This window comes from Hemicordylus capensis, chromosome 1, assembly GCF_027244095.1.
Source record: "Hemicordylus capensis ecotype Gifberg chromosome 1, rHemCap1.1.pri, whole genome shotgun sequence".
Taxonomy (NCBI): domain Eukaryota; kingdom Metazoa; phylum Chordata; class Lepidosauria; order Squamata; family Cordylidae; genus Hemicordylus; species Hemicordylus capensis.
Genome location: NC_069657.1, coordinates 177573100 through 177642944, shown reverse-complemented (window position 1 = coordinate 177642944; position 69845 = coordinate 177573100). Strand labels below are relative to the sequence as shown.

Here is a 69845-nt window from a genome sequence, read left to right as displayed (position 1 = left end):
CCCCAACTCTAGTTGGGAAGAAGGGCAGTCCAAGAAGGGCTGTACCATATAATTTTTTCTGCATGTGCAGATTGGCTCTAGTTCCATTCTTGCTTATAGGCCAAGCTTATTATGTTATAGAAACAATCATTTATGTAACGTATAAATGTGGACCATGTTCGTCTTGTGAAGCTGAGCAACAACTTTGTGATGAGGGGAAGAGACTGGGACATAACAAATGAAGGAAAGGGCTATACCAATAGGGAATGGTATTCCAGAAGACCCAGAGACATGAATAGGAGAGTGGAGCAAAGAGAGATGACATTAGTGCCTGAAGCAATTTCACCGGATACCTTTTCTTCCTTTGTGCTAGAGGCTAGCCTCATCCATTAACTTGCCATGTGTTTCTGCAGGAGGATTGTTAAAAGGCTGTCGATGCCCCAGACTTTCCCCCATAGTAGAAACTGATGAAGCTGCGAGGGCTGCAGATGTAGACGGTAAATCATTTTGAATTTTCCTCTTTCAGGATGAACTCCTGAGAGAATTCAGGCTTAGCACACTTCTGACATGTATTTATGTGTTGCTTACAGAACAGGAGTATAGTGAAGATTTCCTGTGTTTAACTGTATGCATTAAACATGTCAAAAATGCAATTGCAATTTATTTTTCCATCACCGGTAGGATTTTGAAGTTCACAACAGAACCAGTGTTGTGACTTTTAGCCCTCAAAGGCATGAGTTTCCCAGAGTTGGTTAAAAAGGGAAAAGATATCCTGCTACATGTTCCCTTACTTGTTCCATGGGCCTTTCCAGCATTAAATGCAGTAATCTTTAAATAAATATTTTAAAAGGTCATTATGAGAATAGGTAACTTCCTTCAGACCATGTACATGTCTGGATGCTTTGAGATGCAATCCTGTGTACATTTTTGTGAGAGTAGGCTTCCACTGAAAATAGTAGCTGACATCTTGACTAAGTGTGTGGGCTCACTCCCGAAGAAGCTTCCCTGCTGTGGAGAATGCCCTTAGTTCTGCAGCTCCTATCATGCATGTGAGGGAATTTTTTGCCAATCTCCTCTTCCACTGGAGGTGCCCTGTGCCACCCAAAAATATGTCCCTGAAGGTTGTGCAACCCTCAGAGACATATTTTTGTGATGTGCAGTGGATTTCAGAGGGAAAGGGAGATCGGCAGAGAGAGAGAGAGAGGGGGGGGGCATTGCAGAATTAAGGAAGCTCTCTGCAGCAGTGATGCTTCTTTCCAGTGCATACCTGCATGCTTAGTCAAGATGTCAGCCACTGAGATTGCGGAGTAGACAGGAATGCATTGTAAGAAGACTTTTCTTAATTTGCCATGTCTTGATTATGACATCCCTGGTGATGGATTATGAGCCCCTGGTGGCGCAGTGGTAAAACTGCCGCCCTGTAAGCAGAAGATTACAAGTTCGATCCTGACCAAGGGCTCAAGGTTGACTCAGCCTTCCATCCTTCCGAGGTCGGTAAAATGAGTACCCAGAATGTTGGGGGGCAACATGCTAAATCGTTGTAAACCGCTTAGAGAGCTTCCAGCTATAGAGCGGTATATAAATGTAAGTGCTATTGCTATTGCTATCCCAGATTCTTGAGACACAGTGAGATGCTAATGTTTTGTTAGACCACCCTTCCTTCTATCATTTATTATGAGAAAAACCATGACCTAGGAGTTTACTTGCTACATTGCTTTAGAATAGGGGGAGGGGGGAGAGATCTTTGATGAATAATTTGCATCCTGAATGTTTCAATTTCCTAGGATGTTTTAAACATTCAAATTAAATAGTTACATTTCTGGGGATTAGGTGTCTGGATTAGGTATAAATCCAGAGATTATCATTCACATTAAGAATGGCTGTTTCTTCTTCTTCATACCACTTCAATCACATTCTCTTTCTCTCTTTTTAAAAATTCTGGTCTGCAGACCAAAATTCATTGTTTTCATTGCTTATAAAATAACTCTTAACAAAATATATTGTCACAAATTCAGTGTGACTACACAACACTGAACACTGTAAATTATACAACACAACCCTGTACATCCTTATTTGGAAAATCCCTCTTCACATGAAATCCTTTCCTTGAAGCCTATGGCCTAATCCTTTGACCCCCCAGACTTCACTATATGTAAATGTATGCATGCATAACTGAAATACATGCATATTCTCTCCCTTTGTTCTTTTCATAACTCTATCTATCTATCTATCTACTTTATTTATGAAATTTGAATCCTGCCCTTCCTCTAAGGAGCTCACATGGTCCGCCCTCCCCTGTCCTCACAACAACCCTCTGAAGTAGGTTAGCATTAAAGTGAGTGATGGGTCAAAAGTCACCCAGTAATTTGTATGGCTGAGTAGAGAATTGAACCGAGGACTCCCCATTCCTGGTCCAACACTCTAACCACTATTTCCCTCCCCTTCTACTGTTTTCTCTCCTGTGCTGAATTTTAGATTATAAACTCCTAGGAGTAGGGATCTGCTCTCTTAAACTAGGAAGCCACCACAGATGTTGATGGAATGATATGCATAATAATGATAATTGGCGGGGTGGGGGGAACCATTGAGTTAAACAAGAGTTACTCTCAAGTAGGAAGGAGAGCTGTTGTTGTGGTAGCAAGCATGACTTGTCCCCTTAGCTAAGCAGGGTCTGCCCTGGTTTTATATGAATGGGAGACTAGATGTGTGAGCACTGTAAGATATTCCCGTTAAGGATTGAGCTGCTCTGGGAAGAGCACCTAGGTTTGAAGTTCCCTCCCTGGGATCTCCAAGATAGAGCTAAGAGAGATTCCTGCCTGCAACCTTGGAGAAGCTCTTGCCAGTTTGTGTAGTAGACAATACTGAGCTAGATGGACCTATAGTCTAACCCAGTATATGGCAGCTTCCTATGTTGCTAAGTATGTGGTCATAGGGCTGAAGTCTTAATTGCAACATATCTGCACAGCAAGGAAAAGAAGTGTTGCTAACATCCAAAAAAGGTGCAGAAAAAACAATAGAATTCCCGTTAGTTAAACAGCAATTTATGAAATTCCTATTTGTTTCTCCACTTCTACCCTACATATCAATATAAATGTCTTCAGCAAGCATCATTGTGTATTCTGATTATCTGGATGTTTTGGATGTCCTACAGGTGATTAGAATATATGAGATTGTACTGTAGTTGATTTCACTTTTGCTGATAGCATTTGCCAATATGTATTTTTCTTAACTGCTCCTTTTTTTGTAGATTTACTGTGCAAAAATCCAGTGGGAACTTGAAATCATAGAACTCTGTTAGTTGGGGAATTCTCTAAGATATGTAACCATGGCACCCTTGTCATTGGCAATCAAGTAGCATGATAAAAAAAAAAGTTCAGTAATTAGCCTTTGCAAAAAAAAAAGCATAAAGCTAATTAAAAATGACAACTTAGTCATCTCAGCAAACAAGGCAGTGAGTGGCTTTAACCACAATACAATAATGCAATAAATAAAAGGCCTCTCTGGAAACAACTGCAGAGAACTTGTAAAGGTTAAAGAAAATAGTTAATAGTCTCTGTCTAAAAACCTTCCCATGTATATTTTTTCAAGTGTAAGAACAAGAGAAACATTTTGCGTATTATTTATTTTATTTTTATTTTTCAAATTTGTAGACTGCCCCAAACTTCCATCTCTGGGCGGTTTACAACAGCATCAAACAGATTAAAAATGATGACCTTAAAACATTTAAAACCATAGTCCAGTTAAAAAGCTTGGGTGAAAAAATAAGTCTAGAGACATTTAAAAAGTTGTCAGAGATGGAGTGGGTCTTATTTCAGCAGGAAGCACATTCCAGCCTCAGGGCAGCAACAGAGAAGGCCCATCCCTGCATTGCCACCAGACAAGCCATTATTATTATGTGTAATGGTGATTACACAAAGAGGCTATTCACACGATGGGAGAAAATCAGGCTAGCGCAAGCTAGCCCTATTTCCTCCCATCACAAGAACCCACGGGCTTGGCTGCAAGCCGGGTGGTTCTTAAGTGGGTAGCCTGGCACTTAAACCGGGTTTACGGAGCGAGTGTTCTGCAAACCCAGTTTTTCTGATCGTGAGTTGCACAGCTCACGAGGAGACCCCCGGAGAGGAGGCAAAAAGCCACCTCCCAGCTTGGGGGTCTCTGCAGCATGCGCAAGACATGCTGGAGCTTCCGGGGGGCGTGTGGCCCCCGAACTCCCAAGCCCCTGCCAGCTCCGTGATGGAGCCGGCAGTTGTGTGGGCGGTCACTGCAGCCGCCCGGAGCAGACTGACTGCTCGCCTGCAGGGACAGCAGGCTTAGCCTGCTCTCCCCGCAAACTCTCTCCAGGCGGCTCCCACTGATTGTGGGAACCACCTCAAAGTATGTACTATGCAAGGTGGCAGGTGAGTATGGCTTTGAGAAGGCACTGCAAAGAATGGTGTTCAACTGGAGGCACTTTTAAGGTGAAAGAGGGTTTCCATGGAATAGAAATGGAAATAGGGTTTCTATCTCTTACAACTTTTAAAAAGGCAGTCAATACGCATTTGTTCACCCAGGCTTTAAATCAGATAGTGTTTTAATTTTGTTTTTAATAGTTTTAATGTGTTTAATTTTAATTGTTGTCATGTGTTAATCTTTTTATCTGGTTTTTAAAATTGTTTTGCTGTAAACCACCCAGAGACTTGACTTTTCGGCGGAATATAAATGTGTTTAAAAATAATTTAAAAAATAGCCCCTCAACATTGTGTGGCCCAGAAGAGCCTGAGAATGGACCCCCTTTGGTGTGTTGTGTGGCTCACCCACTCAGAGATTTGGGTCTCTGGGCATTTCCCACTTGACACAGGAAACTGTGTAACCAGGAGGAAGCTACCACAGCCAAACTGCTGGCAGCTTCCAAGCCCGGTTGTTTCATCCACCAGTGGAAAACAATCCTCACAGCGAGGCTACCCCATGTGGGGAGGAGTTGTTCACTTTCTATTTATATGTTGGCCACATTCGCACTTAGCGCGGACCCAGAGTTGAAAGGGCCAGAGGTTCCACTAGCATTAACATCAGTAGGGGTTTGGCTCAGAGACGAGCCCAAGGTTTCAGCGTTTTGACTCCCATCTGAACCCTCAGGTTGTAGTGAGTTTTGTCACAGCAACCTGAGGTTGGACGCAGCCTGTGTTGTGTCCGAATGCGGACTGAGACTCCTGGAACCAGAGTTGAGGAAGGAAGCTCCTCCCAGCCATGATTTGTTGTGCAGGCTCTCCTTCATGAAAATAGAAAGCACGCACAGCCAGTTTCCCTTGCTCTCTGCAGTAATGCTGACTGCAGAGAGGGAGCTCTCCATGATGTCTACATTTGTATGGGAGAGCAGGAGAAGGGAGGAGCAGAACCATGGGTCCATTGGACCCGTGGTTCCATATTATGTATGAATATGGCCATTATGTAATATATTGCACTGTTGCAGGTCCTTGTGAATAAAGTATGGCCCTAGTTCAATTCATCATGTGTGTCCTATCATCATTGGGGTTAGGGGAGCAATGATGTATGCAGTATGCAAATTAACTTGAATAGCCAGTACAACGGAATTCTACAAGAAGGGGCACTGTACAGCTATATCTTTCATCCTGTAGACTGTGTAGGCTGCTGCATATGAACCACCTTTCAGAGCCCTACTCAAACATTTTGTTGTATGAGTTTAGATGTCTGTACACTCATATAAGTGTTTGTTTGGATGACTGAACCTTTAAAAGGTACATTTTAAAAGTGAACCTGGATTCAAATCCTTCAAATGCATGGTACAGAAACCATGCAGTGCTATACCTGTGTTCAACATATTATGCACACAGGTATAGCAAACATAAAAAGCTGATTACCAGATACAGTGGCTGACATGATGTGCAGCCCTCCGTCTCTGGAAGAAGGGCTAGCAAGGGCTGCAGGTGCACAAGCAACCTTCAGTGTCCTTGTGCTGAAAGTTACTTTGTGCAGTGGTGTGGGTGCAGAAGGGGAGGGGGAGTGATTTTCGTGTCTCTCCCCTCATCCTCAAGTCCTTTCCAGTTATAGAAATCTGTTTCTGAGGGTCTGCAGCCCTCAGGAACAGATTTCTACAACTGGAAAGGTCTTGGGGAGTGATGCAAAAATCTCTCTTCCCCTCCATTCCTGGATTACTGCAGAAGCACTGAAGACTGTTTGTGCTCTCTCAGTCTCCTAGCAGTGATGGAGAGCTGCACATAATGTCATCCTTATCTCTACATCCAGCACTTTGGGCTGTGCATAATGTTGTATATGCTCTGCGCCTCTAGTTGTCATTCCTCCCCTCCTCCCCCTCCTCATTCTCAGGCTCTCCCCCTGTTCTCCCCCACCAGGTGCCACCACTTTCTCCCTCCCTGGCACCACTGCTGTATTTCCTCTGCCACTTCCTCCCCACCCCCTCACCGCTTTCTCTCCCTGCCACTGCTTTCTCTCTGCCACCACTGCTTTCTCTCTGTTACTGCAGCTTTCTCTCCCCCTCCTGGCAGCTCACTCGCGAACTCTCATGAGACCTACCATGCATAGGATCAGTCACGGGTACGTCTTAGCAAATTAGATAGCTAGGTAGGTAGGTAGATAGGGAGAGAGAGGGGGAGAGAGAGAGAGAGAGAGAGAGAGAGAGAGAGAGAGAGAGAGAGAGAGAGAGAGAGAGAGAGAGATATTAAGTTTACACTGGACCATTTAGATGGGTCTGCATGTTCCTCACTTCTGGACTGTAGCCACAGGAGCCACATGGGAGCCCCTCAGAGATATTCCAGGTCCCCTCTCTGACTTTGCAGCTTCCATTTAAAAAAGCAAGTCCCTAGCCCTTTTCTCTAGCACTTGTACTTAGGGCGATACAAGGGAAAACATCTTGGCAGGATTCTTCAAATGGCTCACTAAGATCCTAGTAATATATGTAAATAACGTCAGGTATATAAATCTACCTGTATTTATGATGTGTCTATCCTTGTGTCTATCCTTGTTCCCTGACTACTTAGGTCCCTTCATCACAACATTTCTGGCTCTTGGCCTGCCTCACACATGTCTCAGTCAACACTGATCACCAGTCCAATGGAATCCAGAGCCTACATTCCTGGCTCCATTCCTCCCTACTCCTAAGAGATGATAATATCAGTTCACCAGATACTCATGAATCGTAGCACACAGCATTCATGGATAGTGGCCAAACCATCAAGTTCCTGTGTTTTGGTTTGCAAACATATAAACTGCATACATTATATTTGTTTGTCAAATGCCTCCCTTCCCTTGCACAACTTGATAAATTCAATGTCACTTGACAAATTCCACTGTGACTGCAAAATAATTTTAAATAGGTACTTAAATACTGGGTAAAATAAAAAGCTTTTTTAAAAGGCAGTGTGGAAGCTCTGTTCTTTTCGTAATCTACTGGAGGCAGAAGGGCAGGTGTTTGGACTTTGGTATCCTGTTTGTGGTGGTTACAGTGCATCAGGGAAGAAGAAAGGTAGAAATATTGTTTCCTTTTTGTCCCTCCCCTGCATTCCCTGAGCAAAAATTAAACTTTTACAGAAATGAGGTAGTGGTATTCTGCACCTGCAAAGATCAGCATTTCCATCTGCTGATACTTTTAACCCAACATTTTCCTATAGACCTAACGGTCAAGAGGGAGCAGAATAGCCAAAGTTGAAAACAGGCTAGTGTGTACCTCCAATATAAAACAACTGTAGTATAAACATGCCTCTAGCCCTTGTATCCCAAATAAAGTTAGCTGATGCTGGAGTTTCATGTTCATATTTAACCTGGACAAAAATGATGGGGAAATGCACTGGTCTACCATATCAGAGTTCTACCTGCAGTTTCCAACCCAAACCATCTTTCGAACAGCCAGACATTCATGCAAGCCATATTTAGAAATGCTTTAGCTTTGTGTCCTTTCGGTGTTCTGCTTCAGAAGTTCACTCCCATCTCCCATTGTGTGGTTACTTCTGAAAGTGGAGCAATAGCCTTAATTGTGGCTGGTTAATTCACATGGCACATCAAACCGTAATAAGCTTCCTCAGCCGTGTTTTGATATTGGAGCAAGTTTCATGATCGCCCCGGGCAGGCAGGGTCAGAGATCGTGGGGGGGGGGGGGAAGGCTGCTCTCAACTTACCTTACCCCCAGATGACCAAGTAGGTTGTCTTCAACATGCTTCCTTCGTGCCCACACAGGCAGCTCCGCTTGGAGCTGCACAGAGCAGGGCAGAAGGATCCAAGGCCGGAACTTGTTCCAGCCTCCGGGAATCCCACAATGCAATGCATGACACATGCATTGTATTGGGGATTCCCTCATCAGATGGGCATTCTATGCACCCATCTCTGTGTCTCCTCAAGCTGAATTTAGCCCCAGGAGACATAGTACCCAGTAGCTGAGTGAAAGGTGAAAGTGCACCCTTAACATCTGCTAACCACTGGGTTGGTTAAGATGGTTTGGCACACAGGGAGTGGAGGGATCCATGAGCATACCACTGCTTCTCATGACCAGCTTAACCCTGCCTTAGCTGCCTGAGGTTGGATTAGGCTGGTCATGAGAACAGCCTGGTTATGTCTAAATTGAAACATTAGCCCTATTCACGTTATGTTCAACACTCATACAAGGAGTGATCAGTGTACACAGGTACAGATCTATATGCAGATACAGTTATCCCTAGGTTATGTTGAATGCAAGTACAGCATTGCACATTCTATCTACACCATACATTTGAGGGGCATGTACCCTGGTTCACTTTTAAGATGAATGCAGCTACAGGCCCTATTGAGACATTGAGCTAGGTCAGATGATACAACATGTGATTAGAGACTCCTCTACATGTGTACAAATGATCATCCAAATCTCTACCTTTGGTCCGGTGTACTTGAAAGAGCCTTTCTTTGCAAGATCCTCATTGCTCATTGAGATAATCAGGAATGGGTCCATCTTTGTGTGCCACCAGTTCATCAGTTGGTGACCTGGGATAGTGCCTTCTCTGTTCTCACCCTAGGTTGTGCAATGCACTCTCAATGGATATAAGAGGATTGTCTTCCCTGGAGGCCTTCAGGAGAGCCTTAAAGACCCATCTTTTTAGCTTGGCTTTTAATGATAGTTTTAATTGTAGTTTTAATCTGCTTTTTATTGGTTCCTGATTTTAATTGTTAGGTATTTCTGGGTTTAGTGGAAACTGAGCCACTTTGGGAAAGGCAGTATACAAATTAAATGAATGAATGAATGAATACTAGATATAACAGAGGATTTAAAATGTGAAGTAATCAGCTTCATATAATTAGATGATTGTCTTATTTATATATTTATTTCTCTCTGTAAACCACTTTGGGAATTTTTGTTGAAAAGCGGTATATAAATATTTTTTGTTGTTGTATTTTCCCTGCAATCATCGAGTTTGAATTGTAAATACAACAGAACCTAAGATAGGATCATTCATTCTACCCACATTGGTGTATTTGTATGCATTTGTTTTTGATGTGGTCATAAAAAACCACACAGATATAATAATTGTGCATTTAAAAATATCCTCTTAATTGGCCGATTATGTTGTACAAGTGTACAGATATCTATACACTCGTACATGTTTTTGTGTGAATGATGTACCTCGTTTATATTAAGAGTGAAGCTGGTTACGCACACCTCTCAAATGCATACAGATAGGAAGTGTACTGTTGTGCCTATTTGCTCAACACATAAGATTATTAGATAGTCAAAAAACCTGCCAGTTTTAGACCATAGTTAAGACTCAAGCTCCACAAAGCCAGGAAATTGGAACCTAAGCTGATGCCCTAAAAGACATGCCATGTGATCAGTTATGATGTTGTGCAATGTCATCAACTGTTCTTGCTTCCAACTTGCCCCCCATGTACCCACATTTCTCCTTGGTCTTTGAGGTCCAACTGAAAATGGGGAGGATGGTATGCCTGACACCAGCAAAGATGCCCCATATTGTACATGTGGGCGCATGAAGGGCAAATTGTACCAAAAACAATTGGTGATATTGCACAACATCATTACAGATCACGTGGCACATCTGTTAAGGCATCATCCTTAGGTTTCACTTTCCCTGCTTTATGGAGCTTGAGTCAAAATGAAAGCCTTAACTCTGGTCTTAATCTGGTAGGATCCTTAACTAATTAGTTTCCATGATTTGTGAAAAGGAAATTTATCATTACAGTGTTGGCAATCCAATACTCTCTCCAAGGTCACATTCAGTGTTGTTTCTTATGAACAGAGTAGAGTAGAGTAGAGTATAACACAGTGAATTGCATTATATTTCATATATTTCTGAAACAGTTGTAGGATATTCTGCATGATAATGTTGTTGTAGAACCAATGTGATAAAGTGGTTAGGGGAGCAACAGCAGGAGAGAGGGCATGCACATACCTCTTGCCTGTGGGCTCCACAGAGGCATCTCATGGGCCACTGTGTGAAACAGGATGCTGGACTAGATGGGCCTTGTTCCTGATCCAGCAGGGCTGTTCTTATATTCTTATGTTGAACTTGGACCAGGAAAACCAAATGTGTTGAAATAGTGTTGAACTAGGCCTAGGATGTTCAAATCCCCATTTAATAATGAAACTCACTAGATGACTTTGTGCCTAACTTACTCTCAGCCTAACTTACCTCACAGGGTTGTTGTGAAGATAAACATTTCCCTGCTAACTGAGCAAAGAGGCAACTTTTTAAAGTGGTGGTTTTCTTTATTTAGCAGGGGGAGAGCAGCTGGCCCGACCCATCCCCAGCACAGCATCTCTACAATGTTTGTTGCTGGTGTCTATCTTATATTTCTTTTTTAGATTGTGAGCCCTTTGGAGACAAGGAGCAACTAAAGACACACCTTTTTAAGGAAGCTTTTTAATGCTCCATCTTTGGTTATTTCTGGTAGGTTCTTTAGTTTTTATTTTGTATAATTTTCAGTTTTTAGCTTTAAAAATAACTTTTAATTTGAATTTGTGCTTTTTAACCTGACTTTTAACATATTTACTCTATTTGGTTAATTTTATTACTTTTAGTGTGTGTGTGTGTGTGTGTGTGTGTACACACACACACACACGTGTATGTATATATATATATATATATAAAATTGTTGTGAGCTGCCCCAAGCAGTAGTGTATTGGAGGGTGGGATATAGATATAGATATAGATATAGATATAGATATAGATATAGATATAGATATAGATATAGATATAGATATATAACACATACCCGTCACTAATCCCATGTGTGGCAGCTCTCGCGAGAATTCGCGAGCAGCTGCTGGATAGGATAGTGACGGGGATGGGGGAGAAAATAGTAATGGCGGCCAGAGGACATGGCGGTTGGCCAGGCTGGCTGCCGGGATGAGCATGAGGCAGTAGTGGGCCGGCCCAGCCACCAGCATGAGCAGGAGGCAGCGGTGGGCCAGACCGGCTGCTGGGAGGAGAAGGCAGTGGTAGGAGCTGGAGGCAGCAGCGGGCTGGGCTGGCCCGGCCCGGCTGCCGGGAGGAGGCAACCGCTGCCAGGAGTTGGTGGGCAGGCAGGAAGAGGTGGCGGGCTGGCTTTCCAGCTGGCCCGACATCCAGAAAGTGCAGGGCCGGGCCAGAGGGTGGGGAGAGAGGGAAAGACAGTGACATTGGGTGGGCTGGCCGGAGGCACAGATGTTCTGTGCCTGGGCTAGCTACTTTGTGTGTGTGTGTGTGTGTGTGTGTGTGTGTGTGTGTGTGTGTGTGCGTGCACACACACAAACACACACACACCACTTAGGGAACCTTTGTTGAAAAGTGGTATATAATATTTGTCATATTGTCATATTCAAATTCATGTACACCACTCTGGGCTCCTTGCAGGAAGAGCGGGATTCATAGCTCCATAGACTTTAATGGGGCAGAAAAAACTTAATAACTTTTGAACCACTGGTCAAAATTTCACCAAACCAACAAAGGATTGCCTTCCAAGACAAGCCGTAACAGATTATATTAGTCATTTTGATTGAAATTTGAAAGAAATATCTGATATGCCTGGATAAAATTTGGATGAAAAAGGAGAGCTGGTCTTGTGGTAGCAAGCATGACTTGTCCCCTTAGCTAAATAGGGTCCACCCTGGTTGCGTATGAATGGGAGACTTGATGTGTGAGCACTGTATGATATTCCCTCAGGGGATGGATCCGCTCTGGGAAGAGCAGAAGGTTCCAAGAAGAAGAAGCTGCTGCCAGTCTGTGTAGACAATAGTGAGCTAGATGGACCTATGGTCTGACTCAGTATATGGCAGCTTCCTATGTTCCTATGTTCCTAAGGACCAAAGTGTCAATTTTTAGCACCTGCCAAAACCAGCTGTAGCTGTGGCATTTTTTAAAAAAATTAGATCTTGAAATTAAGCACCTTTGTAGACCTCAACAAGAAGATCACACACACACACAGAGTTTCAAGTTATTGACTCAACAGTTGTCATATTTATAAGCAATATAATTTTGAAGCATATAATGGCAGAATCTTTTTTTTTTTGCTGCTTGCCTTGACAAAAGGGACACTCCTGTGCCCCTTTAATACCTTACATGTACAATATAATGTGTGAATAATTGTACCTGTGTACAGATCTGTACCTGTCTGCACTGTATACTTGTTGTATGAGTGTTGAACATAATGTGTAAATAGGGCTACAGTCATTCAGACATCTGCTACACATTTGATAAGTGTCATTTGTACAACATAATGTCTGAATGGGGCTTTCATCCCAAATGATATTCCTGGGGTTCTTCAGAAGACTATCATAACTTTCTTCATAGCAAGAATAGTAAATATGGACAGGATTCCCTGTATGACAGCTTGTCCAACTTTATGTCTTTTCTCTTTACAATATGTAGCTGTTTTCTGCTAAGGAACTACTGGGCCCTTTGGGGCATAATGGGAAACTGTGAGTTGATGAACCTGAGGTTAATTCTTGAATCTGGGAATTGTCTTGCAGACAGTCTTCCAACCTGAGTCAAGCAACCTCCAGTTTCAGGGCAGAGGAGCCACTCCTTCTTTCTGCTCAGCCGAGGTCACATCCAAGGTCCAGCTAAGGTGAATTGTTTTTACCCTATTCACCCTGTTTGCATGTTGTTTCAATCCAAGTTCAGAGTCCCTGGTTTTGGTTTGGTTTTGGCTTGCATGCGGGTGTGCAACAAGTTTTGGGCCACCCCCACCTAGGTGCTTAGGCATGGGAGGTGTTACAAGTTAAGTTTAAGTCAGATGCATTTCCGCATGCCTAACGCCTCAGTTCCAACAACAAATCCAGTGATGAGAGAAGGGATGCTGAAGCAAGCCATTTGCCAGCCGTTGTCCAGGAGCTTCCTTGCTGAGTGTAAGCTGGAGTAGCCATCTTGGGGCAGGGATAACCAGCTCCTCTCCAAGACATGCTCCACTGTTGCCTGGGAGACCTGTATGCCTGCGTTTTTGGCTGCTGGTGACATTACCACCCTGCCAGGTGGAGGGACGGAGTGTTCGTGCTGCGTCTCTGGAAGTTCCTTTTTGCTGTTTTGTTCCTGTGAATTGCCGAGAGACACAAGTCGGTGCTGCTAGTCAGGCAAGCAAATCTACCTGATGGAGTTGGCCAGGACTACATGCTACACATAGCCGCCACTCCTGAAGATGCCAAAGTCCCTTTTTGCCCCTCTCTGCCCCCTCAAGAACTGCTTGTCTGAACTATTTTTCAGTGTATCCCTGCAGCTGGAACTCCTCTTCCACTGGAGATCCCCCACTATGGACAATTCAGTATTATTTTTGTATAGTTCACCACTTTCCCCGACCTTGTATTGTATTATTTTGCTTTGTAGCTACATTGGCTAGCCATGTGCTTTTCAATTGATTTGTTTTCTCATTTATTGCTTTTAATAATTTTAGAATTTTGCCTTAGTTTATTATTGATTGCTATTAAGAATATCTGCGTGCTTCTTTAGTTACGATTACACACACACACACACACACACACACACACACACACACACACAGCAGTTTTGCCTTATTTTATAGAAGAATTCTCCCTCGCACAGGTGTGGGAGAAGCCTAATATTTTGTAAGTTACCTTAAAAGTGTGAGTAGTTATTAGAAATGTTTTAGTATTTGTTAGTTCACTCATATATTCATTTAAAGTGAACTTATGATAGTAGTTGGTTAGTATTTTTGTTAGTATGCTTAGTTAAAGGCTAAAACACTATATCTCTAGCCCTGGCAAGAGAAATGTGCTACCCCTTTTCGAACAAACAAACTTCCCTACTAAACTTTTCCTCTTGATACTAAAACTTTCCCACCTTTACACAAACCTCACACACACTGACTTCACCCACACTTACACATAAGATTAGAATTCACAGATGCCTGTGAATTACCTGCTAGAGACTAAACAGATGTGTGCAAGGAGATTCGGATAGTATTTGGCTTTACCTGCTTATTGACAGGACCGTAAAGTGCACTCTCAAAAGTTTACAAAGCTCCATCTTTAAAGGTGGCAGCTCCAGAGTGCTGGGCCATCAACGGGGTGGGGTGGGGATGTTGTCAGCTGCGCTTATTCTGCCCAGATCCCAGGAGCCTCCCTGTTTGCAGTTGCATCTCCAGGCTTGGAGATTGCACTTTGGATATGCACAGGAGCTGTACCGTAATGTGAGCTCTCAGTTAATAGTACACATAGGGACAGGTCACTTACTTCTACTACTACTACTACAATATTTATATACCACTTGTCAACCAAAGTTCTCAAAGCAGTTTACATAGAAAAATAAACAATACATCAAGAAGGTGGTCCCCTGTCCCTAAAGGGCTCACAATCTAAAAAGAAACATAAGGCAGATACCAGCAACAGCCACTGGAGGGATGCTGTGCTGGGGTTGGATAGGGCCAGTTGTTCTCCCCCTCCTAAATATAAGGAAAATCACCATTTTGAAAGATGCCTCTTTGCTTAGTTAGCAGGGGTTAGTTGGCAATCGGCTAGTCACCCCTAGATTTGGCTGCAAATAAAGCAAATTGGAGTAGGAATCAGATGCACCCCCTCCTCCTATGTGGGAATCCCAGCTAAGTGGACTCAAGAGTTAACTATAGCGAGTCAACTGGTATCCAAGGCCACTCTAAACTTAGAGTGAACCACCTCACTCCCCTCACAACTTTCACAGGAGATAACAACATGCTAACAAGATGATTATGCCAAGCAGGATAAGCCAGTGAGGCAATGGTCTCCCCATTACAAAGAATATGAGTCAATGACATAGACCTAGAGGTGTACCCATTGAAATTATTGATAGGCTTACTGGAGAGCCCATCCTTGTTATCAACTACCTAGGGCCTGAAATCACTAACTGGATCAGTCCTTGTGCCAATCCACCCAGCTTGACTCACACGCATAGGATGCTGGACCCACGGAGAATCGCTTCTCGTGGGCTCCTCTCCCTCTACTAATCCCCACAGCTCTCCTGCTTCCCTGCCGTGCTGAGGAGCAAGATTCTGCAGCCCAGAAGTCCCATTGTCCAGATCCAGTGAAGGTGAACACTTGCCTCAGTCTTGGGCTCTCAACTATCTCTTTCTTAGTTCGGAGCTACCCCCTATCATTCTCTCTCAAGATAGAAAAAGAAAAAGAGAAAAAGCACTGGTGCTTTTGAACTTTGGTGCTGGAGAAGACTTTTGAGGATACCATGGACAGCAGGGAAAACAAACAAATGGATCATAGAACAAATCAATCCAGAATTTTCACTCAAGGCACAAATGACCAGACTCAACCTATCATACTTTGGACACATTATGCGAAGATCCAGCTCCCTTGAGAAGTCCATCATGCTGGGGAAAGTTGAAGGAAAGAGAAGAAGAGGACGACCAGCAGCAAAGTGGATGGACTTGATTACGACAGCAATGAATGCACCACTGAGAGACATTAAAGGACAAGTTGAAGACAGATCATCCTGGAGAGAATCTATCTATGTGGTCGCTAAGAGTCGACACCGACGTGATGGCACTTAATCAATCAATCAATGAATTTTTATTGCTTTAATCACACAATTCTCTTCCTGTATCCCCCCTCCCTCAAATACATTCTTTTTAATTTTTAAACTATAACTTTGTCTCAATCCAGTCATTTCTTGAGTCCAAACATTTGCACAAATTAAAACTGGTGGAGATTACCCCCTTTAAGAATCCCACAAAGCCCAAACATTGGGGTACTGACCAAACACCCCTGGGCCAGTTCCATTAACACAGTCAAAGCAGTCTAGGAACCCCCAATATGTTCCTGTCCCCCTGTTGGCTTGCTGGCCAGGGATTAGACCTCTCTTGAGAGGGCTAGTCCAATGCAGTGGGCCAGAGGCTTTATAAGCTTCAGGTCTTCATAGGACTATGGCCTCATTAGTTAAGCCATCCAACTATAGGGGGCCCCACTGATGTGGAACCTTCGGTATATCTGTTTAAAAATATAACTCATACACCTTGCCTTCCCCTCCACACTCAACCCAGCAGATTCACAAGGAGTCTGGGCTGTTCCATGTGTCCAGCCATTTTCCTGTGGGCTGTGACTCGCAGTGTCAGGGATGATTCCTAGTACACATTCAAAATTCCTGGGCTGGGACTGGCAATGTGGCGTATGCAGATTGGCAGACGTGGGGAATTGTGGGTGAGGGGAGCCCCTATTTTCAGTCATCCTTGGCAAGCAGGGTGGTCATACTGGGCAAAAATTAACATGCATATGTGCCAAGGAATGACCAGACTGCCAGAATGAGCACTTTCACTCCTGCTGTCTGCCAGTCACTGTGACCTGGAAGGCTGCTGGTGTACGATCTTCTCTGGGACTTGAGTGGATCAAGCAATGGGGCTGGGCAGCAAAAGCCCTCCAGCCCACATGCATGTTTCTATGGCCTGCCACTTCCATGAGAGAGCAGTCCTTGGGAGAAGGGGTATCATCAGACATTATTAGCAATCCAGCCCTTAATGCAGCATCCCGATGGACTCCAAAATGGTTCTTCTCATGAGGAATGCCAGAGACTTGATGCTTGCACCCAAAGGGAAGGGTCTAGCCCCCCCTTCCCCTTTATTTATTTTGTACAAAAAATTAAAGCAGAATCACTCAAGAATTCCAAGGGCTGCCTTTTAACCCAGACCCCGGGTATCACTCCTCTGGCATGTGTTACCTTTGTTGGGTAACAATTGGGTTGCCTGGTTTTTGGTGCCACTGGGACTCCATGTGTTTGTGCAAATACTTCTTCATCACTTGATTTGTGGAGACCTCTCCACAAAGTGCCTGTCTTTTCACCCCATCCTCTTTTTCTGCAGATTGTCAAAGGTGGGGACATGAGAGACGGTAAAGAGCAGGCATCCTGCAATATGGCTTTTCCCTTTTACAATCTTTGAAGCTTGGGTTGTGGCAATGTGGCATCCCTGCTGCTGGGCAACAACTGGAGGAGTGTGAAGACAGCAGGAGGAGGGGCAAGTGCTCAGAGAGGCAGCCAGCAAGAAGGGCGGCAGGTACAAAGATGCCCTCTCTATGGTTTTGGAAGCACCCACAGCACATATCCCAAATTATGTGGTGGCATCATTCAGACAACACAATGCCATCTTCAAACTTCAGGTTGGAGCAGCAAAGCTCACTACAAACCGAAGGTTCAGATTATGGTTTTGGTTCAAAAACCTTGGGTTGCTTCTGTGATGAAACGGTGGTTTCACACATTCAGATAACCACAAAATGGAACCTCTGGCTCATTTGCCTCTGGTTTGGTATTATGTGCTAAGGTGGTTACTGTGTTTTGCAGCGAATTTGGTGAGTTTCAGTTTCTTCATGGCTATGGTGACTCCTTAAGGACTAGTAAGCACAATACATGAACCGTGCACAGACTAGGAAACACTTCTTGAAAGTCTTTGAAAAGACGTGGTATCTCACATGCAAGTCAATGCGGAAAGAATTCTCAGGAGGTAGAAAGTTTGAGAAATCACTTTCTGCATCTTTGAGAGAAACAAAGTAAGTGAGCAGAAATAGAAGGCCTTTCTAAGATGGGATCTGCTGTATCTATCACAACAAAGAGCAAACAAGGCAGCTGGCGCTTCCCCTCCTTGTAGTGGAACCAGAAACAAACTTACCTCTCTTCCATTCTCTGCCTGATGGCTTTCCAATATTTATGCTTAAAGAAAATAAAAATACTTACACAAATGAGCTGGTTCAGAATGCACGGATAATTGAACAGAGAAGAATCTGCTAATTCCAGATGGACTGGGTCCATTTCCATGACACTTATTCCATTTACCAAATGTTTAAAAAAGCAAACACATGACCTAGAAGACTTTGCAAGAGTGGAACCCACAAGAAATCTCTCTAAACATCATATCTTTTTCTTGTCTAACCATATTTGTTTAGAAAAGGAAATATTAACCAATTCAAGATATTTTTTAGAAAGCAGCAGCATCATTGAGAGCCGTGTGTGTGTGTGTGTGTGTGTGTGTGTGTGTATGCATAGCTTATGCCAGGCGGCTATATGGTCTATGTATAGCAAAATCCAAAAAGCTACACATCAAAGAAGCAAAGAACCACCTGAGTATAAAGTATATGATTTTCTTCCATATATGAATATGCTAATTGGTTTAGGCTAATGGTTCTCTAGTTCAATATTCTGTCATTTGACCCAAAGCTAGCAGTAGGTTAAAACAAGTTGTATATCGGTGAGGCTGCCTCAGCCTCAGGTGGCGAGTGTGTGATGGTGTGATGAGCATGAGCACATTGCCCTGCTGCCGGTGTCACCCCACCTGCCTACTGCCCCTGTCTCATCTGCACTACTGCTGCTCCATCTCTTGGCTTTCTGCCTCACCCCCATCCCTGCACTAGCCCCATGCCCCACTTGTCTCACCAGCCCCAAGGCCCATCTCTCTGGCCCAATGATGCCCTGCTTCCCCTTCACCAGCGTCACCTTCCAGGGCTTGCTGTGCGGGCAAGCAGTGCATCCAGAAGCTTCGCTCACCAGCTGCTCTTTGTTCCTGTTACACTGCTGCAACACCAGCATTCTTGTTCTCCCTCTTTCTCTCTCCCACTGCAATGCTGAAACAAGGAGACAAAGTGGACAAGCTGAGTAATGGAGGAGAAAGACAGCGGGTGAGAGAGAGGGAGGCAGCGGGTGCTGCAGCAGTGAAGTGAGGAGGAGGAGGAGGGGCTGGTGGGTGAAGCTGCTGGATGTGCTACTGCTTGGAGCAACAACCAGCCTTGGAAGGTGAGGCTGAGAAGACGGAAGAGAGGCGGCGCTGCGGCTCATGAAGGGCAAGGTGAGACTGGTGAGGGAAGTGGGGCAGGGCCAGTGGGGGCATGGCAGTGTCAGCACTGGTTGCACCCCAGGGGATGGGGATGGTGAGGGGGATATGTCATATGGAACAGAGACTGTTCCTGGTCTTTTAACTCAAGCAACAAAAGGTGATGAGCCACCACTGTTATTCCATATCCATTTTTGCCTCATGCCTTAGGGCAATCATCCCAGGAGATTATCTGTTGAGAAAATTTCCAAACACAAAAGCTCCTAGATCTGAACAATTGCAGCAGCTTAGAGCCCAGCTCTAAGGACAGAGATCTGAAATTGGTTTGTGACGTGTTTCTTGGACAAAAGCTTCCAAAGATTTATTCAGGTGTTCATTTCTCTAGACATGAATATTCAGAGAAGACTCATCAGTGTTGCACCTACTGGCCTATGGTCTTTTAAGTTAATCAGTTTCTTGATCCAGGCCAGCTTTTGAATGGGGCTTTAGTTACTTGTATTCCAGTCGTAGTGTAGAGGTGGGGCTAACAAACAGCCAGCAGCAAGGGCACTGAAAAGCAGTCTGCACTTGCCTCTCTGTACATAATATCTATTTCATTAAACTATTAATATTCCTGATTCCACTCCACTGCCTTGTCCTTGCATATCACAGCTCTTTCCCTTGGATTCTACAGGCGCCACCAGTACAAAGAAATGTGCATGCACAATTTGTCATAGCTTCCAGATCCCAGAGTTTATCTATGTCTTATCCCTTGACACAAACATTACCAATTGTAATTTACTACAGGTTGCCCTTATCCAGACATCCGAAATCTGGCATGCTCTAAAATCCAGAAACCACCACGGTGTGCCCCGTAACAACAACAACAACAACAACAAAAGTCTCACTCGCTTGCAGATTCCCAATTTTGCTGCTTTTAAACATGCAGTCAAAACTTACTTATTTCAGAAAGCTGTTAGTGACAGGGGTTTTGTCTGTAATTCTCTCTAGTTTCAGCTCTATTTTTATTGTGAAGCTTTTTAATGTTTTTGATGTTCTCGCTTTGGCGCAAGAGGGGAAAGGGAAAGCCCCTCTCCTCCACTCCCTGCTCAGTCTGGTGCTTGCTCTGTTGGACCTAAAAAAATAAAATACAGTAACCTTTCATGTTTAGACTTGGATCGCAAGCCCAAGATATCTCATTATGCAAATATTCCAAAATCTGGGGGGAAATCCAAAATCTGGAACACTTCTGGTCCCAAGCAGTCCAGATAAGGGAATCTCAAACTGTACTAGTAAATACTACTAGTAATGTACACATTTTTCATAAATTGAAATTTGCAAATATACTAGTACTAGTAAAACATGTGTAGTTTAAAATAATAATAGTAGTAGTTATAGTAGTAGTAGTAGTAGTAGTAATTGTAAATTGTTATCAAGATTATTTTGTATAGTGTTGTACCAATGTGGAGGAGTGAAATCTTACATAGTAAAACACTGTGCAAAAAGAATCTTGACATCAACATTGCTTTTTTGCATTGTTTTATTAACGCACATGCCAGGAGAAATACACAAATGAATTGAATTAACTGAAGGCTATAGCAAACAGTGCATACTCCAATTCCATAATTAATTTTTAAAATTCTGTTTAAGTTTTGGCAAGATGGACTATAAAAATGAAAAGAACAGAGAAATGTTCCTATCCCGAGATAGAGGGCGAAAGGATGTGATCCTGATCACCCCCTCTAGGGATTATTGCATATTGCAAAATGCTTTTGAAGCTAAAGGGACTTTCCAAAGCAGATTGTGAATTAGCTTGGGGATCTGCTCTTTAAAGAAAAAATTGTCAAAAAATACCACTGGGAATGCCCAACCTCAGTTCCAGTAACATTGCATTATGGCCTCTGAAATGATCCCAGAACTGGAGGCATTGTGCAAGAAATCAAGGCAAGGACATGATTTATACACCTCCCTGGAGACTTACTCAAGATGATGTGTACACAATAATGAAAAACACAACTGGATATTTTAAACATCGCAATAACTGCAAATTGTTAGTAGGGCATATACCATTTAAAGAGAAACTATAGAAAGTGTACTATCATAATTAAGTCCCAGAAAATCATTCTTTGAAGAGTTATTTAGTTTCACTGGTAAACTGACCATAACTTATTTGCAATTTACCTTTTCAGTGCCTCAGGGTTCTCATTTGCATAAGAAAAACAACAAAACTTGTTAATTTCATATGGCACTCTGAAGCTTGCTGAATGCACTTTGGCATACTTGGTTCCAAAGTTGCAAATATAAACATAATCAGCATTTTTATTCTCCATGAATTCTGCCCTCACACAACTTCTTGATTTTGATTATTTTGCCATATGTTTATGTACCCCCTTTCCCCAAGAAACTTCCAGTTATCCAGTTTCATAGAAAATAAGTGGAAATCAAGAGAAGAAATGATAAGGTTGGTCCATAGAGGTTTATAATTGCAGTATATTTTTCTGAGGAATATGATGTTTCATCATGTGTGTAGGAAATGAATTCAGTTCAGCCCTTGCCCTAAACCTGTGATAACTTAAAAACTATTATTATTTTTGTTTAATGTATTTTTATTCCTTTTCCAATTACATTATTTATTTAAAATGGTGTTATTTTAAACTACTTCCTGATTGGTGTGAGTACCTTGAAAGATGGGAGATATATAAAATAATTGTGATTATGCAATTAGAAAGTCCTGAACTAATACAAAATCAATCTGATACTGAGAACTCCATGAATTTATGTAATAAAATGCTTGAATTCAAAAGGCAAAGAAAATTCAAAAAGCAAGGAATTACAAATCAGACCAAATCCTTCCCTTAACGATTGACACAGGAGTCTTAAGTTTGAACCAGGGGCATAACTTAGGGAAAATGGTGCCTAGGGCAAGCACTGAAATTGTGCCCCCTGCTGCATCCAAATATCTGACACGCATCTTTCAGAAAACTTGTCTTTTACCATAATATTAGCTCACACTGCCAAAACATTTAAAACTAGCTTTCATTTCTGAACAATAATGCATTTCCCCATAGAAACCTCAAATATACACTTGCATAGGTGAAAAATCAAGAGAAAATCAAGTTGAAAGCCTTGCCAGTACAAAGGAACTAAAAAGAGTGGAGAGAGATTTCCACTGCTTCCACTGTGGTTTCCCACCCCTGAATCTGCTATTGCACTACAGTTCCCATCATCCACTGTCTTTTGCCATTGTTTCTGGGGATGATGGGAGTTGTAGTCCGACAACATCTGGGGAACAAAGTTTGAGGTGCCCTAGTCTAGACTATCAGGAAGCTCTATGCGCATTTCTCAATCTTTAAAAAGATTTAATTTAATGTAATTCAATTTAGTTATACTTAAAAATTAATAATCAAAACCACCACCCCCACGGCAATTATTTATCCCCAATGTCCATTTCCAACACACTTAAATAGAAAGGAAGTTGACTCAAACCAGTGACTGGAGTCTGATCTGATTAAGCCACCTTGGGAGGGAAAAAAACATCCCAAGTATTCAAGCTAATCTCCAAGACTACTACTATAAACCCACCATCATCAATAAAGCTTTTACTTTTTAAAAAACATAAAAATGACAGAATTCTCTCTCTCTCTTTTTATTCTGTTGCACAGATATTCCCCTTATTTGAAAAGAGGGAAGCAAGAAATTACATGAAGGAGAAAGTTTGAGAAAACGACCCCTTCCTTCCCCCCTCCACATTCCCGAGATCATTGTACACATCTCCCTACCCTCTTTCCCCAGCATCATTTCATCCCAACTCTTTTATGTCATATGTTTGCGGGAAAGGGAGGGGGTTCAAATTAACCTTCCCCATGTTTAACATGGAAACTGCAAGACGAATATAAAAAGCATCCCAGGATTTTGCACTGCTCATTCAAAATCATCATCACCTCCTATGTTTGGAGCTTTCCCTCTGTCTCTCCCTGATCCCCTCCCCTTTAAATTGCATTGTTCCTTGCAAAACCAAATGCAACTAAAATAAATGTATGGGTACCCTTTGGATTTTTTCCTCTCAACAAACCAAACCAAAATGCTGGCACACCTACTTGCAAAATCAGGCAGGCAGGCAATTTCAAAGTAATGGATTGCATGCAAACTGGAGCCAAGGACTGCAAAACAGAACAGACCCTTGGTTTTCTACCTGCATTTTGACGATTTTAAGAGGTGTATAAGGGAGATAGCTACCACCTCTTCCCCCATTCTTGGTAGAACAGCGCTCCATTTTTATTTAATAAAAGAAAGCTAGCCATGGCCCATGGGGTGGCAACGTACCCCCTGCCACCCCTTCCCCCCTTCTTGGCCGCAAGTAGAGCATGTGCCTGGTTCCGGCCAGTTCTGGCCCAAAAGACCCCTCCCCCACCCAGGCTACTAGGAGCCCCCCCCAGAGAGCAGCACTTGCCGATTATTTCCAAGGAGCATTTGCTGCCTGAAAGCATCTATTCCCCTTTCTCTCCCTCCAGAGAGGGAGAGAAAGGGAGAATAGACGCTTTCAGGAAGCAAGCCTGCCTGAAATGAGAGAGCAAAGAGCTCGCAGGGCTCTAAGGAGCTCAAGGCCACGCCCCCTTTGACATCACATACAAAAGGGCGTGGCTTTGAGCTCCTTAGAGCCCGAGACGAGCTCTTCGGTCTCTCATTTCAGGCAGGCTTGCTGCCTGAAAGCGTCTATTCTCCCTTTCTCTCCCTCTCTGGAGGGAGAGAAAGGGGAATAGATGCTTTCAGGCAGCAAATGCTCCTTGGAAATAATCAGCAAGTGCTGCTCGCTGGGGGGGGGGGCGGCACCTAGTAGCGGGAGGTGCTGCGCACACTCTCCGCAGCCAATGGGAGAGCGCCTGCCTGACCCCAGACTCTGAGTTCTTGCGTGTGACTCGCAAGTCACACTTTGGGGAGTCGCAGCAGCAGCAGTGAGCAGTGCCCCCTGGAATTGAAGGCCAGCGGGATTTTTTAAAAAAACTTTAAACAATTTTTTAAAATTGTGGTGGTTAGGGGCAAAGAGTGGGGCATGGCAAGCACTTTGCATGCCCCCATGCAACTGGCACCTAGGGCACGTGCCCTGCCTGCCCCACCCTGGTTAGGCATCTAGTTTGAACTGCAATACGAGCTTTCAAAACTGATATGACATTTTAGAGCCATAAAGCATGTGTAAATTGAGTGCCATATTTAAGTCCAGATGTTATTAAATTAAATAATAGCTTAAAGCTATATAATTTGTTTTCTATTTTGTCTCCACAAGATATAAAATGTACCATTATTATTATTATTTCGTGTTTACACAGTCAGACTGGTGTTATTGACTGCTTTGTTTTATCCAGACATCAAGTCCTTCCCAATATTTATTATCAATATTGTTGTTATTATTATAGATATCGCTGCAAAATAGAGGCTGTTCCCAGTAAAGTTGCTTTTTGTAATTGGCTGATGGTGATTTAGGAACATAGGAAGCTGCCATATACTGAGTCAGACCATTGGTCTATCTAGCTCAGTGTTGTCTACACAGACTGGCAGTGGCTTCTCCATGGTTTCAGGCAGGAATCTCTCTCAACCATATCTTGGAGATTCCATGGAGGGAACTTGAAACCTTCTGCTCTTCCCAGAGTGGCTCCATCCCCTAAGGGGGAAACCTTACTGTGCTAACATGTGGTCTCCAATTCAAATGCAACCAGGGTGGAACCTGCTTAGCTAAGGGAACAAGTCATGCTTGCTACCACAAGACCAGCTCTTCTCTGTGGCCCCTATGGTGTTGAGGTGCTCTACAAGTTCTTTTGGAATTGCACCTAGGGCACCGTCACCAATTACTACTGGGATTATTTTGGTCTTCTTCTGCCACAGCCTTTCAATTTCAATTTGTAGATCTTTGTATTTGGTGATTTTTTCTATTTCTTTTTCTTCTATTCTGCTATCCCCTGGTATTACTATGTCGATTATTTTCACTTGTTTTTCTTTCTTCTCCACTACAGTTATATCTGGTATATTGTGTGGCAGATGTTTGTCTGTTTGTAGTCAGAAGTCCCATAATATTTTTGTGTCTTCATTTTCTACATCCTTTTCAATTTTATGATCCTACCAATTTTTGGCTACAGGTAGCTTGGATTTTTGCAGATGTCCGAGTGTATCTTCCCTGCTACCTTGTCATGCCTTTGACAAAGATCAGTCTGTGTGATCTTTTTACAGCAGCTGATTAGGTGGTCCACTGTTTCATCTGCTTCTTTACAAAGGCAGCACTTGCTGTTTGTGGTTGATTTTTCGACTTTTACTCTTATTGCATTTGTTCTTAGTGCCTGTTCTTGTGCAGCCAGTATTAAACCTCTGTTTCTTTCTTCAAGTTGCCATTCTTAAGCCATTGCCAGGTCTTGGTGATGTCTGATTTTCCACTTATATTGTGCTAATATTGACCATGCAGTGGCTTCTTTTTCCATTTTTCTGCTCGGTTCTTGACTTGTTCTTTCTTGTAGACCTGCTTTGTTTCATTGGTGCTGTTGAATAGTTTCTCGTTCGAAGTGCATCTTCTTCACTGTCCTTGATATATTATTCAAGGCCTCTTTCCCCCTCCTCTGTTGTTTCCCCCCTCCTCTACTGTTTGATGGACATGCAGCATTCCTCTTCCACCTGAGTTGTGAGGAAGGTATAGCCTATCTATATCACTGTGGGGGTGCAGAGCATGACTGATGGTCATTATTTTCCTGATCTTACGATCTAGCATCTCTAGCTCTGCCTGGGTCCAGGTGTTTATGGCTTGTATGGTGTTTCACTTTCCACCATTGAGTTTGGACTTTTGGGCTTTTCTAACTCTCCTAATGTATTCACTTCCAATTTTTCTTTTAACTTCAGTGTGTGCAATGTTATCAGCCTCGAGAATGCCCACGAATCTGTAATGTTCTTTCTCTTCCAAGTTCTTGAAGTTGCTTCCATTGGGCAGTTCTATTCCTTCTGCTGCTGCTGCTGCTGTTGTTGTTTTTATTTTCTCATGTCTAAGTTTCTCAAGACTATTAAGCATATGTTCTCTTAGCTTTTTCAAGATATCAATTTATTTTCTTAACTCATGGCACAGGAACCCAAGTTTGATTTCCTGAAATCTAAAGTTGTTCAGTTTTGCACTTCTTTGCTTTTAATGGTCAAACCTGAAATGATATGATCAGCTTTAATTCTGCATTTAAGAGTACCCACTTTTAAAAAATTTAATATTGGAAATATATCTATCTATCTAGTAGCCACTTAATGGCACAGCAGGGAAATGACTTGATTAGCAAGTCAGAGGTTTCCGATTCAAATCCCCGCTGGTGTGTTTCCCAGACTATGGGAAACACTTATATTGGGCAGCAGCGATATAGGAAAGATGCTGAAAGGCATAATCTAATACTACGTGGGAGATGGCAATGGTAAACCCCTCCTACATTCTACCAAAGACAACCACAGGGCTCTGTGGTTGCCAGGAGTTGATGTCGACTTGATGGCACACTTTGCCTTTATCTATCTATCTATCTATCTATCTATCTATCTATCTATCTAACTATCTATCTTTTATATACATTTGTATATCAGCCTTCATCCTGGGATCCCAGGGTGGTGAACAACAAATAAATGAATGAATTTAAAACAATCAAATATAAATTGGCTGACATTATGAGGAAAATTATTCAGAATAGTCTCATTTAAATTAGAAAGACAATTTAGGCATTGCCTGATTTATCCTCTTAATGTTAATGGGATTACTTTGAGTAATTTTCCTCAACATGTCAGCTACTGTCATTAAAAGAATCTAACTACAAACTAACCAGTACAGGCAGACTTCTTTACTCGTGGGGGCTCCGTACTCTTCTACAATAACGGATAACAGACTGTGGGTAACAAGGCATTGTGGCAATGGGAATGGGGAGGTTAAGTTTCTGAAGGCTGGTGAAAAGGGCAAAAACCCAGCAAAAAATGGTGAAGGAATAAAAGCACCCAGGTCTCCTCCAGCTGTACTGCAATGTCCCCTGCAAAGTCCAAAATTTGCCATTTCCCCACAAAAAAAAAAAAAATCACAGAATTTTTTTAAATGAGCCACAAAATGGCTCCTGTCCTCAAAATGGTGGCAAAAAGCAACCTCGGAGGTCATTTCTGGCCACCTCGAAGCCACGGATATGTGGGTTTTAATCATTTTGTATCCAAGGATATTGAGGTCAGGTGCCTAATCCCCGACTGTGGATATGCAGAACTGCAAATAGCAGTACCATTATTAACAATGTCCACCTGTACAGCTACAAATCCAGACTAAAAGGAAATCAGGACAGCCATCCTTTGGCTAAAGGCCTGAGTGAAAAGGAAAGTCAGATAGTGAAAAATATTATCCTGCATTTGTATGTGAAACCAGTCAGGACCCACACAATTCCACAAGGGATGATAGAAAGCCTCACTTTACATTTCCCCCCTTTTTAAAGCTTTATTTTTCCCTGGCCTTTCTACCAATTAACATTTCTTTAGTCACAACAATAAATGACTTGTGCTTGTGACATTGTGACACAACCCTGCTCAGAGGATTTATGGCCAACATTAGAGGAACAAAATAGGCATAGATGGAGAGAGGTCACAAGCTGACATGTAATATGAACAGGAAACTGGAGACTCGGGTAGTGTTGTTGTGTGGGTAAAACGATAGTGAGTAATATAAGGCTAAATCAAGGACAGCCCAACTTCTAACCCAGCCTTTAGCCAACACCAGCGCCTAGAATGCCCGACTCCCGGGGAATCTCCCAGAGCACCACGCTTGTGGTGCAGGGAATTTTGGGGTTCCTAGAGGCTGAGAAAATGAGTTCTGGCCTCCGGAGATCTTATGCTGCACAGGAGCAGAATAAATCATGTGAGTGTGCCATGGCAGGCCAAAGAGGCCATGGACGATTGTCTGGGGAAAAGGTAGGTCCCTCCCTGCCTTCTCTCCCTCCCTCCCTGCCCTGGGAATGATCATGAGTATAGCCTTAATATTGTTAGAGATGCAGCTCCTGATAGCATCGAGTCTTAGCACCAGCAACCCTATTGACCACTAGAGGCATTAGGAGTAGAGACAGCCAGGAAGAGCACTCCCCCCTCACCATACTTTCTCTAATCTGATTCCCCTTTATTACACTCTCAGGTTTCATTCTCTCACCTGAAAAACCTGTTATTGTACACCGCCCAGAGATGAAAGTTTGGGGCGGTATACAAATATGATAGATAGATAGATAGATAGATAGATAGATAGATAGATAGATAGAACTTCCCTCTTCTCCGTTCCCTCCTCTCCTTGTATGTAGCTAGCAACCAGGTAGGCATGTAAGTCTTATCTATCTTTGATGATTTCCTAAATAAACTACTTACTTGGAACTTTAACTCTATGTCTCCAGACAACATTAATTCCCTTAGCTGTGCACTTCTGCTGCTGAGGTAGATAAAGAAATCTCCCCAGTGCCTCAAGCTCTCTAACACAAACAGTGTTGCATGACAAGACAGAGAGTGTAAGCTCAGTGGCCTCACAACGGACTTACTCCCTCTTTCTTCCTCATTCAGAATGAGAGCAACATGAAGGCCTCTTAATGACATACATCATTTGGTAGCCAAACATAATTATAGGGATGTGCACAAAACCAGCAAAGCCGGTTGGGCTTGAATCCAAACTGGATTCGAGCTGACCCAGCCTGGTCCGGTTCCATGCACTGTCAAACCAGACCTGATTTGAGTTCGAACCAAGTCAGTTCGAAAGGGCGCAGAGCTCTACTGGTAAAGGGGAAATCCGGTGAGGATTCTCTTTTACCAGTAAAGGGCGGGGGGGGGGGGCAGGGGCACATCCCTAAAAGTAGAGTTGGTGGGCAGGAAGTAAGAAAGTACCTTAAAAGTGCCACCGCTTCTGGCTGCAGGGGAGTGGCCGCCAATGCAGGACTCAGGAGGGGTGTGGAGGCAGGTCCCTCCCACCCCCACTGGCCTCTTCCTGAGTTGCCTGGGCTGGTTCAGACATGGTCTGGGCTTGCTTCAGGCCTCTGCGCAGGCATGGAGGTCACTAAAATAGCATCTACATGTGCACAGAGGCCATTTTAGTGATCTCCATGCCTGCGCAAAGGCCCGAACGGGACCTGGACTAAGCCCGAACTGGCCCAGGCTACTCAGGGGGAGAATGGCAGGGGTGGGGGCAGCCACCACCCTCCCAGCAGTGGCACTTTTAAGGTGCTTTTTCTCCCCTCCCACCCACTTTACATTTAGGGAAGCCCCCCATTTACTGGTAATGGGGAATCCTCACCGGATAGAGTTTCAAGCCTGTTCAGTATGAATCAGGCCCAGTGCCATTCAAACATGGACCAGCTCGCACACCCCTACATGATTGACTGTGTTGTGCTGTAACAGAATTGCATCATCCTTTTTCAACAATGCAAATAATGTGTACAAAAAATATGTGATTTGCATGACTGAAAAGTGCTACATAATCCCTGATTGGCTGGGATTAGTCAGTAAGAAGTAGGGGTGTGCACAGATCCGCAGAGCTGTGGTCCGGTACTGTGGGGTGGGTTCCTTTAAGGGCAGGGGAGGGTTTACTTACCCCTCCCGCCGCTTTTCCCACTCCAGCGCTCGTATTTCTTGTAATAATTGGGGCGGCAGGATACCCCCCTGCCGCCCCTTCTCCCTCTTCAATGCAAAAGGCTCTAGCAAGCCTTTTGCGCACGCGCACATCGCGTGCAAGCTTCACGTCTCATCGGGGAGACGTGAATCTCGCGTGCGACGTGCGTGTGTGCAAAAGGCTTGCTGGAGCCTTTTGCATTGAAGAGGGAGAAGGGGCGGCAGGGAGGTATCCTGCCGCCCCAATTATTACAAGAAATACAAGCGCTGGAGGGGGGAAAGCAGCGGGAGGGGTAAGTAAACCCTCCCCCGCCCTTAAAGGAACCCCCACCATGCGAACCGAACCGGCCAGGTCCGGACCAGTTCGGACAGTCTGGAGGCCTTTAGAATGGCCTCCGGACCGGTCCGGACCCATCCCTAGTAAGAAGAAAGAAATCCTAAATCTAGCACTGCAACACCAGTTCTTTGGAGGCCTTAAGGAGAGCCTTAAAGACCCATCTCTTTAGCCTGGCTTTTAATGATATCTATAAATCAAATGAATGAATGAATAAAATATATTCAGATTTCAAAAATGTGTAAAGACAATGAGGAAAAACCACCACCGTAGTTGTTGTTCACGGGATTCCCCCCCCCCCAACTTGAAACATCTACCTTTGCTTCAAAAAAAAAAGTCTGAGCATGAAAAATTGATACAGCATTAATTCCATGTATACTTTTACAGGGAGTAAATCTCAATGAAATAAATGGAAATGACTACTCAGTAAGTATGGATCAGAAGACTGAGGTACATAGCTATCTTTCTGATATTTCCAAATGTGGGCAGCATGCACCAATAGAAAAGACATGGAAAAGTTCTCACAACTGTTATGGTCACCTTTTACATGTACACAGTGTAGGATTAAGCTTGAAACTGTCAGCAACAATGTAAACAGTTTTTCCTCGTCCTTAAGAAATATTACAAACAAAAGATTCCCATGTTTGAAAGGTCAGAAGGGAAAAAAAGAAACCATAATGCACTCACAAAGAGACAACATCATTAATTCTGTTGTTCTTGGCCCAGTCAATCGAAGAAACATAAGTGCTGTCAACAGAGGACTGTGAGATAAAGGATAAAAAGTGGGAATGAAATGTTTTACTGCAAGGACTGTTCTTTTGGTTTGAGAACATTTCTGGAAATAACCTGAGCTGAGAAAATGTTCCCTGTGAGGAATACATGCTGTGGGAAACTGTGTGGAAGATAAAGTTTGGGCAATGACCTTCTCACTGTGCTTTAATCAAGTTGCACACCAAAGAACCCAACTTTTTTTTTTTTTTTAAAAAAGAAGGAATACTGTGGAATTTGAGATGCTTTACCTTTCCCGTGTTACATTAACTGAACTAGAAAGCACAAGGGTACCATAAATACTGCTTCAAGCTTTAGGATAAAAGAATCACAGTTAATAACTCTCTGAAAATGTTACCTTTGTTTAAAAGTCCATCTAATCACCACAACGATGAATTGCATAACAGTGTAGCACACTTTTATAAGACATATTAAAATGTGGAGGAGAAACCTGTGTGGTATAGTAGAAACAACAGGGGTGGGATTGTCAATTCTGTTGTAGTAATTACAATCTGAGGTGTGAAAATTCTGAGGCCAGGGAACAGGGTAAAGCAATGGTCATGTCCCAAAACAATTGGAGAACCTCAATGAGCCAAAACCTCCTGAGGGCAACTTTGCATGTTACTAGAAATGTAAAAAAGCAGATGAGCTCACGCTTCCACTTCCTGCCACTTCTTGTAAAGAACAAAAAGGAAGGGGTAATTTAGCTCATTAGTAACTTTATCTTTTTTTTCCTTATTACAAATAGTGGTACAAGATGGTAGTTATTTCTACCACTTCTTAAAACAGGACTCCTGAAAATGAGCTAAGAGTGTGTACTGGTTCTAATCTGTAGCAGACATAAGCCCTATCGGTGAGAAGAGCTTCTTCCGGGTCTGTGGGGAGAGCAGATGATGAAAAAGCAGCCCTGGGTGGCCGAATCAGCCTCCCACATGACTACCAGCTCCCTCATGGAGCCAGCGGGGGCTGCAGGAATTGGGGGCTGTGCAGCCTCCGGAAGTTCCAGGATGCCTCACGCGAGTGAGTGGGGCATCCTGGAGAGACCCCTGAGCCCAGGAGGCTGCTTGCAGCCTCCCAATGGGGGTCTCCTCATGTGTCGCCGCGCGCTGCGGCGACACGATAAAAAAACCCAAGGTTAACAGAGTGATTGCTCCATTAACCTCGCTTAAGGGGAGGGGGATTGAACAAGGTTAACTGCCAGGAGCCGTGCGACTCCCAAAAGTGGGCTGGTCATTTAAAATAACTATCAATACAACATTATGAACTAAAAGCATGAGGTATGTTTTCAGATGTTGCTTACAAACAGTCAGAGATGGAGAGGTTCTGATTTTGTTTGAGAGTGTGTTCCAGAGTACTAGACCAACCCTAAAGAAGGCCTGGTTTTGTGTTGCCATCAAATGAGCCAGTGATAACCACAACTGGACCTCTCCCAATGATCTAAATAGGTGGTGGGGTTCATGAAGAAGAAAATGTCCTACCTTGGAGCCAAGCTGTTCCCAACTGCTTTGGGAACTTTCGTGGAAAAGTGGTCTATAAATATTTGTTGTATTTAGGGCTTTATGGGTAATAACCCAGCACATTGTATTTTACCTGGAAACCTATTGGCAGCCGGTGTAATTGTTTTTGATAGGTGTAAGGTGGTCTCTTTGGGTAGCCCCAAAGACCTGGCTGCCACATTCTGTACTAGTTGCAGTTTCTGGACTATGTACAAATGCAGCCCAATGTAGAGTGTATTGTAGTAGTCAAACTTGGATGTTATCAGCATATATGCAACACTGTTTTAAGATCATTTATCTCAAGAAATAAACATAGCTGACATATCAGTCAAACCTAATAGAAAACACTCCTGGTCACTGCCTCAACCTGAGATATCAGGGAGAGGTTTGGGTCCAAAAGTAATCCCAGACTACATACCTGTTCTTTCAGGGGGAGTGTAACCCCATTCAAAACAGGTAGCTCTTAGCATTTCCTAAGCTATGACCTCCCTCAATGAGTATTTCTATCTTCTTTAGATTCAACTTCAGTTTGTTTTCCCTCATCCAGCCCATTACCATTGGGCTGGTAAAATACTCAGGCATTTAGGGAGGTAAAGCCATTTCCTGCTGATGCTTGTATGGTCAAATATATTTCAGTGTCATCAGCATAACACTTAGTCCCCCACAGGGCTCAATTCTCTCACCAGTGCTTTTTAATATCTACATGAAACCGCTGGGTGAGGTCATCAGGAGATTTGGTGCTGGGTGTTATCAGTATGCTGATAACACCCAAATCTGCTTATCCTTTTCATCTTCATCTTCAGGAAATGGCATTCATTCCCTAAATGCCTGCCTACAGGCAGTAATGGGCTGGATGAGGGATAAGAAATTGAAGCTGAATCCAAGCAAGATGAAGGCGCTCATTGCATTAGTTCAGAATCTGAGAGATGAGTTAGATCTTCCTGTGCTGAATACTACCACAGTAGGAGCAGATACGGAGCTCGAGAGTACTCCTGGACCCAGGCCTCACCCTGGTATCTCAGGTGGAAGCTATGGCCAGGAGTGCTTTCTATCAGCTTTGGCTGATTCGACAGCTGCGTCCATTCCTTGACGAGGACTACCTCAAAACAGTGGTGCATCAGCTGGTAACCTCCAGGCTTGACTATTTCAATGTGCTCTACATGGGGCTGCATTTGTACATAGTTCGGAGACTTCAGTTAGTTCAAAATGCGGCAGCTGGATTGCTCTCTGGTGCAGACCCGAGGGACCATACTATGCCTGTTTTGAAACAGTTGCACTGGCTGCCAATATGTGTCTGGGCAAAATACAAAGTGCTGGTTATTACCTTTAAAGCCCTGAATGGCTCAGGTCCAGATTACCTTAGAGAGTGCGTTCTTCTGCATGATCCCCACTTTACATTAAGGTCATATGACGAGATCTGTCTCCAGTTACCACTGGTTTGTCTGGTGGCGACAAGAAGGCGGATCTTCTCTGTAGCTACTCCTGGGCTGTGGAATGCACACACTGCAGAAATCCTTAATTTGAATTCATTTTTGTCCTTCGTAGCACTCAAAACCTATCTGTTTGGCGTGCCTTCCAGGGTTTTTAATTTCTTGTAAATGTTTTTAACTTGCTGTAACCTGGTTTTCCAGAATTTTAAAACAGTTTTGAGTGCTTTAACTGTTAATTGTTTTATGGTGTTTTATAGTCTCTGTTTTTAATTAATTTATTTTAATTGTTTTGTTTTAATGTAAACTGCCCTAAGCCAAAAAGGGCGGTATAGAAATTTAATAATAATAATAAAAATAAAATAAAATAAAATAAAATAAAATAATAATAATAATAATAATAATAATAATAATATTGAGAACACCCTGCACCAAATCTCCTGATGATCTCTCCCAGTGGTTTTATAAGAAAAACAGAAGGAATAGAACTGCCCAATGGAAGCAACATCAAGAACTTGGAAGAGAAAGAACATCACAAATACTTGGGCATTCTCCAGGCTGATAACATTGCACACACTGAAGTTAAAAGAAAAATTGGAAGTGAATACATCAGGAGAGTCAGAAAAATCCTAAGTCCAAACTCAATAACGGGAACACCATACAAGCCATAAACACCTGGGCTATACCTGCTATCAGATACACTGCAGGAATAATAGACTGGACCCAGGCAGAGCTAGAGATGCTAGATCGTAAGACCAGGAAAATAATGACCATCAATCATGCTCTGCACCCCCGCAGTGATGTAGATAGGCTATACCTCCCTTGCAGCTCAGGTGGAAGAGGAATGCTGCAAGTCCATCAAACAGTAGAGGAGGAGAAAAGAGGCCTTGAAGAATATATCAAGGACAGTGAAGAAGATGCACTTCAAATGGTTATTAACGCAAAACTATTCAACACCAATGAAACAAAGCAGGCCTACAAGAAAGAACAAGTCAAGAACCGAGCAGAAAAAATGGAAAAAGAAGCCACTGCATGGTCAATATTTGCAAAATATAAGTGGAAAATCAAACATCACCAAGACCTGGCAATGGCTAAGGATGGCAACTTGAAGAAAGAAACAGAGGGTTTAATACTGGCTGCACAAGAACAGGTACTAAGAACAAATGCAATAAGAGCAAAAATAGAAAAGTCAACCACAAACAGCAAGTGCCGCCTTTGAAAAGAAGCGGATGAAACCGTGGACCACCTAATCAGTTGTTGTAAAAAGATTGCACAGACTGACTACAAACAAAAGCATGACAAGGTAGCAGGGATGATACACTTGAACATCTCCAAAAAATACAAGCTACCTGTAGCCAAAAACTGGGGGGACCATAAAATTGAAAAAGTTGAAGATAATGAAGATGCAAAAATATTATGGGACTTCCGACTACAAACAGACAAACATCTGCCACACAATACACCAGATATAACTGTAGTCGAGAAGAAAGAAAAACAAGTTTAAATAATCGACATAGCAATACCAAGGGATAGCAGAATAGAAGAAAAAGTAATAGAAAAAAATCACCAAATACAAAGATCTACAAATTGAAATTGAAAGGCTATGGCAGTAAAAGACCCAAATAATCCCAGTGGTAATTGGCGCTCTGGGTGCAGTTCCAAAAGACCTTGAAGAGCACCTCAACACCATAGGGGCCACAGAAATCACCATCAGCCAATTACAAAAAGCAGCTTTACTGGGAACAGCCTATATTTTGTGACGATATCTAAATAATAACAGCAACAATATTGATAATAAAATTCAGCCATCCCAGGTCCTTGGGAAGGACTCAATGTCTGGATAAAACAAACCAGTCAATAACACCTGTCTGACTGTGTAAAAAAATAATAATATTGAGAACACCCTGCACCAAATCTCCTGATGATCTCTCCCCGTGGTTTTATGTAGATGTTAAAAAGCATTGGAAACAAAATGGAGCCCTGTGGGAAAGCATACAATAGCTTTCACTTTGAAGAGCGATAGTTTCCACATGACACACTCTAGGATTTGCCTGAGCTACAGAAGCAGAACCAGATAATCTGCTTCTTCCAAGACTGTCTGGAGTTGAGTAGCCACTACCCTCTCATTCACTTCAATCATTTAAAAAGTGAATCTGGGTTCAGGTCCTTTCAATGCATGATGCAGATAGGAAGTGTACTGTTCAACATAATCCCTGTATACAGAACTGTACCTGTGTACATCATACACTTGTTGTACATGAGCTGAACATAGATCCAGTGCAGCAAAGACATCAGGCAGAATGTTGTCTTTGATTCATCACATTTTATGAACAGGATATTCTTCTAGACAAAGCTAAGTATCCACAGCAAATATGAATCCAGGAGCCTGGGTTGCCATTTCTACCTGTAAAGCAGTGTAGGAGACATTGCTAGAGAAGCAGCAAGTGGTCAGAAAATACTTGACTCTGCCCCTGCCCACTATTTTTCACCCACAAACCACACCAAATACACTCCCACTGCAAGAGACACAACCGACACAATTTTATTATTACCAACCTTCATTGTGTTGTTTCAACAATGGTCAGAAGACACAAATGCCAAACAAGTTCCTGCTGCGTATGCATCACTGTATATGCAAAGCATGAAACAACAAAGGCAAAGCTAATTAAAAAAAGATTTGCCATACCCTTTGCTTTTGCCTTCTAGTTTAATAACGCTACCAACATTTTGTGATCCATGTTCCGTGATTAGTGCTTTTACTGCATGTCATTGCCACTGTGAACCAACAGAGACCGAGGCAACGTTAAGCTGAAACCACCTAAGGAGGAACTACTGTTCTCCTTCTCCTCTTTGTAATTTAGCTTGGTAACTTATCAGTGGGAACTATTTCAGAAGTATACATTCAGAAATACATAGACCACATGATGTCTTTTCCATATGGCATCTCATAATTATTTGGCTGTGTGCGAACATGATGAAAACAGTTTCCTAATTCTCTGAGGATCAGAGTAAATTATTTCAATTAGAGATATTTCAGAGCAAACATTACCTTAGGGCATATTAATAATAGTACCTGAGAAGGAACAGCTGTCTTTTAAGCATAGAAATATGTCAGTTTCTTACTGCCCCTATGATAAAACCTATTTTGTAACTTTAAAAAAACAAAACAGTTTTTCTCATGCTTTACCTAAACAGAAAACTTGGCAGTGGAGTCTTGGTTGTAATCCTCAACAAGGGAGCTGGTGGGTGCATTTCCCTCCCGCCCCCTAAACTTTCGTATAAAACCAGCAAGCCTCCTCATATTTATTCTGTGTGATGTTAGAAATCACACATAGCTGCACCAAACTATGAAAAACCATTTTGTGACTTTCTGGAGCCTTTTCCTTTTCAGGCAAAACATTTGTTTTCAGAGGTGCAATTAGGTAATTGTGGAGCCTAGACCGAGAGGCCTTTGGAGGCCCCCTCACCCCCCACTGAAAGTTAAGCACATGCACACACACCATGACACATGCAATATTTTTAATACATGGATTCTTGAGGACACAAACAGCAACTGAACTCACAAGAATGTAAGAATATAAAACACGTATATTTATGCACATGTGCATTAGCAGAAACATTTAAACACACAACTGAACATATTCCCATCCCACATATTTCTTTCCTCACTCCCGCCTCTGCCTCTAAAGCACCCAGCACAAGCCACAATAACACTCGGCCACCTGCACAGCGTGGGCTGGCAGCATGGTATGGTGACCAAACCACACAGGACAGACTAAAGAGGATTTGTGGGCCCCTAAGGGGTGTGGAGGCCCAAAGTCCAAGGGTAAGAGCGCCTCTGTTTGTTTTAAAAAGCTGATCCAGGCCTGAAATATATTCTAAACAACTAACTGAAGATGCTGTCCCTCCTTAATTTTGACTTAAAATAATTTTTGACCTATAAGTCAATTTATTTCATTTTTATTTTAATTTTTAATTTATTTTATTTTCCTTATAGGTCACCTGGGTACATGGCCAAGACAGGCATATGACACTGCCTCAGGGCTGCATTATGAGGGTCAAAATTAAGGAGGGACAGCATCTTTTGTAAGTTGTGAGAATATCTCTCAGGCCTGGTTCAGCATTTGGGTATGGGATTTGGGTATGGGATTGGTCAGAGGCCAGCATAGGGCTGGCTAAGTGCATGTAGGAATGAATAATCTGTGGAAAATGTCTTGGACCAGGGAGGAGGCCCAATGCTAGGCTTAATTCTTTAGTCAACACAGTGAGGGAAAAGAGATGTCCATGTGCTGGTTACACCTCTGTTCTGAGATGTAACTTTTATGCCATGAGATCTCCCAGGAAAGTATCACACATTTAAAATATTTTTTATTTTATTTTGAAAAACAGAACATGGACAAATATCATTTACAAGTGTCATAATTGTTATCAGGATTACTAATCTTTTGTTTGAGCCAGGATTCTGTGTAGGAACAACACAAACCGGCTTTAAGTGTGAGGGCTCATATCTGGAATCAGGAGCATAGTAGTGATAATTGAATGAAGGGGACAATCTCCCTGAGCCCCTGATGGAGAAGGAACCTATCAACTGAGCTTGCTCATCACTCTGCCTCTCTGAAAAAGAAGGTTTTAGGTATAGGGGAAACAGAGGCCCATCTTTACTTTTTGTCCCAGTGCCCACTCCAACCTTGCGACACCCCTGTCTGGAATATGTGAAGCAATGTAAAGGAAAATCATGGAGGCCTGCATTTTGGATGTGCTGCAGCAACTGAACGTTGATAGTACTGTCTGGGCATACAGTATCCATGTGGTCTCATGGGCATACAGTCTGTCTGGGCATACAGTATCCATGACAACATGGCTGTTGTAGGGGCTTAGGGACTATGGAGCAAGGAGGGAAATTGTCGCCCGGCTGCCAGGGTCTAGAAGAGTAGCCAAGGCTCCATTTTGCCCTCCGCCAGGGTGTCCCTTGGCCCCCTCCCACACCCAGGCAGCAAACAAATTGCTGGCTGGCTAGGAGCATGAGGCACACCCATCTGCTCTCCAGCCAGTGTTGCTGGCTGGCTGGCCTTCCCCTCGCAGTACAGCCAGCGTTTCAATGAATAGACCCTCTCCTGCGTATTATTCCTGTCCCTGCATCTGACATCAGAGATGTGGGGGGGGGGCAACGCTGAGAATGGCTCCCATCAGCCCTACCGCAGCTTCCCTTCCCCAGTCAAATTTCACAGAATCACTAATGGGGAGCTGCTTCCCTGACTCCTCGAGAAGTCAGGGAAAGGAGCTGCCTGTCAACAATAACATGAACCATTGACTGGGGAAGGGAAGATCTGCTGGGACTGATGTGGGCCCCATTCTTACCATTGCTCCACCCCCTTGTAGCTGATGTCAGATGCAGGGGGTGTGGCTTGGGGCATGCATATGCGTATGATGATAAAACCTTGGGGGCAGGGGAGCCACTGGAGGACTTTGGCCGTGGCAAAGCTCCCTATGCCCCTGGAGAGGAGAGGAAGACTTACACACACACACACACACACACACCCCTATAAGGCACAATCAAACATACACTGCATTCCATTAGTTAAAATTAGGGTCAAGACCTCCAGTCCACAGAGTGTGATTTCTAGCCTTCATTGGCTCCTTCAGCTTCTAACAAGGTCATTACTAATCCTAGCCATGGTCATTACTACATTAGAAGATCATCACTAATACTAGTCAGGCAGTACCTGGTATGGTGGTTGCGATGCAGCTTCCTGCCTGTGAGCTGGAAGAGCAAAGGGTGAAGAAAAGGTGAGACTGTAGCCCATGCATACTTCATGTGTGATTCTTTCATATACTCCAAACCTCAGACTCCTATCTAGTTTTGTGGATGAAATAGTGAGGCTCAGGGAATGCACATGAGTCAAACTCTGATGAGATACTGATGGGAAAACCATGTGTCAGTGTCTGAATTTAACTTTTCCATGAAACTCAGATAACTGAGCCATCACACTGTGAAACCACCTTTGTATAGGAAGCTGCCATATACTGAGTCAGACCATAGGTCCATCTCGCTCAGTATTGTCTTCACAGACTGGCAGCGGCTTCTCCAAGGTTGCAGGCAGGAATCTCTCTCAGCCCTATCTTGGAGAAGCCAGGGAGGGAACTTGGAACCAAGATGCTCTTCCCAGAGCAGCTCCATCCCCTGAGGGGAATATCTTACTGTAAGATATTCCCCTCCCTTTCGTATGCAACCAGGGTGGATCCTGATTAGCTTAAGGAGACAAGTCATGCTTGCTACCACAAGACCAGCTCTCTTCCCTTCTCTTCTCTTATGTGGATGCATGCACGCATTTGTACAAACATATACACTCGCTGCAGTTTTTCTGCCATTACGATGAAGGTATCATTGTTCAGCCAACTTATTAATGAAGGTGCTGGTTTGGATTATACTTTCCCATTCTGAATCTTCTTCCCCCTGGATATACACATATACAACAAAGTCATAAGGTTCATTTCCCCCGCCCTCCCAAAGCCAAACAAATTGTGTTGGTCATCAGGATACAGTTTGCAGGTGAAGCAGTCGAAGCACCCAGAAATTGGGACGAATAATTTTAAAATTGCACATTGCTATTAGATATCTCCCTTTCTTACTTTAATTACTTTTGCCACTCTTTAGAATCCCATAAGCAATCGAAGGCAGAACAACTCCATGTTTATCTTTGTACAGTCCAATCCTAGGCATGCTTATTTAGTAGAACTTACTTTTGAGTGAACAAGCATAGCGTTTGGGCTGCACATGGAAATGCGCGTGTTTTATCTAACATCTGGCTTTTCATATTGATGAATGCTGAAACCTGGAAAAAATCCCGTCTCTTTCTCCAGTTCACCTAAAAGAAAAGACTGATATTATCAGATCTCAGATAAATCCTTTTATTGTAAAATGTAGTCAAATTTTTTCCTCTTTGCATATCCAAAGCACTTTTGTTTCATCTCATGTGCCTTTCATGCTTCTAAGAATCCCATACTTTGCTGATTTGGCATTTTATACTACTTTATTCTTCCCTCCTACAGGTATCCAGGCCAGAAACGATACATTTTCAGACCACAGGGTTCCCCCCACCCCCAACCAGCTTTCAGAACTTAAAGAATACAGTATTTTATTTTATTTTTTAAAAAAGACTGACGCCTAGATTAAAATATCCATATCAGACAATCACACATTATTATTAATTGAATATATAGTATTCACATTCATTGGTCTAATATTTTGACACAAAACTGTATGAAATACCTGTGTTGTTATCTATCAGTTGCATGCTTTACATGCAGCACCCTGTTCTTATACAAACTACCAAATTACAGCATAATTATATGCATATTTACTCAGAAGTAAACTTCAGCCTTACAGCACAGTCCTCAAAAGTAAGCTCCATTGTGTCCAATGGGATATTATCCCAGGTAATTGTGTATAGACTTGGAGCCTTAATACATGTTTGTGTATCCAGCAGTTGAGTAATTATAATTTGTACCCCAATCTGTACTTTAGTTTTCTAGGCTGGTGCTACCAACATTTAGGCTTGGGAGCAATTCTTTCTCTTGGGCCCCCACCAGAGAAGACGGGGAAGGTTCCTTGAAACTTGGAACTGGACCTTACTCTATTTGGCTCTGGCTAGAGTTTTGAATTGCTTACCTTAGTTGCATTAAGGCCTGATCTGTCTGAACATGTCAACTGTTCAACTGGTCAACTGTTCAGCTTGTTCAACTGGTCAACTGTTGATGGAATTCTGGATTCTACCACTTCAGACTGCAGGTGGGGCAACACAATTTTTGAATGTTCTCTGCTATAAGCAGGCCATTAAAAAAAAATGGGACAAGCTGTGCAAAACTTTCCTCTCTGATGTGCTAGTGCAACATGATTACACACAGAAAGCTTTCCGTTCAGCATGACTACAATGGGTTGGGAAAGACCCACATGACTGGGTCTTCTCTTCCATAAAGTTGGGTCATTTAAATGGTGAGCTATTGGCACAAGAACTGCTCAAAGAAAAATGGCTCCCACATGGCTGTGAAAATACTATATGGCACTTTTGTTTGGCCACCTCTATGTGATATCATCACACCACATTGTGTTATGCCCTATGCATATTAAATGTTAACATTTGGTTGTAGAAATACTATATCGTTTCCTAATATGTAGGCCATGTAGGCTATACTTCTCAGCAGGACATCCTGGATACTATAATAATGCACACCTATAAGATCATTCCAACTCAACAGTCACTTGCCCCAATCCAGTTAAAGGGAATTCCACTTAAGTCCCACCAAAATCAGGACTAAAATGGGTCACAATTCCCATGGCTCATTGATTAATGGTAATGTCAGTTACCATTACTATCATCTTTGGCACTTGACATCAAGGTACAGTACAGGACAGAGTTAAGCAAAGATACAATGTCAGTCTGCTTATTTAAATGGCATTTATTCGTTTTTTTCTCAATCACTAGGAAAAATATTGGACGTCTCAACAGCTGGTTTGTAGTGAAGCTCAAGGCCCATCTCAGCATTTCATTTGCCTTCTACAGAGATGAAATTTTCCTTGACGAAGGTGATTATCAGGTATTAAGGGCTAATCTTATAATAAATTTGTGAATTGGTAAGCCTATTTCTTAACTAGTCAAAAGCAAATCCCTCTTGCTCATACCTTGTTATGTTCATGTTGTGTGCTATCATATCATTTATATTGAACTGCATGTCAGGGAAATTTTTCCTCAGCAAAAAATGCTCATATGCAGGGCAGTATATTTTCCAGATTATTATTTTTTAATCCCAAAGAAATGTTAGTGTGAACTAGACTCTTTATATTAAATATTGGATTTAGAAACTTTAGATTGTGTGTGTGTGTGAGCACATGAACGTTCACACACACAAAAGCACAGGCAATCTGAACCCATACAAATATCCATAGGTAATCATTGTGCATTCCTCTTGTAACTTCAAGTAAACCCAATGAAAATTGTATCCAGATTTCTTCATTTTAAATATTTTCAGGCTGTTGTGTTTCATATGTACAACCATCTGTCAATGATATACCATTTTAATATGAAAAATTATTTGCAATTCTTATCACATTAGCCACTCAATCCTAAACATATTTGGTCAGAAATACACCCCACTGAGTCTGATAGGACTAATAATACTGATTAAGGTGGTTCTCATGACCTGTGAGTGGGGAAGGGAGGGCGCAGCGAGGGAAGGCCGGAACAAAATTTTACCTTCCCCCCAGATGATCCATGTAGGATTCCTGGCAGTACCGCTCACATGCCCACATGAGTGGCACTGCCGGGAGAAATGCAGCATTCTGGAGGTCAGAGAAATGCAGCCCAGCCTCCAGAAAGCCCACAATGCACTGCACGGATAGCACGGCACACTGGGGGATTCCTCCGCAACCTGAGCACCCCAGGCACCTGGCTCCGTGTCTGCACGGACTGCCTGAAGCTGAAGCAGACACACAACCAGGTACCTGGGTAAAAGGGCACACTTGCACCCTTCTACCTAGGTAATCACCTGGGGGGAACCCTCGGACTACCCAGCGAGGCAGCACCAGGATCACCCGGGTATGGCTGCTCATGTGAACAGCCTCATTTCCTATTAACTAATGGGCTTTGCTAATCTACAACTTCTCCAGCATCTCCCTCGCTTTATATAGTTGCAAAGAGAAGTACAAAGACAATATCTATCTATCTGTCTATCTATCTATTTAAAATATTTATACCCCACCCCTCCAGTACACTACTGCTCAGGGTGGCTCATAACATTAATAACGGAGATACAATGTAAAATAAGACAACTAAAGTTAAATAAATTAAGTTAGACAAGTTAAAAGATCAGGCTAAAACCACAATTAAAATTACAATCATTATTTTTTAAAGTTTCAAATTAGAAGTTATTTGAAAAGCTAATAACTGAGAATGATAAAAACTAAAGAACCTGCCACAGCACATGAAACATTAAAAAGTTTCTTTTAAAAGGTGTGTTTTTAATTGTTTGTTAAAAACACTAAGGGGGGGAGCATAGCAAAGCTCTTTGGGGGGGCATTCCAAAGCCAAGGGGCCGCAACTGAAAAGGCCCTGTCTCTAGTCCCCACCAACTGGATCTCTGTTAGTGGCAGGGCCATGAGCTGGGCCTGTAATGATGAGCAGAGGGCCTTGGCAGGTTCATATGGGTGAATGCAGTCCAACAGGTACCCCAGCCCCAGGCCATGTAGAGCTTTAAAGCTCAAGACCAGCACCTTGAATCTAACCCCAAAGCAGGCTGGTAACCAATGAGGCTGTCTCAGGATTGGTATGACACTCATGAAGTGACTTGTGCCTACAAGCATCCTTGCAGCAGCATTCTAGACCAGCTGAAGCTTCTGAACATCTTCATGGGCAGCTCCACATAGAGCACATTGCAGTATTCCAATCTGGATGTTACCAAAGCATGAGTGACTGATGTCAGGTCTGACTTCTCCAAGTAGGATTGCAGCTGGCATACCAGCTGTAGCTGGTTAAAGGCACCTGTGCACACCACTGCCACCTGTGCCTCCAAGGACAGCATCAGGTCCAGAAACACCACCAAGCTGTGGACTTGGTCTTTCAGAGGGAGCGTGACTCCATCCAAGACCAGATTTACCTCGCTACTCGGATGATCAGCTTTACCAACCCAGAGCACTTCCATCTTGTATGGAATAAGTTTCAGCTTAACCCAGCCCAGTTTCAGCTTAATCCAGTTTGCCCCCATTGAGTCCAGAACAGTCTCCATGCCCTGGTTCAGAGCATCCATTGCCTACCTGGTGTCTGCTAATTTAAAAGGTAGGTCTGGGTGTCATCAGCATTATCGATGGCATTGCAGCCCACACCCACGGATGACCTCTCCCAGAGGTTTCATGTAGATGTTAAATAGCTAGGGGACAAAATAGATCCCTGTGTCACCCAATAGGCCAAAGGCTATGGGGTGAAGCAGGTATCCCCCAACACCACCTTCTGAGTACGACCCTCCAGGTAGGAGCGAAGCCACTGTATAACCGTGCCCCCAAGTCCCAACCCAGAGAGACATCCCAGAAGCATACCATGGCCGATTATATTGAAAGCTGCTGAGAGGTCCAGGAGAATCAACAGAGTCACATTCCTGTCTATCTCCCGGTGTAGGTCATCCACCAGGGTGACCAAGGCAGTTTCTGTCCCGTATCCAGGCCGGAAGCAAGATTGGAAAGGATCTAAGTAATCAGATTCATCCAGGGCTGCCTGGAGCTGAGACACCACCACACTCCCCAATGCCACCATTGCATCTTTGCAATATATAGAGCCCCTGGTGGCGCAGTGGTAAAACTGTCATCCTGTAACCAGAAGGTTACAAGTTCGATCCTGACCAGGGGCTCAAGGTTGACTCAGCCTTCCATCCTTCTGAGGTCAGTAAAATGAGTACCCAGAATGTTGGGGGCAATATGCTAAATCATTGTAAAGCGCTTAGAGAGCTTCTAGCTATAGAGCGGTATATAAATGTAAGTGCTATTGCTATATAGTTGCAAAGACTGTATCATGCAATTTGCCAACCACCCCACCTATCTCATTGGCTGTTGCTTGTGGCAGTGAAACATTAATGGGTTAATGTGTCACATTACCATTTCTTGTGTTTTGGACATATTGTGTTTTGGGCGGTATACAAATATGTTAACTAAATAAAAATAATAAATTTCCAGTGTCCACACTGAATATCTATGTGGCTAATATACACTTGCCCTGGTACTTCAAATATAGGAGAATAAGAGAAGGCTGAGAGCATTAATCAGTATAACCAATCAATTAATCCCAGATTTAAATGTTAAAATGCAGGTCTAAAATGTAGATTTCTTAGTCTAAGAAAGAACTGTCTTTATTTATCACCTGTGTGAAACATCCAAACATTAAAATAAACGTACATACTTGGTTCTCCTCTCAAGCAGCTTAGCCTCACAACAAAGGCTGAGAAAGTGCATATTGACCCAAAGGCAGCCAGTTTGCTTCATGTCTAAGTGTGGATTTGAACTCAGGCCTCCGCAATCCTAGTCCAACAAACTGACCACTGCACCATAGTGACTTTCTGGCTGCTATCTCAGATACCTGGTTGGTTTTGGGTTTTTTTTTAATTTGAGCAGTTTCCTCCTAAGACAGAGCTACAGAAGTAAGCAAAGGTGCTCAGACAGAAATCCTATATAATAAAAGGCTAAGTGAGTGGCCGTGGCTTTGGAACGTTGGGGATCTGCGTCCCTGCCTCCCTGGGCTGTTCTGGGCCTGCGCGAAGCGCAGGCCCAGAAGAGCCCAAGGGACACAGGACCTCAGACACCAGTGTCCCACAGCCACGGGTGGCCATTAGCCGGTGTGTGGCGGCGGGGGAAAGTGGCCGAGGCGGCGGCAGAGCCGCCGCCTCAGCCATGAGCTGCGGCACGGCGAGAGGAGGCTGAGGCAACCAGAAGCGGCCGCCCTGAAAAAGGCGAGGGCAATGGCGGCGGGGGAAGACCGAGACGGGGGACAGGGAAGCTGGGCGAGGTGGTGGCGAAGCCGCCAACGAGGCCCCCGCCCGCTCACAGCCGCCGCCTGCTCACCCGCCCTCCCAGCTGCCCAAAATCACCTTCCCCGCTCCCCCCCAAAAAAGATTAAGGGCCAAAATGGCCCATGAGAAGGTCGCCGCCCCCGCCTATCGCCCTCCCAGCTGTCGAAGACCACCTTACCCGCTCCAGCCCGAGGGAAAAGAGAGGAGCTCACGAGCAGAGCTCCTCTCTGTGCTAAGTCACTGCTCAAACTGCCGCTATGAACGCTAAGGACGCCTATTGCGTCCACTGCGACAGTATAGGCAGCAGCTTAACACAGAGAATAGCTCTGTTTCCGAGTTCCTCTCTTCTCCTTCGGGCTGGAGCGGGTAAGGTGGGCTCCGGCAGCTGGGTGCGCGGGAGGGCGATAGGCAGGGGCGGCCACCTTCTCATGGGCCATTTTGGCCGTTATTCATCCACCCCCACCCCCCCCAAAAAGTAAAAGCAAAATAAGGAAGAACAAAAACAGAGACAACAACAAAACAAAAAACAAAAAGAGAGAGGGGACAAGGGGGGTGGGAAGAGACAGAAAGAGAGAGAGAGAGACAGAAAAGACGGGATAGAAAGCTAGCGCCCGTTATCATAACGGGCTTAAAAATACTAGTAAAATATAAAACACAAACTCACAGAGTGTGGCCTATTTAAATGAGTTGTTGGTTTGGGCCTTATCGAGCAACAGGTCCTCTGAGAGGTTTGGATCAGATGTTGTTCCCTGTAGATGTAATGCAGGGCTTGATTCTGGCCTGTCTGTACCCCAGCATGGAAATCAATTATGCATGTCAGGGTCTGAAGCAGCTTCCACATTAAATATTGATTTGCTGGTCTTCTGCCATTCTGCAAAGAATGTGCACGTCCAGACCCACCTGTCTACTGTGGTTGTCATGGCAGCTCCCTGAAGAGCTCACAAGGCCTACTGCCAACCAAAATAGGTGTATCTGAAGAATATTATTCTTTCAAGTGAAATTTATTCCACACCCTTGCTAGAAGTACAAGTGTTCCTGGGTCTCTGTGGATATGTATTCAATAGGGAGCTGTCTGTCTACATTTGATTTTACATTTCCTTCAGCTAGCTCAAAGATTCATAAGCAAACTCCTGCACTTGGGGACATCCTGGAGGATTTTGGATTCATAAACTATAAATGGCTTACATTAATTCATGGATACAGGTTTTTATCTATGGCAGATACAAAATGGATAACAGCCTTCATATAATATGCATTCACGGTGCCATTCAGTGTTGGTTATTAACAGCAGTTTTCAAACTGCTTCCTTTACAAAAATACCAAAAAAAAAAAAAAAAAAAATCAACAGGCTGAGTTTCATTAAAAGCAAAGGGCAGATAATACAAGAAGACTCTGCAGTAGATTGCTTATTGTCATTTCCAGACTTTGTAGCCCCTGAGACTACAAAGAGAAATAGGGAGCCACAGCATCCATTCTTTACAAAGTGCAGCATCCCCAGGCCTATCTCTAAAATTATCCTACTATGACTGAAGTACCACATTTTCAGATCTGCTGTGCTTTTCTTTATTATCTTATACATAATAAAGAAAATTGCTCATGTTTCTGAATCTCTTTCAATATTTGGCATTCAGATGGGAATTTGGATGATGAGGGTCATCCAAATACAGGATGACCCTCATCATGGAAGACCTGGGAGACATGCCCACCAGAATTCCCTTCCCATCTGTTCAACATCCACATTCAATGTACTATAGCCAGCTCATATTATCTATGTTGTATGTGATGAAAACCACCAAAAGCTGACTAATGATATGGTGACTGGTTTTTCTTAACCTCAACCACATACCATGATGACAGCCCACCAAATCCTGGAAAATCACCCAAAAGTGGTTTGAAATAGGAAGTGAGGGTTGTGATCAACACTTCACAAAATGTTGACCCATATTGGACATTGTCCATGTAAGGATACTTTATGGATGCTAATAGTCTGAAAATCAACTGATGATAGAAAACAATCAATATCACCTCAGAGAAGTGACAATTGTCAAATGTGATCCTTGAATTATTTGCACAATCTCCCAGAGGCCCAGGTGCTAAAATAAAGGTTAACTGTGTTACATTGTCCAGAGCCAAATACTTATGTTATCTTTTGATGACTATCTATGATTAGCTCACATGGATGTCATACCATACCATAATTATGATCCATAATTTGGATCATAATTTGTATCAATGCATAACTATTACTTACCATAATTTGGATCAATGTGATTTGGGTGGTATCATGGACACTTCCCATAACGAGCTCTAAGATGCCAGGCATGATCTTGACTTAATATTTTCTGCTTTTAGTCAAACTGAATTGCTGAATATGAGAGTTTATTTATATTTCTGTTTTACATGATATTACAAGATTATTTATGATCTCCTCAACAAGACCAGTAGTCTGAGTCAGTATAAAGAAGTTTCCTATGTTCCTAGCATTTGCAATTCTCAATGTTCTAGTATAGCACAAAAGTTCTGCAGTGACCTGGGAATTTTACATTTAATTTCTACCAGAACCAATAAGTGAAAAATAGCAAGAGTGCCCATGTATCAATACAAAATATGAAATACACACATTCTCTCTCTCTCTCTGTGCTATGGTTTTACCAGGGATCATTTTCAGAAGTTCTAAAAGCGTACAACAAAAATGTGTAAGTTGTGGTGTGGAGCTTGCTGCCACACTGCGTCCCCACACCCACACATACCCATTTATTGTATGCACTCAGAATATCTGCAAATGTTTAGAATTATAATCATCTATCACTGAGATGTGTTCTATCTACTATATAAGATCTAGGAAATAAATGACAAATGTGTCATAATGAAGCAGATGATAAACACAAAGCAGACTGGATTAAGTTCTGACCATATTTGCCAGAAGTACAGTGTAATTCTCAATTCTACCCACATCCAGAAAGTGCATCATTCAATATAAATTATTCTGACTTCAACCTAAGCAGACATCTGACGACATTTCTCTTGTTTATGTACTGCATTGTGTTTTTGTTTTTGTTTTCACAAGGATAGCATTTCACGTAGAGTTATAGCCGCACTGGCCAATTCCTTGTCCCTTAGTGATTGCAATTCCCTTTCTGATCTTCTCCGTTTCAGCCTTGGTCTCTTACCATTGCATCCAGACTGTCTGCCCCCACTGTGTTAACTGGTAGGAGGTGATATTTAAAGCAATGCCAGTGCGACATGACAAAAGATAGGCAGAACAGCAGCAACAGAAGGAGGCAGTCTCATAAACTCCTTCTATGGCCAGATCTAGCATCCAAGCCGTATGCCTAACAATCTTGCTTTGAGTATTCATTATTTATCTGAAGGTGTACTATGAATATGATTTCAGAATAATTAATGAAAGTGCATCATTTGCTGCTGGCATACAGGATATAGTCTCCAGTGGGTGCTTGAGGAGTTCAGTCCCTAGAACCAAATTTTAATTTTAATTTTAAAATAAATTAAAGCTCTCTTCTGTTTACATCTAAGAAAAATGTTTTAGATGTGGAAAAGTATTTGCATTAGTGTTTTTTGTTTGTTTGTTTGTTTGTTTGTTTGTTTTTGGCCAACTGAATGAAGTTGTACTGAGTATTCTCTAATATCAGTTTTCAAGGTAGAAAATACCAACATTTAGTGGATTAGAAATGTTTAAAGTACTTAATGGTTGATCCACTCAAAAATTGCATTTTCCTTTCTCATGTCACAGCTCCTTGTCACTGATCTACTTCCCATAAGTGGAGATTATATGCACCTTAAGGCCTACACGAAGAATCAATTGGATTGGCCTTTTAACTTATGTGAATATTCAGCTTTTTTCAGTACTAGTTGATACCAGTGTTTTTTCCTCACTTTGCTTCTCAAATCCATCTTTTCCTTTCAGATCCCAAGGGAATGGGCTGGTGCCCCAACACTACATGGCCAATCATATTTGGTTACATGCTTCAATCACTGAGAGCAAGCAAAGGGAATGAAAAATAATAAGGGGCATAGGGACATAGGAAAATGCTATAGGATATGGCATAGGAAAATGCCACATACTGAGTCAGACCATTGGTCTATCTAGCTCAGTATTGTCTACACAGACTGGTAGCAGCTTCCCCAAGGTTGCAGGCAGGAATCTCTCTCAGCCCTATCTTGGAGAAACCAGGGAGGGAACTTGAAACCTTCTGCTCTTCCCAGAGTGGCTCCATCCCCTGAGGGGAATATCTTTCAGTGCTCATATGTGGTCTCCCATTCATTTTTCATTTTCCACCAGAAAATGTTTTCATATCTGAAATATTTGCAAAGGGAGAAAGCTTCTTCTTCTTCCTTTTTTTTTTTTACATTTATAAAAATGTTTGCCACAAATCTAAATAGTTTGAGCTCAACTCTAAAACTGTCTGTTTGCATTCATGCTAGGCAGAGGATTAAAGCCAACCATACAATTGCTGATTGTAAAGTTATAAGCAGCTGTCTTCTTCTTTTTGTTTGTAACCTATAAAAAGTACATGGTCATCCAGAAAGTTTCCATTTCCAGTAAAAGATGTCAAGGCAACATTTGTTTTATAGCAAGGGGCTGATCAATATTAATTCTATTATTATTAAATGCAGGAACATTAATTAACATGAATCACTTTGGCACAAATATCGATTTCTCAGAATGTGTCCTTTATGCACAAAGACCCCCCACCACATAAAGTAATCCAGAATGTACTCTGGCCTGCTCTGAAGGAAGATGGAGGTTCCTATGGTTATTTGGATTTCTCCATGCACTTGGTGAAGCAAAGAAATTACAGAGGTGGTAGGAACAGGGGAATATCGACAACAATGTTTATGCATTTCAGTCTATTGATTGATTCAAAATAACATATTATAAAAAATCTTAAAGAAAAATGTAGTTTAAAAATACAACTTCAGTTCTTTGTAGAAACTGTATTAAAACTATGACCATTCCCAAACAGAAAATAATGTTTCCTGTCTGAAAAATTTACCTAAAATAACCAGGCCCTTTGCTCATACTTTTCAGTGGTACCATTTCAGATTTTCATGAAGAAAAGACAAAGAAATTTCATTGGTAGGAAGATGAAAATCACAGCAAAATGTAATGTAGTTTAAGAACAGTTGTGTTTAAATTTTTATACAGACTGACAGTGGCTTCTCCAAGGCTGCAGGCAGGGATCTCTCTCAGCCCTATCTTGGAGATGCCAGGGAGGGAACTTGAGACCTAGATGTTCTTCCCAGAGTGGCTCCATCCTCTAAGGGGAATATCTTATAGTTATCACACATGTAGTCTCCCATTCATATGCAACCAGGGCAGACCCTGCTTAGCTAAGGGGACCAGTCATGCTTGAAATGATGTGTTACAATTCAGAAAATTTGTTCCTTTTATATATGGAGGAGAGCAGGTCTTGTGGTAGCAAGAATGACTTGTCCCATTTGCTAAGCTGGGTCTGCCCTGGTTGCATATGAATGGGAGACTAGAAGTGTGAGCACAGTAAGATATTCCCCTTAGGGGTTGGAGCTGCTCTGGGAAGAGCAGAAGGTTCCAAGTTCCCTCCCTTGCTTCTCCAAGATAGGGCTAAGAGAGATTCCTGCCTGCAACCTTGGAAACACCGCTGCCAGTCTGTGAAGACAATACTGAGCTAGACAGACCAATGGTCTGACTCAGTATATGGCAGTTTCCTATGTTCCTATATGTACAAAAACAGGGGCAACAAATTTGGGTTCCAAAAATGGAATGTGCACTGGTTACTATTCATTCCATTCATTCAGTATGAATTTTAGGGATGTGCAAAATCTTTTGAGCTTAAAATTTTTTTGAAGCTGTTTGAGTGTTTTGAGTTTGAAACAAAACACCCTTAGAATAAGAGTGCTGTGGATCATCCTTGTCTGGATCCCCCCCTTTCTTGTAGCCAGCCCCCAGTGACTTTAATAACCGGAGTGCTGTGCTGATTTTCTCTCTCTTTTGCAGCCCCCACCCACACCATCTTTGCTGCTGCTGTGTGCCTTTTTCTTTTTTGATTTTTTGGGTGGGTGATGCCCACCTGCTTGGCACCCATCCACTCTAACCTGAGCTGTTGAGTCCCACTGTTCTTGGCCCAATTGCCTCTGAGAGCAGCACCTGGCTGGACTCCAGCAGAAGATGCCAGAAATAGAAAGTGAGCACCTCAAACTTGGTCAGGTTAGATTTCCTTAAATAGGGCCTGGTTTGGGGAAGGGATTAGGTACTAGCCAGTACAAAGGACTGTAGGACAGGAAGGGTGTGTTAGGAGACAGGCCACAGTATTCCCCTTTCACTTCACTATCCTTAGACTTACCTCATTGTTGCTTACTCCCTTCCAAGAAAGCCCCCTCTAACCCTAACCCACACAAAAGTAAAGCCTGCTTCTTTACTTGGGGGGATTCTCTAGCTTTAGTGTATGCACTACAGTGCTATAGATAGAACTGTGTGTGGCACACACATCATAAATATAAATAGACCACCCCTGATTCCATACACCTTTTTAAAATACCCACCTTAAAGGCACTTCTTCTTCCCACTTTCGTCAGAGAGGGCTTGAATTTTAAAAACCCCAAGATATCTGGGAGGCTGAAAGGCATAGCAGGGGCAGATTGGCTGGCAGAGAGAGGGTGATGCTGGTTGTGGTGGGTGATAGAAAGAGGGGCTTACTCCCCGAGTCATCCCCACTGATGTGGTTGTGTGCAGGCTCTCAGCCCCTCTCAGCCTCTGACCGAGGGCGGTGGCAGCGGTGGCCTCAGAAGGAACCAGCAACTTACTTCCACCAGAGCAAAAAGGGTAGTCGGATGCTCAAGGAGAAGCAGCTTGAGCTCGGCCTACCTGAACAACCGATCCCTCAGGATATTCCAACACAGTGGAACTCCACTTTTCTCTTGCACCAGTGCATGCAGGAGCAAGAGCCAGCCAGCCACGGCCTGGTAAGGAGGCATAGCTTGGAAGTGTGCGACCTATCCAACCACGACTGGGCACACATTTCCAAGGTTATCTTGACTCTTGAGCCATTCTTTGTTGTTATTAATGGCTTGTGTGCCAAGATAGCAATGCCCATCGGGCTTTGCCCAGCACTCTTCTCCTTGAGAAGGTGATGGGTGAGTTCTAGTCCATGCTGACCACTGAGGAAGCAATCGTCTTGGCAGGTTGGCTGAGGACTGGCATGGTGGATTGGCTGACGATACCCTTGGGTGCATCAGCAGTGCATGTTTTGTCCTCCCTATGTGACCCAAGAATGAAGGGTAAAGCTGACACCCCTGCCCAGCTGCCCAGGTGGAGGGGCCTCCTGTTTGAATAAGTCAGGCAAGCTGAGGGGCAGAGTCTGGGGTGCAACCAGGAGGAGGGTGGTGGAGTGCCTAATTCTAGTGCACAGTCCATCCCTAGCTGCAGTACTGCCACTGCCACTTCCTAGTCCAGCAGCATAGTCTCCCTGGCAAGGCCAAGGGAGCCAGTAGTTCTGCCTTAGCATTCCACCCAGTGATTCCCAGAGTGCTACCTTGGCACCTTGCCAGGGGGACAGGAGGAGCCCATTGAGCCCTGCAGCAGTGATGATCAGCGTGTTCTGCAATACCTCCAGGAGCTGGTGGCAGGCTAGGAAATTGAGCTGATCCAGGTTTAGGCAATGCATCACCAAGTCTGGTTGGACTTGGTGATGGTTGCTGGATGGTTCCTCTCATGCCCGCCAAGCAGCATCCAGAGTGAGTAGTTGTTCTCCATGGCCAGGGATGTGGTGACACCCCATCGCTCATGCTTGGACACTGACTTGGTGGAGCAGTTGGTCTTCCTGAAGGCCAACCTCCCCCTGCTGGGCTTTCCAGAGCTGGCCATGGAGGGTGAGTGACTCATGGTCACCCCCACCTGCAACACCACTGGCAGCTTGCCCCACCCTGGCCAACCCCCAAACCAGATGTGTCACAGTCTGCCCATTAGTGCTGCTGACACACACAGACATGTAACCATGCCACCACCATGGCCAATGATGAGATGATGGACTGGTGCCCTGACTTGTGTGTCAGGCTGTCAGCTGGGGCCCAGCACGAATCTGAGGCCATGGTGATATTCAGACAACAGCAGTGTCATGGCGCAGTCATACAGTGGAGAAAAGGAGAAGAAAGAAGAGTTCTTCTCATGGTAAAAGTCTGCTTTTTGTTTCTTCTTGTCAGACCATTTCCACATCTTGCTCAGTATTATCCACAGTATTATCTGCCCTCCTGTCTCTCTGTGGCAGGCAGGATGTAAGTAAGGACAGTTTGATTTTGTGGTTTTCATTTCTCAACACTGAGTATAATATGCTGCACTATTGCTGCTGGTTTTGTTGGATCTCAGACTGACAGAGGCAGAACTTGGGTGCTTGCCTGCCTTCCTTGAGTTGTGATTTGGTTTGTTTGTGAGATAGTATTGTAAAAAGAAATTGCTGTGATGATCTCCATGTATGGCCTTGAGACTAACTTGTGCTTCACTCACAAGGAGGGAATTTCAAAATGTATTCAAAGGGACAGGAAGGCAGAGGGTGCCCTTATACTGTGTCTCTTTTGAAGAAGAGGATACATCAGGAGAAGAGGAAGGAAGGTTTGATTTGTGGTTTTCTTTTCTCATCACTGAGTATAATATGTTGTGCTGTTTAGGGATGTGCACGGACCGGTCCAGAGCCTATTCTAAGGGCCTCCGGACCGATCCGGACCTGGGGCCAGTTTGGCCGTTCAGCGCTGGGGTGGATGGACCTTTAAGGGCAGGGGAGGGTGTACTTACCCCTCCTGCCACTTTCACCCCTCCAGCACTCCAAATTTTGTAAGCATTTGGGGCAGCAGGGTACCTTCCAGCCACCCCTTCCCCTGTTCCTCGTCAAAAGGCTTCAAAAGACTCACTGCGCATGTGCACATCGCACACGTACGCCATGTCCTGCATCGCGTGCATGCACACATTGGACATGCATGTGCACGCGAAGCACTGACGTGATGCATGCAACGTGCACTCGCTCAGTGAGGCTTTTGAAGCCTTTTGACAAGGAACAGGGGAAGGGGCAGCAGGAAGGTAACCTGCTGCCCCCAATGCTTACAAAACCGGGAGTGCTGGAGGGGGGAAAGTGGCGGGAGGAGTAAATACAACCTCCCCCACCCTTAAAGAGCCCCCCTCCCCAGTGCCAGACCATGGAGGTTTGGTTCTGTGCATACCACTAGTGCTATTGCTGCTATAACTATCTGGTTTTGCAGCATCTCAGATTGACAAAAGCACAACTTGGGTGCCATTCTTCCTTGAGTTGTGGTTTATTTTGTTTGTGAGATAGTGTTGTGGCAAGAAATTATATATATATATTTTAAAAAATTAACTTTTCCCCATAGTTTAAAACCTCCTATGGGGATTTGGGGAAAATATTAACAATTTGTTTACAATTGTCCAGTTGCCTATTTGTTATGTGTGTTGGGTGATAGGTACCACCCATCATACCACACAACCTACTATGGTGTCCCTAGGAGCTACCCACGGGGAACAAAGGGGTGTTTCAAGTTCCCCGTTGTTCCTTATAGCCAAAACACTCAAAACATTTGAAACATTTTGATTCTGTTTCATCGAAACAGCCAGCTTGGCCACTGTTTCAACAATATGTTTCAAGTTTTTTGCATTTTGTTTCAAGCTCAAAACAAAGTGCAAAATCCGTTTTGTGCATACCCCTAGTGAGTGTCGCACATATCTGCTTTTGATTAGTAATCACATGTGATCTGAAACACACGTGAGAGAATTATTGCTCCCTCTTGCCCTCCCTAAATGGTTCCTTTGAACTCCAATTAAAACCAGTTGCTGACATCCTGACTAAATTACATGAACTCCCATGGAAATTAAATACTGCTTTAGAGTAGTTCCTAAGAAGTACTACTGAGGAAGCTAGTCTGGATGTCAGCCGACTACTGTTTCAACTCAATCAACCTATGCATGTTTACCCAGAAATTTGTATTAATTAATAAATATAAATACAGAGAAACATACAAAAGCAATTTCCAGCTACTTAAAGTCTTTGTGACTTGCATTGTTTACTCATAAGTAAGTCCCATTGAATTGAGTGGCTGACATCCAGCCTAAATTACCTAACCAAAGCTCCACTGAAATGAAAGAGTCCTTTAGAGTAGCTCCTGAGTACTACTGTTGAGTCTGGATGTTACCCAGTGGTTCCACAACCATATATGCTATTTCAGTTCTCCTTTACAATCAGACATGCTAGTGAGAAAAGGCCACTGGAATAAAAACAGAGTTCTAGTATTGAGCACAATGGCCTTAGTGAGTCTAGCTGTCATTCCATCATCCATATAGATAACTGGGGTTCAATATGAGCCGCAGTGCTTGTGGAATATATGAAATACATGGCATGATGTCAACCAGTTCCTGAAAAAAGTACCATACAGGTAGTCCAAAAAGTACATTAAGATGCCATCTGATGCATGTTTCTTAAACGAATAATTCAAAATCTGGGGGGTCTTTTCGAACCCTGTCACAACCCAGTTTGAGCTGAATTATTAGGAGAATTAGGAGAACTGTTCTCCCCAAGAAAATAGTGTAACATGCCTATGTTGTGCTTTGAGTTCTTAATGGACTTGTGAAAAGACGACCCTCTTGTATGTTTCCCTACATTAGTCCTCAGCAGGCAATTTTACAAACCAGCATACATATTGGCCATTGCCAGTAGGATGAACTAATTTGAACAAACACACATCATTTACTGTATTTCTTAGTATAAGGAAGTTACAATCTAAAGCCTAGAGGTACATTGTGACTGATTAAGTATGTATGATGCCTGCCAAATCTCTGTAGATCAACAGAGGACTTAAATCTCACTTTGACTTTTAGACATATAATTATTCTCCGAATGAAGTTTCCATAATGAACAGTTCAAATCATTTATTTAAACTATTGATTTACAACCCACAGTCCTTACATTAATACTTGTCTTTGTCACTTTGAGCCTTTAACACTAATCAGGGCCTGTACATTTATAAGTGAAAAACTATGACAATCCCTCTGAATGCCAGGCAGTTCACATAATTCCTTTCCAATTCAAAATTAATTCAATCCTTACAGCCACTAGAAAAGCAATCAGTCTTGGCCAAGGTTCCAGCTAAACATTAGACCCCTTCTCAAAACATTTCCTCCAGACCCTTATTAGATTAAGGCTGCAGTCTTGAACACATGTACCTGGGAGTTGAATCCCATTGAACTCAACTGGACTTACTTCTAAGTAGATGCATGCACAGTTGTGCTGTTAAGTTGCCTTGATTTATCCTTCCATTTTTGTTTTTTACACCTCTCCTACTGTGGCAATTCTCTCCCCCCACCCCCCGCCATAGTATCATCATTATTGTTAACAACCGATATAGTTTTTAGCCTATTTTCTGAAGGGAAGAAGGCTTATGAGATTAATATGTCCATATGTCTGTGTGTGTGTGCATGTCCTGATAGCAGGGGCGGAACCACCATTGTGTGGAAGGGTTAAAAGAACCTGGGTTGTCATGTCCAGGGGCCATGCCTGGCACCCCAGCCACAGCCCCTGTGTCTGACATCAGATGCGAAGAGGTCATGGCTGTGCGCTCCATTTGCGAATAAATTAGAGCCAGCGCCACATTTGCAGTGGTGGCAGGAAGTGCCTTTCCTTGCTTATAAAGCAGGGAGACATGTTCCAGGCCTGGCTGGGAACCCAGCGCTGGTTGAAGCTTTGCAAAAATAGCGCCGTGCTCCAAAGGCTGATGAACTGGTTGGTAGTTGCATTGCTGCAGTATGTGGCATGGGGAGACCAAGAATGCTTGAGATTTCCATCCACTGGAGTACTCAAGCAGTAGTGAGCATGCCAATTCCTTACTGAAGCATTTAAAAGCTTTGAGGTGGATATCAGGCCATGTCTCCTGAGGAAGGAAAAAAAGAACATGACTGCCCATACTTCATTAATGGGTTTTATTGTTTTCAAACTGCAACTACCACTACATGGTTATACTATGTCTGCTTCAAAGAAAAGCTAGTACTTGGGCACCCCAAATACATCAAGCAACGCTGACAGTTCTCTTACAAATCAGGGAAATCAAAATAAGAGTGTTAAACTAACTGAGCAAAGAGGCACCTTTTAAAAGTGGTGATTCTCTTTATTTAGCAGGGTGAGAGCAACTGGCCCTATCCATCCCCCCAGCACAGCATTCCTCCAGTGGCTGTTGCTGGTGTCTGTCTTGGGATTCTTCTTTAGATTGTGAGCCCTTTGGAGACAGGGAGCCATCTTATTTATTTAATTATATTTATGTAAACCTCTTTGGGAACTGATGTTGAAAAGCAGTATATATTTGTTGTCGTTCGTCATCAAATACAGTATTAGTGTCCAAAATGCCTTATTTTATCCCCCCCCCCTTTTATTTTTGTGGCATGGCAAGAAAGCAGGAAAAAAGATAGGGTACAATTTGCCATAAATTACAGACAGGAGAGTTTGAAGAGTTTGAACATCTATTGTGGTGATTACTTTAGAAATGTTAATGTCTCCACACACACTGTTCTTGCCTTTGTTTGAGTGACCTGGCAGACCTGTGTCTACACATTTGTTTTAATAAACTATAGTTGATTTCTTTGGCAGTTTTCAAACCCCAAATAGCAATGAATGCATAGTATATTATTTCTTTTGAGTGTGAGAGCAATAGAAAGACAGGAGCTAAATTCTGGAAACCTTATTTTAATAGCTGCTTCCCTTTTAAACAGCAAGAAATATTATGCTGGTTTGTTTGTTTGTTTATTGAATTTCTATACCACCTAATATACAAATCTCTAAGCAGCGTGCAGATTAAAACATAAAACATTTAGAAGTCATAAAACCGATAAAAATCACAAGAGATAAAAAGTATACATTAAAATTAAAATCCTGGGAAAATAGGTGCATCTTCAGGGTCTTCCTAAAAGCAAACAGAGAAGGAGATGCTCTTATTTCAGCAGGGAGCACATTCCAAAGCCCTGGGGCAGCCACAGAGAAGGCCCAGTCCCAAGTTGCCACCAAACGTGCTGGTGGCAAATGTAATCAGACCTCTCCAGATGATATTAATAGGTGGCAGGGTTCACAACAGGGAAGGCACTCTCTTAAGTAGCCTGGACCTAAGCCGTTAAGGGCTTTATAAATAATAACCAGCACTTTGTATTTCATTTGGAAACATATCGGCAGCCAGTCCAGATCTTTTAGAATAGATGTTATATGGTCCCTTCAGGTAAACCCAAAGACCAATCTGAGTGCAGCATTCCGAACCAATTGTTTCCAAACTATGTACAAAGGCAGCCCCACAGAGAGTGTGCATTACAGTAGTCAAACCTAGAGGTTACCAGTATATGTACTACAGTTTTAAGGTCATTTGTTTCCAGAAATGGATGTATCTGGCATATCAGCTGAAGCTGATAAAAAGCACTCCTGGCCACAGCCTCAACTAGGGGTGTGCATGGAACCGACTGGCCCGGTTTAGTTCAAGTCTAATCAGACCCAAACTGGACTGGGCCAGTTTAGTCTGGCACCCTCTCAACACCCTGCCCCCTGGTTTGGTTCAATCTGGGGGGATTCATGAATTTTTTAAAAAAGAATATTTTTTAATCACCCCCTCCGGGGAACTTCCTCTAGGTGGTGGGGGTCTGCAGGGGTTTCCCTTCCCCCTGCCAGCTTCCTTGCCACCCTAACCAGCCATGGTCATCCCAGGCCATTCAGAGGCCCATTGCGCAGGTGGGGTGGCCTCCAAAATGGCCACTGTGCCGGAGGGGGAGGCCTGAATGGGCCAAAGAGCTGGCCAAATGGCTGGTTAGGGTGGCAAGGAGGCCAGCACAGGTAGGGGGAAGCCCCACGGACCCCTCTGTTACCTAGAGGAAGTCCCCCGAAGGGGGTAAGTGATTTAATTTTTTAAAAAAAATAATAATAATGAACCCCCAGTGGGGTTCTGTCCAAGGTTGGACTGAAGTTGGACCAAACAGGAGTTGGTTCGGTTTGACCCTGAACAGTTGAACCAAATCAGTTCAATGTCAAACACGTTTGAAGTTGAACCTGTTTGCACACCCATAGCCTCAACCTGAGAAACTATGGAGAATTTGGGATCCAGGAGCACTCCCAGATTATGACCCTGATCTTTTAAGGGGAGTGTAACCCCATCCATAACAGACAATTTCTAAACCATCTCTCAGATCCTGACCCCCTACAGTCAGTCTTGTTTGGATTCAACTTCAGCCTGTTATCCCTCATCCAGCGCAATATCGCCTCCAGGCAGACACTTAGGGGGTCATGCCATTTCCTGATGAAGTTGGTATGGAGAAATAGATCTAGGTATCATCAGCATATTGATAGAATCCTAGACCAGACTTCCTGATTATCTCTCCCAGCAGTTTCATGTAGATGTTAAAAAGCATTAGAGACAGTATGGAGCCTTGTGGAACGCCACAATTTAGCTCTCGCTTTTCAAAACAACGGTCTCCAAGTGACACCATCTGGAATCTGCCAGAGAGGTAGGAACGAAACCACTGTAAAACAATGCCACCCAATCCCACCTCCTTCAAGCGACCCAGAAGGATACCATGCTCAATGGTATTGAAAGCCGCAGAGAGATCCAAAAGGATCAGCAAAGTCACACTCCCTATGTTGATCGCCAATTGGAGATCATCCATCAGGCCGACCAAGACAGTCCCAACCTCATAGCCCACCCAAAAGCCAGTCTGGAAAGGATCTAAATAATCTGTGTCATCCAAAACTGCCTGGAGCTGAGAAGCAACCACTCACTCTATCACGTTGCCCAACTAAGGAAGATTAAAGACAGGTCTGTAATTAGCTGAGGGATCCAATGCAGGTTTCTTCAAATAAGGTCCAATAACAGCCTCCTTAAGACAAGGAGGCATCCTGCCTCCCTCAGAGAAGCACCGTCTGATAATATGATTTCCAAGTCATATTATATTGCTTAACCAAGGCTTTATTCAGAAGCAACTCAATTATTTCTCCTTCCCCTTGCCCTTCTTTTTTCATAAATCTCTACCCACCCACCATCACACATTCTACAGGATCCCCATTGGGACAAACATCCAAACAACAAAACACAAAAGATAACTAGATAGAATACAAAATACCTCTCCCCTTTACAACAACCAAAATTGAATTGATTTAAAATGTAGTAAAAAAGTACTGAAGTCTTTTAGGTGGTATCCTGTGAAGTACACTTATCCTAAGTCTTGGGTTCTCCTTCCGCACAGGAGCTGTTTGTGATTGTTCATCTGGTATTAGGATTGTCCATCACTTTCATCAGCCTCATCCGTGACGCCAAAACTGGAGGCAAGATCAAGGTACTCTCCAGTTTCTCTCTTGAGATCAGACTCCCTTCCCTCTTGTCTCATAGTATGCATGCTGGAAAATCTCAAACTGCTGGATTCCTTTCCATCATCCAATATGACAGAATCTCCTCAAATAAATTATTTGTTGTGATTGAGAATATTGGGAACATCCCTTTCTCACTTTATAAGACAACTGTACTCAAACAAAGATCCCCACCTGAAATGTTTGCTGTTTCACACCCTGTTTCCAACCCACATACAATTTATATTTTTGTTGCTTCTCGCCTACCCGATCATGAATCTCTGCATCCGCAGGTTGAGATGGCACAGAAAGCCCTATCACTTGCTGGCATTATGTACATTTGGTGGTAGCTTTGTGTCTTCTCAGCAGTTTAAAAGCTGATTTTTCTATAGCAGAGTGAGTAGTAGTTCGATACACAAATAGAGTTTCACATATTACCTCTTTCCAGGCTTGTTGTTGCGTAGTAGCCAGTTGCAAACCTTTCTTCACTAACCTGTACATTCTTTCCACTAAGCCATTCCCTTGAGAATGGTACAAGGAAATAGTCTTGTGTTTTATCCCATGGTTATTCAAGTATTGCTCCATTTCAATTGAGGTAGGCTGTGTCCCATTACCAGTCACTAATTCTTTAGGAAAACCTTATCTCACAAAAATTGCCACAATGAACTGGATCACCTTGTTTCTAGTAATGTTGTCAGCAAATGAAACTTCTGACCACCTGGAATAGTAATGCACCATCGCTATAACAAATCTTTATTTTGTGGGTAAGTTATCAAAAGGCCCCATTATATCCAGAGCAAGTTTTTTCCAGGGACCATTGGGATACTCTACTGGAGTCAAGGGGATGGTAAAAGTCTTCTGCGATTTGTCACATACAGCACAAGCCAAATAGTGCCAGATTGCATTTTTAATGTGTTTGTCCATACCTGCCCACCAAAAGCTTTCTCTGATCTGCCATTTAGTCAGTCTCATGTTCAGGTGACCTTCATGGACAATTTTAATCACTTTTCCTTGTAAGGAGGTTGGCACCACCAAACGATCAGTCCTCAACACCAGTTCATTTACTATGTTCACTATGTTCATATATGGTTGAAGATGTTCAGGTACCTTGTTTTTGCATGGCCATACATTAGTTATGTGAGGGTTTAAGTTCAGTAAGAACTTGAGCAGCACTGAGAGCCACTTTTCATGCCGAAGATGTGATCACTCCATGAGTGGATGAAGCTATTTGCACAGTTACTGTTCCTTCATCCTCATCTTCTGCGATCTCCTCTTGGCCTGGATTCGGAAGTGGAAATTGAGATAAGCAATCTGCAGTTGAATACCAGAGACCTGGAAGATGTTCCATCTGAAATCAAAGTCCATATGTATTTGTGAGAACTCATGAGCAGAGGAATTTGATGATAGGCCAAAAACAAGTCAAAAGTTGTGATCACTGAGGCTTCTTTCAGAGTAAGCAGCATTTCATTGATATTGGGTAAAGGATGAAAATCCACTGCCATATTGGAGTTCACATCTCTTAAATCTACACACATTCAATGTTTGAATGTTTGACTTCCATACAAGAAGTCAAACTGTACTGTTCCGTACTGTTTGACTTCCGTACAAGAACAATGGAAGAGACCCATTCTGATTAATCAACAGGCTCTGTGATGTCAGCATGCTGTAGTCTTAACAGCTCCTCTCTAAGTGGCTGGCACAATGCTATGGCTATGTTCCTCACTTTGTGTTGTATAGGTATTGCATTTGCCTTCATCTGATTTTTATGTTTGCAATGTATGGCAGGGCCAGGAGTATCAGCAAAAATGTCTGAGAAATCAGCAACCATATCAGCATATGGATGCCCCATCATCTGTAATACATGTTCCATGCTATTTGGGTCTAACACTATCTGTAGATATTTCTGATGTTTCCAGCCCAATGTTTAGATTTCTTTTTGTGACATGTACACTTTTCCTTCTACAGTATGCCCTTTGTATTCCAGGACAGCAGTGAAGTAGCCATTGATGGCAATAGGGAAATCTCCATATCCCCATGGGTGGATGACTGGAGGCTGCAGGTGCAGATCTGATGCAGTAAGGAGTTTCTTGTGAAGTAGATGGTAAATGATAGTGTATGGAGAACCAGAATCAGCCAGCATCCGCACTTGATGTCCATCATGTTTTACTTTAAAATGTGGAATCTTGTCGCCAAATGTTTTATAAGTGCTTCGCTTGTAAACAACAAGAAATATTATGCTGGTTTAACTAAAGCTTTATTTAGAAATAACTTCATTTTTTCTCCTCCCCCTTCCCTTCCATTTTCTTTCTGACTCTACCCCCCACCCCCTCTCCAGTTTCCCCACTGGTACAAACATCCAAAGAACAAAATACAAAAGACTAAACACACATTTAGCCTCTGTTTGAGAAAACAAACAGATTTGTGCTTGACTGAAGAATCTGAAGCATTGTGAGAAAGGCAGGTTTTTAATCTTGCTAAATTGAATTAATAATGTGGAATGGTTTGCATAAGAAACTTGTAGGGGAGGAATGGAAGTTCAGTCCCCAAGTAGCAAAGCAAAACCAGTTTGGTGAGAAAGCAGCAAAGCAAGAGGTCTTGAGACAGTTCTTTAGTATTGAAGAACTACAAGGATTTATTTAAAGAAAAGGTTACAAACAAACATGAAAAGCCTGCAGCTTAATTTCAGCGGTAGCTCATGTCTGAAGAGAGAGAGACCAAAACAAACAGCCATCTCTGGAGAGACAAAATGGAGACTAAGACTGGAAGAACAAAGAGGGGAGGAGTCAAACACTTTTATCCACAAACCTAAAAAACCGCAGTAGTCACTATGAGACATTACAGCTAAGAGCTGGTGCTGCCAGGGTCCTAGCTCCAACAAAACCCTCATTGCTTAATAGGTTTGCCAAGCAGCCATTATTTTATTGGCCTGAAAAATAGAAGTGCATTATGGTAGCTAACCAGTATTGGTATTTGAAGTTCCAGGATATGTGAAGAGCTAGCTTCGCTGAGTTTCTGTTATTTATATCACTGCTGGACTCAGCAGATTAATTGTGATCCCAATAGAGTCCACCTAAAAGAGGCAACCTTTATGCATCAATAATATTCAAGACTTGAACATGAAAGAACATCCTTGGCAGGGTCCTGTACTTTGACATGCTGCATTATAAAGGACAAGGGAAATTCAACAAGTAGAGCATAAAGAAGTTCTATTAGGAAAGAAGTAGCAACCTTATCAAGCCACCAATCCAGTTCATAGGGTGAGTTGTTGTTATTATTATTATTGTTATTATTATTACATTTATATTCCGCTCTTCCTCCAAGGAGCCCAGAGCGGTGTACTACTACTTAAGTTTCTCCTCACAACAACCCTGTGAAGTAGGTTAGGCTGAGAGAGAAGTGACTGGCCCAGAATCACCCAGCCAGTATCATGGCTGAAAAGGGATTTGAACTCGGGTCTCCCCGGTCCTAGTCCAGCACTCTAACCACTACACCACGCTGGCTCTGTTCTGGTCACACATCCCACATGCACCTTCTCCTCTCATGCAAATTCCCCTTGCAGCTCTCTCCCTCAAGCTATTGCCAAACGTGGTTAAAATGAAACCAGGTATTCTCCTACACTCCTACTTGGGAAGGCTGATCAAAGCAGAGGTCTTAAGATGAGTATATGAGCATATTCAGTTTTGTTTAACTTCTGTTGGGCCATGGCCACACATAAAGCCAAAGGCAGACACAAAGAGGATGTGTCTTGTGGTGGAGGGGATACATACACAAAAGAAGAAAGTTGTGCCTCTCTACCCAGAGCTATTGCAAAGCCTGACCCCTCAATAGTATGTTAGATTGTAAGTTTCCACTAAGCCATTATATTCCATGGATTTTGCACAGCAGTAACATTGCGGTGGAAGCCATTTCAAACTGCCTTCCTTATTACAGCATCATAAAATCAGGACTGTTCTCCTATTTTCAGTGCATTCAAATGGAAACAGGTGACAACTGAAAACAGCAGAAAGCATCTATAAAAGTAGAGAATGTGTGAAAAATGGTGTTTTGCTCCTTTAGTTTCTTCTCTTCTTTCTATGTCACGGGGGAAAAAAAAATCCAAGTATAAACATTACTTGGCTTTGTGGCGAGGTGTTAGCCTGCCAACTTAAGGTTAAAATCAAAGATGGGCTCCTAAGTGCCCAGTGTTCTGGAGTTACAGTATTATATTTCTGAGCCAGTAGTAGTTAAGGGCCAATTACCAGTTCCACTATAAAACCTTTTTTTGAAGGTTTTGTATCTCAACTGTTTCCATCTTATTGGAGCTTGGTATGCAAATGGCATGGAGACAAGCTTTTTAAATAGACCAAAATGAGGTAGGCCCTTTTTAGACACAGATCAGCCTGAAGCTGCCTTCCAGTGAGAGGCTAGAATCCTGATTCTTCTTTGACCTGACTGAGCCTGAACATGAGTCTGCCTGCAATCATCATTCTAAAGTCCCTTGGGGTCATTTCCAGTCCATTCTTAGTGGTGGTGGGCACTTCTGAGTAAGCCTAACAATGGACTGGAAATGACCAAAAGGAGTCTCATTCATTTCTGTAGGATTTAATTCCACGTGAATAAGCTTAGGTTTGCTGCCCTATATATCTCTGTGGGATATACAAGGAAAGCACTGTTCTTTATTATTTATTTTAAAAGTATCTGCTCCTCTGCTTCTTCCCCCCACCCCCAACCAGGGAAGCAATCAGACCAGGCAGCAGCAGACAAGGTGGTCCAGCTCATCTGCACTACAAATTGCCCACTCACTTCACCTGGTGCTGAAAAGCCATAAAAGGGCTATACAGGCTGCTCTAGTAGTGTAGGAGTTCAGTACAAAAAATATGTCATTTCCAGCTACTAGTTACATATTTCAGACCAAAGTTTTACGAACCTTGAATTAAGTTTGAACACATGCAGGAGACACTAGCCCTGGCATTCAAAATCAGAGTCGGTGAACAAGAGTACAGAGCCCGAAAACAGTTCCAGAAATCTCACCCCCAGTGCTGTCACACCCTCCTCTCGGGCTCCTCACACTTAGGGGAGTATTCACCCCAGTTTACAGGATCAGCAGGCTGAGGCATCCCTGCCTGTGGATCATGGAAGAGGGCATGAACACGCTTAGGTGGTCACGTTCTTCAGATGAATGCCATGAAACATGAAGAACCCAGCAGGAGAATGATTGACAACAGTGGGGGCAGGATTTCTGGACCTGTTTGTGGGCTCTGTCTTTGCATTCACCCACACTGATTTTGAATGCCTGAAGAGGACTAGTGTCTTCTGAGTATGTACCAACATAGATTCATAACTTAGAAGACATAGAGTCAATTCTCAGTCACCATGGGTGGGCTGGGAGATAACCTACCTTCCCCCCAGATGACCAAACCATCCATTGTTGGCATACCTCCCACACACACCCATGGGTAGCCCTGCTCTGTGTGGCTCAGTGAGGCATGGAGCAGAGTGGAGGTACCAGGGCTGAAACTTGTCATTCCGGCCTCTGGATATCCCACAGTGCAATGTGTGACACATGATTCCACCATCAGACAGACATTCTATGCACCCATATCTGTGTCTCCTTGGGCTGAACTCAGCCCGAGGAGACACATGATACCTGGTAGCTGGGATAAGAGTGTAAGCACACCCTTAGCCTCAGCTAACAGCCAGGTTACTAAACAGGGTAGCGGAGGGATCCACAAGGATCCTTCTGTTTCTCATGGGCTGCCCCAGGCTGGGTCAGGCTGCTCGTGAGAACAGCCTCACAGAGTCAGGAAAGATGGAGTTGGGAAGTAGTAGGTGAGCTTTTTCCAGGAGGAGGAGGAGGAGGAGGAAGAAGAAGAGGAGGCAGTGAGCAGAGTCTACAAATGAAATCATTGACCATGAAAAATGACAAAGCCTGTCAAGCCTGTGGAGCAGAGGTGAAAGTACAAGCATATAGATTATCATGAGCAGCAATTCCTTTCTCATACTGCCTTCTGCTGCTTTTAGAAATGTATAGTCAGTCACCCATGGTGACTCGAGCATTACAGGTATCTTTTGGGAGCCAATAGTGCTGAATGTTCAGCCCTGTCCTCAGACTTGGGGCAGGAAAAGGGACAGCTTTGATTGGCTGGGAGGTGACAGGGAGGTGGAGCCAAGCTCAGCTTGTAAACAGCATCCCTCTCACCCACTTTGGTGCGCTTGGCTAAAAAATATAAGCAAGAGGCCCAGTAGGGGCCTTAACCCTAGCTAGGACCCATGGTGCTGGCAGAATGGGGCACCAATCCCCATGCTTGCATGTGTTTTGCCAATTCAATGCAGTTGTGGCCCTTTTCTTTCATTTTCCCACCACCTTTCTTTTTTGGGTGTGGAGGCAATAGCCTGAACAAGACAGCATATAAATTAAATTAAGATTGGTTTGGGGGGGGGGGCATGGATTGATCTGCCAGTGCTGATGAATATTTCCAGACTTCCTAAACATGTCTTTTGGGTTCCCAGTTATGGGAAATACTTTGGTTTAATATCACATGTGTTGTTCTCAATTCCAGCACATCTCCAATTTTTTCAAATTATATTTATAATTTGTAAGGAAATAACAGAACCCAAGATTAGGCAGGGATAAAAAAAAATAGGCATAAATAAATTAACTGGCATAGGCAGGGATCAGGAAATGCTTGCACCTGCTCTACTAACTTTTTATGCCTCCTTAGGAAGGTTCTCCTTCTCCCTTTGGGAAGCCTGGCACTCATCTAATTAAGGCTGGGAATCATTGACTTGAAAGTGAAGTTCTGGTCCATTCCAGATACTTTGCTGCTTGTTGATATTGGGTGAGAAAAGACTGAGCAGCTACTGGGAGACAGCCAACTTTTTTGCACAATGAATGCACTCACTGTAAAAATGGTAGATCTTATTATCAAATCTTAGCAGTTCCAGAAATCTCATTGGAATTGCTTTAGATTTCCACCATGGTGGTTAAAAGCAGAATCTGCCTCTTTAATTGCTTATGACCTTTTTATCTGAGGCGAGGACCCAAAAAAGTTGTTTTTAAAAAAATCCTTTCTTCATGCCTTGTTGTCGAAACTTTAGTTGAAAAGGCATCATTATGAACAGGTCCATATTTTCGAGAGTGGGGGGGACTCACCCGACTGATCCCAGTTAAGGGCCTTAACAGAGAGACAGCTTTTGAATTTGGCAAATCTTCTTGCTTGGCTGAGTTTGAATTGTATGTTACTGTAGTAAAATTTCACAAATAGGGCTGTCCCCCCCACTCCCCCCATTTTCCCTTTGTATAAATGGCTCCTTCCCAGAATAGCAACACAATTTAGCAATATTTTGTATCGAGACAATTACATTGTAGAATTATTGTAGTCTTAGTACCTCATTAAAATTTTAAAAAAAGTTAAATCCTTGTTTTGTTGAACACAAGAGATGAATAGTAAATATTGATTTAGAATGAATGCAAACATTTCCCTAAGAGTGGATAATTACAGCTTTTCTATCCAAAACACTTATATTTGAAGAAGCACTTCACTTATTTTGCCATGCGGTATACATTCTTTAGTACATTTTAAATTATACGTTGTCCTGGACAGTGTCTGCTCTATAATTTCTTGTGTCTCTACACCAGAGTCAGTGTGTAATTTTAAACTGCAAACTTTCTGCCAACTAGAAGAGGAGAGGAGGAGGAGAGGCTTAACTCTTTCCCTTTAGTGGGCTGTGAGATTCACTAAGACTTCAATCACTGATGCAAGGCAGATTAACATATGGTTTGTCAAGCATGGGAGGGGACGAGTCCAGTTAGGATTCAAAGATGCTAGTCCCTCATCATTCCATGTAGCATCTTCTAAATTATAAATATCTGTTTTTCAATGGCCTTATGATGTATTGCTAGATATTTTAAGGAATCTTTTGTTGTTTGTCTGCTTAAGGAATACAAGAGCATGAGGCTGTTGTGTACTTCAACCTATTTCACACATCACAAAAACAACCAGCCATATAGAATTACTGAATATGTTGTTGTCTTTAAATACCCCTTCAATTTCTTGCTGTACTATTTAGCCTGTATACCGTGCTGACCCAGTCCTAAGAAGAAGGAGACATTCTTATGACCATTTAAAGGTGTCACACAGGGAGACTACACACGGTTTGCCAG

At 43.0% G+C, this 69845-nt stretch overlaps 1 protein-coding gene and 1 long non-coding RNA gene across 4 annotated transcripts; one reads left to right on the top strand and one right to left on the bottom strand.

The window, feature by feature from the left end:
- Window positions 1-12475: 12475 nt before the first annotated feature.
- Window positions 12476-47508, bottom strand: LOC128340271 (uncharacterized). 2 transcript variants are annotated; one of them, XM_053285227.1, is made up of 4 exons: window positions 47014-47508; window positions 40545-40669; window positions 39527-39564; window positions 12476-13478 (listed from the first exon to the last, which is right to left on the bottom strand). In XM_053285227.1, exons 1-4 carry the CDS (start codon window positions 47188-47190, stop codon window positions 13210-13212), a joined length of 609 nt encoding a protein of 202 aa, XP_053141202.1. In that variant the 5' UTR covers window positions 47191-47508; the 3' UTR covers window positions 12476-13209. The 2 variants fall into 2 exon arrangements, 1 of the variants encoding a protein (XP_053141202.1); XR_008313560.1 differs by lacking the exon at window positions 39527-39564.
- Window positions 47509-52020: 4512 nt separating this feature from the next.
- On the top strand, window positions 52021-69151 carry LOC128340273 (uncharacterized). 2 transcript variants are annotated; one of them, XR_008313568.1, is made up of 5 exons: window positions 52021-54951; window positions 61603-61692; window positions 63687-63777; window positions 64038-64959; window positions 65667-69151. It is a non-coding gene; the product is annotated as an uncharacterized LOC128340273 (long non-coding RNA). The 2 variants fall into 2 exon arrangements; XR_008313569.1 differs by having other exon boundaries at window positions 63668-63777.
- The last annotated feature ends 694 nt before the right edge of the window (window positions 69152-69845 follow it).

Coding starts and splice junctions, on each gene's coding strand:
- LOC128340271 (XM_053285227.1), bottom strand. CDS start 47,190: ATGTGGAAGCTGCTTCAGACCCTGACATGCATAATTGATTTCCATGCT. Junction 40,670..47,013: donor ATTTAAATAGGCCACACTCT/GTGAGTTTGTGT, acceptor CTTTTCTTTTAG/GTGAACTGGAGAAAGAGACG. Junction 13,479..39,526: donor CATCGCAACCACCATACCAG/GTACTGCCTGAC, acceptor GGCAATTCACAG/GAACAAAACAGCAAAAAGGA.